This window comes from Aedes aegypti, unplaced genomic scaffold, assembly GCF_002204515.2.
Source record: "Aedes aegypti strain LVP_AGWG unplaced genomic scaffold, AaegL5.0 Primary Assembly AGWG_AaegL5_hic_scaff_1458_PBJ_arrow, whole genome shotgun sequence".
Classification (NCBI taxonomy): Eukaryota; Metazoa; Arthropoda; class Insecta; order Diptera; family Culicidae; genus Aedes; species Aedes aegypti.
This window is the reverse complement of record NW_018734898.1, coordinates 81,530-153,618: the sequence shown is the minus strand read 5'-3', so window position 1 is coordinate 153,618 and position 72,089 is coordinate 81,530. Positions and strand designations below refer to the sequence as shown.

The window sequence follows — 72,089 nt, the reverse complement described above, 5'->3', positions numbered from 1 at the left end:
AAGCTGGAAGGATACGCTGGGCAGGGCATGTTGCAAGAATGCCGGACAACAACCCTGTAAAGATGGTGCTTGCTACGAATCCGGTCGGAACAAGGAGGCGTGGAGCGCCAGCGTCTGTAGAATGTGTCTAAGGAGAATTCCTCCACTTGCTTAGCTTATATGGGTCCATAAGCAGTCGACTTCCGGTAAAAGTTTTTGAATAAATACAATAGTAAAGGATGAACTTTGCATACAACGGAGGCTTGCCTATCGGACCCAAAATTTTACGCCAAAAAGCTGATTTTCGATATTTTTGGTATTTCTATTTGTACGATAGCTCTACCAGAATAACAACGGATTATTTGCTGTTCAACAAATTGCGACGATAGAGATGACCAAAACAAACCCACCGATAATTGGAATAGCCAGCTCAATACACTTACCGTCCGGCGTGCGGACGATGGTCGCCTAGTTTGACCCACAATTCATCCCAGCAACGATTGGCAGCTGTTCGCATGCGTATGGGTCACCGATGTCCGAGATGTGCGACGTAGAGCTACCTAGAGCAGCAGAGTGCAGGAGAGTACAGAGATGTTGCTCAGATCTCCTGTTCTTAGGCAGATTGTGAGTGACCCTTAGGTTTATCGATGACCAATTTAAATTGGGAGAGATTAGTCTGAATTGAAGCGTCGAACGGGTCGGTCGTTGCACCGTGATTTTAATTTGTTAATTTTAAGACAATATGTGTTAGTGTTAAGAAATAAATTGTGTGTATAAAGATTGTGTTTCCTCCAACCGCGCGTGTGTTTTGTGTTCCAAGTGAGAAGATTTACCAACCCCAGAAATCACCGGATTTACCCAGGATCTTCAGGGACAACTGGATTTGGTATCCAATCCGTCCTATCCCACGATTCTGAGCCACCAAGCCGTCAGCTCAGTCGCCCATCACCCGCACCATTCCCCCAGGCGATACAAACGTGTTGAAGTTGGTCACCGAGAGCTATCGACCAAGGGGTGAGGATCAACTACGCAACATTTGGTCCTTCGAACCGGATTTGCTTGCCCAGTCCGGTTGGAAAGTAGGATTATCGCCTTGTTGAAGCCACTGAAGCCATTTCGTCGCCATTGAACCGCGCAAGGGCGCCATCGAGAAGGGGAAACACAATTGCTCTATTGGACTTCGACATTGTAACCAATTGCTTTGTTGGAGACGCGCCATTCCGAACCATTCGATGAAGGATTCTCGCCAATATTCGCCATCACGATAGGATCCAATACCCAAGCCACAGTGAAGGCGCACCATATTGAGACGATTGGAGAATTAGTGCATGCAACGATTACACCCGGATTACATCGCTCGATACCAGGACTGCCCAGGAATACCGAACTGGCCGGAATCACTGCTTTGGTCAGGTAACTATAAATAAGTTCGGTATATGTCTGGCCGAAGCAACCTTGCATGACACTAAACGCCCATTCATTTCGACACAACTTCATTTGCATGCGCTGAGGAAACCGGCAATCCGCTGGTGTTGATCATCTCATCGAGGAACTGGAAGGTTATCATCGAGCATTCATTTTCATCCGCTTGATGTTCTGAGGACGAAACGCGAACGACGAACGATTGCGGCGGATAGCAGTGAGAAGAGGGAGCGTCGAAATACTCCCTCGTAGGTGAGTGCACTTTATTTGTATATGTAGGGGAATTAGGGCATAATGGACACGTTAAGCAAATGTTCGTTTAAGGACCCTTAAATGGCAATGCTTTTAATTTACCCCCGCTAGTTTTCAAGTTTGATGTTAGTACGACAAGCCACATTCATTCATAATGATAAAAATCATATCATATGTCAGAAAAGCGAGATAGAAAATTGGGTCGAAAACAAGGCTGGTAAAAGGTATCGGGGCGAAATGAACACCTGCATGAAATTTAGTTTATTCCAATTATATTCAATGACTGTCAATCATTCCGATATGCAAAAGGGCTCTCCCTCAATCATAATAGCTAAAAAGAACCTTTCTGGGTTCGTTAACTTTGCTCAAAAATTAGATTTCTTCACGGTCTTGCTTAGTATGCCAATTTGAAACTGAGAAAAATTTCAAGTCAAATTTTGAAGAACAATTGAAGCAAAAAAATTAACTTTTATACCGTCAACACTTCAAATGCATTACAGATTTCATGCAGTGAATGAACTTTAGATGAAATATGCGTATTACCAGATATTGAGAGGGTGTCCATTTCGCCCCGTATGTTCATTATGCCCCTAATCCCCCTACCGCGAAGCAAGGCGTGCAGAAATACACTCTGGTAATTTGAATTCCTGTATCCTCTTCATTTATTACTGCGCAATCCCTGCAAGAGAACTGCTCGTTAGAGCCAAGTCTGCTGGAATATTCCCAAATTGCATCCTCCTCTTTTGGACACGGTTGGTGGAGTTGTTAGTCCTCCAGGTTAGTTTTATGGTATATGTCCTACCGAAGCAAGACCTACGGATATTACACACTTCAATTTCCTCTTCAATTGCTACTGTACACTACCCACGTTTGGAGCCCAAGTTTGTGACGATCAATGATTGGAACCCATCGCTGATTGGCATTTCGTGTTTTGGAATTAGTACCGCCTGTTAGTACCTCCAGATAGGTTGCCGCAGTACTATGCCAAGCCGAAGCCAAGGTTTTGTGGATATTACACCCCAACTTCTCCTCTTCTCTCGCAAAATCTGAAACTGAAGCCGCCGCTGATGATAGTTTGATGTGACGTCATTGTGCTTTCGAGACAATTCGCTGAATTTTTGAACATTTTTAGAACAGCCACCTGTTCTGGTCAGGTCAGTGAAATAGGACAGTATATGTCCGCCGAAGCAAAACTACACGCGGCATACTACATCTCTGTTTTTCCCCACCGCCAATCGACATCACATCATGCCACCCCATTACCAGAAAGGGATCCACCCTGAGGCAGTTGAGGACTCAGCTGGGAGGAAGTTACGGCTTCCTTTGAAGACATCGCGGTTTTATCCAGAGGTTCGACGAGCATTCTACCGCTTCTCAAAGTCGAAGTTCGATTGGAAGAAAATTGATGATTTGTGGGAGAAATTCAGTGAGACATTAGTTGAACTGAAATCTCATGAGGATTTTGAAGATGAGGAGAAGTATTACCAGAAATTACGAATGAATATCAGCGAACAGTATTATGATGGGAAGTCCTTTCTTAAGGACAAGGCCAAATCTCTCCATGAGCCAACGGATTTGGAGCAGTCAGTCCGTGAACCTTCAATGTTGGGTGTTCTCGACCATGTTCGGTTACCGCAAATCAAACTGCAAACGTTTTGTGGTGAAATCGATGACTGGTTGAGCTTCCGGGACTTGTTCACCTCTTTGATTCATTGGAGAACCGACTTGCCAGAGGTGGAGAAGTTCCATTATCTAAAGGGATGTCTTCAAGGCGAGCCGAAAAGTCTGATCGACTCGTTGAAGATCACGAAGGCAAATTACCAAATCGCTTGGGACACTCTGTGCAAGCGGTATAACAACAATAAATTGCTGAAGAAGAAGCAGGTTCATCCTTATTCAAGCTTCCGACCCTAACCAAGGAATCCGTGGCCGAATTACGAACTTTAGTGGAAGGTTTCGATCGAATCGTCCAAACGCTCGATCAAATCGTGGAACCAGCGGATTATAAAAACCTTTTGCTGGTAAATCTCCTTACAATGCGACAAGATACATACACCCGTCGTGCTTGGAAGAATGTGCAGCTTCCAAGGACCAGATACTCTGGAGGATATTACCGAATTCTTCGAAAGCGAATTCAAGTTCTGGAATCCCTTCCGCCAAGGCCGGCGGACCCAAAGTCTCACCAACAACCACCCTCGTCAAAACCCAAACCGGCAGCAGTGAAAGCCAGCTATAATTCGGTCCAGTCAATCCCAGGAAGATGTGTGGCTTGCAAGGATAGCCACCTTCTATACCAATGTTCCGCATTCCAACAATTACCCGTGGCGGACAGAGATTCACTGCTGAAATCAAATGGACTTTGCCGAAATTGCTTTCGCTTTGGACATCAGGCAAGAGACTGTCAATCCAAGTTCTCTTGTCGGATTTGCAGAAAGCGTCACCACACTCTGTTATGCTTCAGAGCGAGAAGGACAATGCTACAACGGTAGTATCGGTTGCTGGGGGCAACCATCCTTCAACCTCCCAAGATTCCCATGGTTCTATGGGTCCCAATTCTACCCATGTGGCCAATATGGCGGCCACAGACGTTTCGGCATGCAATGTTGCTCAAAGGGTTTCATCAACGGTTTTGCTAGCAACAGCGGTAGTCGTTGTCGAGGATGACATCGGCGTCAGGTTCAATGCTCGAGCCCTATTGGACTCCGGATCAGAGAGCAACTTTGTGTCGGAACGATTAACCCAACGGATGAAAGTCTCCAGGAATAAAGTCGACGTTTCGGTTCTCGGCATAGGGCAGGGAACCACCAAGGTGAAATATTCGGTGCAAATGGTTCTACGGTCGCGAGTTTCGGATTTCTCGCGAGAAATGGCGTTTCTGGTATTACCCAAGGTAACTACCAATCTACCCTCAATCAATACGGAAAGGTGGAAAATACCAGACGGAATCCAATTGGCGGACCCAGCCTTTTTCCAATCCAAGGAAGTCGACATTGTTCTTGGCATCGAGGCTTTCTTTGAGTTTTTCGAGACAGGAAGAGAATTCCAATCGGAAAACACCTACCAACCCTCACGGAATCGGTATTCGGTTGGGTAGTCTGCGGTGGCTGCTCAACTTCGAAGGTATCCCAACAAATCAACTGTAATTTCTCAGCAACCACGGAACTGGAAAGGTTGATGGAAAGGTTCTGGTCATGCGAAGAGGTGGAATTCTCAAATTCCTATTCCCCGGAAGAGAAATTGTGTGAAGATATATTCCAACGTGGAGTTCAGCGAGGTTCAGATGGTCGGTACACTGTTCCATTACCCAAAAATGAAGATATTATCCAAAATCTGGGTGAATCACGGAATATCGCCTATCGACGTCTTCTCGGGACCGAGAGAAGATTGGCAAGGGACGATAAACTACGGGAACAGTACGTCGCATTCATGTACGAGTACCTAACATTGGGACACATGCGGAAGGTCGGAAACAATGAAGAGGAAACCGTGAAACGGTGTTTTCTACCCCATCACCCGGTGGTTAAGGAAGCTAGTACCACCACTAAGGTCAGAGTAGTCTTCGACGCTTCCTGCAGAACATCAACTGGAGTATCCCTCAACGATGCACTACTGGTAGGGCCAGTTGTGCAGGAAGATTTGCGGTCCATCATTCTCCGAAGTCGGACAAAACAGATTCTCCTTGTATCAGACGTGGAGAAAATGTTTCGACAGATCCTAACTACACCAGAGGACCGACACCTGCAGTCAATACTATATCGTTTTTCACCGAACGAGGAAGTTACGGTGTTTGAGTTGAATACCGTGACTTACGGAACCAAGCCCGCACCCTTTCTGGCAACCCGGACTCTTCAACAGTTGGCAACTGACGAAGAGCTCAATTTTCCTCTTGCGTCAAGAGCAATTCGTGAAGACGTCTATATGGATGACGTTATCACCGGCACGGACGACGTTGATACTGCCATTTGTCTAAGAAACCAACTTTCGGCAATGATGGAACGTGGTGGCTTTATGTTAAGAAAGTGGTCCTGTAACATTCCAGCAGTTTTGCATGGATTACCCGCTGAAAACCTAGCGATTCGGGACAATACCGGAGTCAACTTGGATCCCGATCAAGCCGTCAAAACCTTAGGGCTGACTTGGATGCCCATGACCGACACCCTCCGATTTCAGTTTGACATTCCTCCACCAGAACAGGATGTTCAATTCACTAAACGTCGTATTTTATCACTCATCGCTACATTGTTCGATCCCCTTGGATTAATTGGAGCCACAACTGTGTCTGCCAAGATTTTCATGCAGCAACTCTGGACGCTGCAAGACGAAAACGGCAACCAATTGGAGTGGGATAGCCCGGTACCTCAAATGGTGGGTGAGGCTTGGCGGAAATTCCACGAGAAACTTCCACTTTTGAATGAAGTCCGCGTCAATCGTTGTGTTATCATTCCCAATGCTGTTTCGGTGGAGTTACACTGCTTCTCGGATGCATCAGAAAGGGCTTATGGTGGCTGCATCTACGTGAGAAGTCAGGATTTGGAAGGAACAGTCTTGGTAAGACTATTGTCGTCCAGATCCAAGGTAGCCCCTCTCCAAAATCAGTCAATCCACGACTTGAGCTTTGCGGTGCCCTTCTGGTGTCACAACTATTTGAAAAGGTCCGGAATTCTACGAGATTGTCAGTTGAAACGCACTTTTGGACCGATTCAACTTGTGTAATACGATGGATAGCCGCACCTCCCAATACTTGGACTACATTTGTGGCCAATAGAGTGGCAAAGATCCAAGCAATAACAAATGGATGGAATTGGAGACACGTAGCTGGAGTAGACAATCCAGCGGACCTTGTATCTCGGGGAATATCTGCAGAGGATATTGTCCATAATGAACTCTGGTGGGGAGGCCCACATTGGCTGAAGCAGGGACAAGAAGCGAGGCCCAACGGAACCACAGAAGATCGCATAGTAGGAGAGGAAGAGAGGCGTCGTACGACGATTGCCTGTACGATGTCACCCGTTACCGAATTCAACGAGTTTTACCTCAGTAAATTTGGATCGTTTACGGAGCTTATCCGAAGAACAGCATACTGGCTGCGACTCATGAAATATCTTCAAAATCCGAAGGAAAATCGTTTTGAAGGCGTTTTTCTGACTACAGCAGAGTTAAGGACATCTCAGCACGTAATAATTCGGAACGTTCAACGAGAAGCTTTCACCCAGGAGAGAAAAGCGTTAATGGATGGACAAGCAGTTTCGAGCAAGTCACCATTGAGATGGTTCAACCCGTACATCGATGAGGAAGGGCTTATCAGAGTGGGCGGAAGATTGAAGAATTCATCCGAACTTGAAGGCACCAAACATCCTGCGGTAATACCCGCTCGTCATCGTTTAACCAAAATGATTATGAAGCATTTCCACGAGACGCTACTACATGCTGGCCCACAACTACTATTGGGAGTAGTCCGACTACAGTTCTGGCCTCTTGGTGGCAGAAATGTTGCTAGGCAAATAGTACATCAATGCATGAGGTGCTATCGAGCAAAACCAACGACAGTTCAGCAGTATATGGGTGAACTACCGTCCTCACGAGTAACCATTTCCCGACCATTTACTAAAACAGGAGTAGATTACTTTGGACCTGTCTACATCCGACTGGCTCCGAGGCGCACCGCCGTGAAGGCTTATGTAGCGGTTTTTGTTTGTTTCTGTACCAAGGCGGTACACTTGGAGCTTGTCACCGACCTTTCGACTGAGTGTTTCCTACTATCCCTACGACGATTTGTGGCCCGCCGTGGAAAGCCGTCCGATATGTATTCCGATAATGGCACCAATTTCGTCGGCGCTAAAAACAAATTAACTGAACTTCTCAGCTTGCTCAAAAATCGGGAACACCATGAAAGAATCACATCTGAACTTGGACAGAACGCTATTCAATGGCATTTCAATCCTCCCAGTGCACCACACTTCGGAGGACTCTGGGAGGCAGCAGTACGATCGTCCAAAAATCATTTATTGAAGGTGATTGGAGAGTCAGTAGTTTCAGCGGAGGATTTCTCTACACTTCTTGTGCAGGTCGAAGCTTGTCTGAATTCCCGCCCTATGACACCAATGTCCGATGATCCAGACGACTTGGAACCATTAACTCCAGCGCATTTCCTAATTGGCTCATCATTACAGGCTCTGCCAGATATTGAAGTAGAAGATTTCCCATCAAATCGATTAAATCGGTTCCAGTTGATTCAACAGAAGTTACAGCTATTTTGGAGTCGTTGGCGCCGAGAATACCTCAATCTCCTGCAGGCGAGAACAAAACGCTGGAAGCCTGCGATAGTCGTAGAAAAGGGTAGACTTGTTGTGATCAAAGATGACAACGTTCCTCCCATCAGATGGAAGATGGGCAGAATAGTTGCTGTACACCCTGGTGACGATAATGTTGTAAGAGTCGTGACCTTAAAAACAGCCACAGGTGAACTGAAACGCCCAGTAGAGAAGATATGTATTTTGCCAATGCCAAATGTTGATGAACTAGATGAATCTGATGCAAATTCGTTACGAAACTAGCTCCAAATCCTTTCCAACTCCCATCCCGTAGAAGAGGTTTTCTTGTTTTCTTTCAGAAATTCAGCAAATTTCTGGGTGGGTGAGAATGTACGATAGCTCTACCCAGAATAACAACAGATTATTTGCTGTTCAACAAATTGCGACGATAGAGATGACCAAAACAAACCCACCGATAATTGGAATAGCCAGCTCAATACACTTACCGTCCGGCGTGCGGACGATGGTCGCCTAGTTTGACCCACAATTCATCCCAGCAACGATAGCAGCTGTTCGCATGCGTATGGGTCACCCGATGTCCGAGATGTGCGACGTAGAGCTACCTAGAGCAGCAGAGTGCAGGAGAGTACAGAGATGTTGCTCAGATCTCCTGTTCTTAGGCAGATTGTGAGTGACCCTTAGGTTTATCGATGACCAATTTAAATTGGGAGAGATTAGTCTGAATTGAGCGTCGAACGGGTCGGTCGTTGCACCGTGATTTTAATTTGTTAATTTTAAGACAATATGTGTTAGTGTTAAGAAATAAATTGTGTGTATAAAGATTGTGTTTCCCTCCAACCGCGCGTGTGTTTTGTGTTCCAAGTGAGAAGATTTACCAACCCCAGAAATCACCGGATTACCAGGATCTTCAGGACACTGGGATTGGTATCCAATCCGTCCTATCCCACGATTCTGAGCCACCAAGCCGTCAGCTCAGTCGCCCATCACCCGCACCATTCCCCCAGGCGATACAAACGTGTTGAAGTTGGTCACCGAGAGCTATCGACCAAGGGGTGAGGATCAACTACGCAACACTATTGGTTGTTTATACTTCCAAAAATCTCATATTCGCAACATCATGTTTTAGTTGATATTTAGTATATGTAATCATATTGACGTATTTAAAAGGTCTCAATCCCGGTATTGCCCGGTTGGGGCGCATTATACCAATTTACCCTATATATGAACTCATAAAATTGTATTTTATGAGAGGAAACTCAAAGATGAAACGATTTCATTCACCATTTAGTACGGATGTGATGCAATTTGTATGAGTAAACGACTTTGTTCGTAATTTTTTATGCGTAAATTGTAATGCGACTATGGCGTTCGCTACGAATCCTGTCGGAACAAAAAGGCGTGGGGCGCAGCTAGCTAGGTGGATTGACAAGGTGCACCAGGATATGGAGAGCGTGGGTCGTAGTCGAGGATGGAGAGAGAACCGAGTTGATTGGCGAAATATTGTTGGCGATTTTTTATCAAGATAATTGATGTAAGACCAAATAAATAATAAATAATGTTTAAGGTGAAGATGAATCGAAGCCAAACTTTAAATTTTCAAGTGCACGAATCTGGAGAACCGAACACCCGTTTGAGCTGAAAACTTAATCGATTGGTCACCACCAGCTTATGACCAGTCGACTAGGTTTTCAGCTTAAAAGGGTGCTCGGTTCTCCAGATTAGTGCTTTTAAAAATTTGAGGTTTGGCTTCGATTCATCTTCACCTTAAGATAATGGCAACAAACTGATAATTTGCTACACTGAAATGAATTTTATTGTAGAAACTACTGAATCCATGGTAAAATTAAGAACTGCACCAACGATTTTCAACCGACTACATTAATCTGTTAACTCTACCAAAACATAGTCAACATCACTACACAAGAAAATATATTCTGTTTATTTAACCACAGTTATAGTATTTATGACTGGAAATATTCTAGATTTGACAAGTTTGGCATTATACTTTTGACCACACTGTGTTGTACGGTGGGTGTCACGGATCGAAATAAAATGCTGTGTAGTCGAGGTTACTATGGACATAGTCACATTTACTGCACTGCTCAGTGATTTTAACCAGATTATAGTAAACTTAACAGATTTTTGTAGTCGGTTGAAAATCGTTGGTGCAGTTCTTAAATCTACCATGGATTCGGTAAATTGTACAACAAAATTTGTTTGCGTGTAGTGCAAACCAGTGACGTTCAAATTACGTTAAAACGACATTTCTTCTCAACTGTGCACTGCGATCAAAGACAAATTATTTTCTTGACCATTTCAGAAAAGTTATCTCCCCCGCATCAAGATGGGTGACTACATTTCCTTTCAACAGCAAATCTGCAGAAAGCTAAATATATAGTAATAATTGGTCCCACAATATCGAAGCTTGTTAAGAAATTTATTTTTATACTTGATAGTCAAAAAGTTTGGTTTTCCAATTAAAAATACATAAAGTGTGAAGTGTGTTGCTTCAATTCGCTGTTGTTTTCAATAACGTTCTTTGGATTTGCTTAATTCCTCGCCGAAATTAACACGTATAATCTTAAAAAGCTACTGTGAATGCGCGGATATTGTAAAACTACATAATCGTTACCGAGAATTCCGCAAATTGTTTACCGTTCACAAAATAGACGAGAAAATATACAGTTCAATATAACCCGCCATGGATTGCAAAAAGTGTCGTCTTCAAGTGAGAACAAAAGACGAACCGTGTATTCACTGCAATGGTCTATGTGCTGAAATATATCATGCCTCTTGCGTTAGAATTAACGAAGTTGAGCTGGCTGCTGTATCGCCTCCAAACAAGAACAGTTTTTGGCTGTGCGACGAAGGTTTGCAGAGTTCGTCCAATGGAGGAAAAAACGATGTGAAAAGGAATTGGAACCCATTGCCCTAGTGAACTCAGAGCCAAAATGCGTCCTGCAACGTGATGTTGATGACCTGAAGAACAAAGTCGAATCCATTCTCTCAGTACTCGCTTCATACACAAATTGTCATGCGGATTCCCCGATTCAACATTCGACTCCTAAATCATCGCAGCCAAGTGGTTTCGAATTAAAAGAGGCAAACTCAAACTGTAATGGATCATTTGTTTCTGATGCTGCAAATCAGTTACCGAAATCCAGGCTATCGACATGATGGAGACACCATCTTCTATGGTGACAGAAGGCTCGATTGGCTTGTCAGATAGATCGGGCCCGGGACATCCTATCTACTGCAAATCGCTGCAGTTGATATAGGGCATGTCCATTGCCTGCCGAAATCAGTGGACGAAGATGACAGTTTCAACTTACTGTTGACGAATATACTCCACTGCACTGTGACGTCACGCATCAATTTTGACAGGTACTGGTCCTGTTGTTTACAGTTTGGACTTAGTAGTTTTGTCGAATCATTCTTAATTTCGTGAAAGTTTGCTGCGAAGAGAGGTCAAATCCACTGCAGATACCCACGGATCGTATTATTCTATCTTCCTACCGTGGAAAATCGTCACCATCAGCATGCTGGTGACAGAAATGCGAAGATGAAAAAATGATGGAAAAAACGGCTAAGTCCGAAACGTAAACAACAGGACCAGCAGCTGTCAAATAAGTGAGGTTAGGCTCGTCATATGCAGCGCTCTATTGATGGGAGCGTTTCGGAGGAAGACGTCCAACGAATGGTTTGTCGATGTTTAGGCGTACGAGACAATGAGTGCAAAAACGTAAGGAAACTAGTTCCGCGATGGGTCAACTGCAGGAGACTGACAAGGTTGTCATCCTGCATACATACCTGATCTTCCTCACATCGTTTTGGTACTTCGCGTTTTGGTACCCACTTTCTGGTCGGTTTGCCCTAACCTTGCTCCTGATTTTCGAGTATACGGCTCGTACGCTGCTAGTGCTACATTCTGGCAATTAATCATTTCACATTGAATCATCGTATTTGATGACGCTTTTCATTTGTTCTTCATTTTGTTAAATGTTTTACGCATCAGCGAGGTATTATTGATGTCTCCTACCCATAAAAACATATGTTTTGTCCCTCCCAAAACAATCAAAACAGGAACACTGGACGCCATGTTGAATTGATGTTGGGTTGGTAAATATTGGCTCATGCCACCCCTTGGTCAACTGCAGTACTCTGGATTATGTTTCTTTCAAAATCGTCTTGGATCGCAAATGGAAATTTGCTACAATGATGTCATCTACATGGCCAAACAACATTAAATTCCGAGAATTTAAATAAGAATTTATACGTGGAAACCAGATGCTGTGTAATTTGTTTCTAAAAGTAGTTAGTGTGATTCTTCGTAAACAATATTTTATAATGTGGATTGAAGTTGTATCAGTTGTATCAGTGAAATGTTCATATATTATCTGTTGTTGTATGAAGTAAGAAACTATCGTTAATGTTGTCTGTATTGAAATTGTTATGTTGTTAGATAAGAATATTCATTTAGACCTAAAAAAGTCCGTTGAATTTAACATTAATAAAGAATTACTCGAGATACCACTTAAAATGAAACAAACGAATTCTGTCTATTGTAAATAGTGCTTCAATTAATTTCATCATCGAGAACATAAATGACAAGGTTTGGCAGTAGCCATGATACGTTTCTAAGCTACATGTTGTTATTACATGTCAAACTATGGTCGCCCAGAAATTTTTAAAACATAAATTTAAAATGCCATTGATTTATCTTATCATCTATTTCCAAAAATTTTTAGCGGGCCAATCTTAAGTTTCGGGGGGGGGGATAGTGTGGCAGAACCCTCATGGCTCCCTCCTGTTTACGCCAATAGGTATGGTTCCGAATATTATATACATGATTGGATTTGGAAATACAAACACGACTGACCATATTTTCAGGAATCAGTTATATGGATATGGCCACATTTCGAAGATTGTGAACAAATCGTAATATGTCCATCGGCACGAAAATTTTCAATGGGCTACATGCATGGCTACTCGCCACATAGTAACGCACATGCTGATTCGCTACTCGCCACATAGTAACGCACATGCGCTAGTATCTATGCACGAAAAATCGCTGAAAGACAACGCGGAAAATATTTGTATGGCGAAATGTATCTAACGAATTATTTCTCAAAATTGGGCATTATTTAAGAAAAAAAAAATTTGGTACCAGTTATGCATAGTTATGGTGGCTATCACGCCTATCAAATATTTTTTCGATTAATGCTTTCATTTACGAGATATTTGAAGTTAGATGCCTTTCCCCATACAAAATGAAACGAGAAAACTCCTGCTGATCAACTGTAAACAAGAGCAAAGCAGGTAATCTATTGTTTGTAGTTTCTAGGAATATCGTTAACATGAATAGAATTCCACACCGCACAAAAATAACAGTGACAGTAGAAATATGATTTAGTCATGAACTCAGAAAACCCGGAACATCTAAGGTGGCCAATATGCAAGGTCAAGCAAATTACTGGAACTAGATCAAATTTGCCGTCAACTGCTTCTAAATACATCCAATTTCAACCATTTTTCAAAAAGTTGTCTGAACAATTTATTGGAAACCCTCTCATCATGACAAAATGTTCAATTGAAGGTTTCAAATAAAGAGCTTTTGGTTTGTGTGAGAATATTATAAGTTGTGTTTTGGAAGCCTTAGGAGAATAAAAGACTGTTTTTTGCAAGTATGCATAAAAAATAAGATATATAGAAAAACTCTTCGTCCTTTGGCAAAAAGGCCTATGTCATCCGCAAACAAAGATTTTCGACATCTCTAAGGAAATTCATGTAAGTCAAATGTGAAAATATTGTATAATATTGGTCAAAAATGGTGCCTTGAGGAACACGAACTCTCATAGGAAGTCTCACAGACTTCATGGAAACTTAATGTTTTTTAATTTTAAAATAAATGTGGGCTAAAACTGTATTATAAATTAAGATGTGCTGTGGAATAGATATCCTATATTTATCAAACTCAATTACTGGAGAGTTACAAAATCCCCCGTTATGGTTTAGCAGCAACCCATTCTCATTTTTTTGTCAATGAATTATTGCCAAAACATAATCATCAATTGCGTTAATCGCTAGTTTGCAGATACATCGCTGTATAACATAATGTCGAAACGTTGAAATAAAAGTGAAATATAAACAATTCATTCATTAGCTAAGAATACGCTTACAGTAACAGTGACATCAACGACCGCGGTGCTCTCAGTTAACGACAACATCAAACTCTGATCGCAATACAAAAGTCGAACCCTTCTCTTGCACGAAGTCCTCCTTTGCGTTAATAGACGAAAACTTGAATTCGAAAAACCTCGTTCTCGACGAAATTATGTAGAGTGTAGACATTGGACCGATGACTGTCGAGAATATGACGGGCGATGAGCGACATGGGAAAAAGCTGAACGGCTGTGAGTATACCATACGTTTACAGCTGAGAGATAGGGTGAAATATTATGAACCAAACACAGCCGTACGATTTTAAGATTTATAAATTTAGATCTGAGTATTGATCCCGAACGCAATCGCGAGACGCCCGTTGCTAATTGTTTCGCCAGAAAACTTTTGCGTTTGTCAGAGTATCGTTAATTACCCCTTGTTCGTTTTTTTTTTCTCTACAAAACGTTGTCCATCAGCAAGATGATCTTTCAATTTGATTTTAAAATTGAATTACACTTTGTTCATGGTTGAACTGATTCTGATGCAGAAATCGTTGGGTGTCATCCATGGTGGATGTCATTGCGAGACATCCTAATACACCTAAAACAATATCCAGAACCATTGACAGAAAACATTCATCTAGCTCTCTGAGATCATCATTCGCACCAACATCCGGCACTTGAGACAGTGATACAGTGATCGGTAACTCAAAAGAGGATGGAATAAGATGGGAGAAACCTTTCAGGGACCAACACGCTGCAACAAAATGAAACAGATAAGAATAGACATAAATATGTATTCATACAACAAATTTAGCAACGGCGAGAAAAGATTTTTCTGGTCTTTGTTCGTCTGAAAAATGAAAATTTGTGTGAGGGGTTACCAAATGCTGAATTTGTTTATTGTATAAAAAAAACAAATTGTTAAAAATGTCATCCCAAAAAGATGTCTTACTTTTCTTAAAAATTATGTCAGATTTTCTTATCGATCTATTATTACTGATTTACTGAACTAGTAATTAGGAACTATTTCGATGATTTTGCCAGACATTCTTCCAGTAAGGGAGGAATAATTGATATTTGAAAACCAGAAACGAAGTGAAACATAAATAACACCATAACAACAATAAAAAAGTGAAGACAGAATCTGATATCAGTACGGATGGAACTTGAGTAGACCATGTAGAGTACATCCAAACCTATTCTTACGTAATGGGTCGGGGATACGTATAAAAAATAAGTGAACTTAACATAAATTGAATTTTTGTTAAGTAAATTAAATTTCAATCCGCCAAATTAATTTCGTTTGAAATTTTATGAATACATTAAAAAAAAAACTACTTACAAGACCTACTTAACAACGTCTTGTAAGGCCACGTCAGCTATATACTGATCAGCCTTGTTGATCTAGATCAGCCAGGAACTCCGTGGGAATCAGGCCATCAGCTCTACAAACGTAACGAATGAACTTTTGAAGGTTTATGAATGAAATACATATTCATATAGTCTAATGAAAATTGAGTTCTATGACCGTTCAATGTTATACAAGAACTTCTTAGAGTGCATGCCTTCAAATCTTCGAGCGGGATCACTGATCTTTCGGAGGATTAGGATGAATGTTGACACCCATACGAGCTTATATGATTCAGGTGATTTGAGTTCAACGACTCTTTAAGGTTACCCACGAGCCAGTGATGCATTTGAACGCGTTCAGTTCACGTCCCAGTTCATTTTTTATTGAACGCATGTCAAGTAGGCTTGACATTGTACAGTTCAAAAATTGAACCCAATAAATTTTGATGGATTAACGACTAAAATCAGACCAAAACCTATGTTTTTGATATGCATTATAAAAAAGACTGTATGCGTTTCAATTCATGAATGTTTACGGCGATTCATTTTCCAAGTGAGAACTCCGATCATAATTGCCAACTGAACGGGTCGTCATTGAGCAACGGCAGGCTCTTGCTCGTAAGTTCTTTGACTACTGCGTTCTCGTGCGAATTCAGCTCGGGATCCGTTCACTTTTGAATCGCGTTCAGTTCAAAATGCATCACTGCCACGAGCTACGTGGATAGTTCATCAGAGCTACAAGGATAACGAGTGACCTTTCAGAATCTTGCAAACTAGATAATATCCATACATGCTCATATAGTTAGGTTGTACCAAGTTTGAACTTCAACGACAATTGAATGTTATCCAAAACATCCTTGAAGTACAGGTCTTCAGATCTGCAAGCGTAACTAGTGATTTTTTCGGGGAATTTGTGACATTCGACATTTTTGACAATTTCGAGTTCAAGCCTTGGGCCAGAAATGGTTGGTTTGATGAGGAATGCCAGAAGGTGACGGATGAGAAGAATGTTATCAGAAGCCTGATGTTAGTGTCTGGTAAACGACAAAATAGAGAGCGGCCAGGAAAAGCATGCACCGCAGAAAGAAAAAGCAGTGTGAAGGATATATGACGGATGAGGCGCAAAACAACATGGAACAAAATGATATGTGGAAATTTTACGAAACTGTCAATGACGTTCAGAGAAAAACTGCGCCATCTCCCGTCATGTGCAATGACCGTGAAGCTGACAGACAACATCTTGGTGGAAAGAGTCTGAGAACAGATTACCCATCAGCAACTATGGACAAGCTGTTGAGATTAGACTGTAATTTACTAAAATTACAGTACTTGTTTTTAATTATGAATCGTGGTTTACGGCTAACCAGCCGAGTGGAAGTTTAACAACTACCGAAAAGCTAAACATTACATATACTTTGCAATTGAATTAAATGGACAAATTGATGTAAAGTTTTGCGAAAAAGTTATACGTCTTCTCGGTGAGAACCGAACTCACGACTCACTGATCTTTAGTTAGGGCGCGTAACCTCTACGCCACGAAAGGCCTCATGGACGCAGAAGTTAACCTGAATTCGATTTCAGCTCAATAATCACGTGGTCCTTTTTCGCAAAATGCACCTCTTTCGGAAGAATTAGATGCCCATTGAAACACAACGCTTTCTGTTTATATCCAACGCCTAGCCCGAGAGTGCATTATTTTTTAGGTATTGAAATAACACACCACACTAGCCAGCAACTGTGCTGGCTGAGGTTTCTATTGTGTGGGCTTCCAATGGGTCGCGACGTTCTCAAACGACCGGTTACGGAACATGAGTCCGTTGCTCGATAAATACTTGTTTTTAATGGGTTACATGCATGGTCTGATTCGCGACTCACCACATAGCACGAAAAATCGCTAAAAGGAAACGCGAAAAATATTTGTGTGGCGAAATGCATCCAACGAATTATTTCTCAAAATTGGGAACTATTTCCGAAAAAAATAGTTGGTACCGGTAGGACGCCTACCAAATATTTTTTCTATTAAATCCTTCATTTACGAGCTATCTCAAGTTAGATGCCTTTTTTCCATACAAAATGAAACGAGAAAACTCCTGCTGATCAACTGTTGGCAAGAACAAAGCAGGTAATCCATTATGAATCGTGGTTTACGGCAAACCAGCCGAGTGGAAGTTTAGCCCACACAAGCCCACACAATAGAAACCTCAGCCAGCACAGTTGCTGGCTAGTGTGGTGTGTTATTTCAATACCTACCAACGTCATGATTGGAACCATGCGACCACCACGGTACTTTGTTTTGCTGGTATTGACGGTAAGTCCAATCCTCACTGTATTTCTCTTTAAAGGCACGAATGCCTCTTCTACGGCTCGATGATCAATATTGATTAGATCGATATCGTCCGCAAAACCCAGGAGCATATGCGACCGGGTGACGATGGTACCGCTTCTGTGCACGCTCGCTCTCCTAATAGCTCCTTCGAGAGCAATGTTGAACAAAAAGTTTGAAATAATGGAAGAATTTGTTTATCTTGGTACCGTTTTGTCTCATATTCCTAACACTTAAGGGCAACAGTGCCTTCAAATGCATCTGATAGGCATAAATTAGCAAATATTTGTGATTATTTTAATTGATTCGCAAAGTAAAACTGTTAGCTGTTGGGTGTGCCGATAAAATTGTTAATTTAAACTTGTTTAGTATTGCTTTCACGTAAAAGTATGCAACAACACCTTGGTTCAAATTCCGAACAGCACGAATAAATTGTATTCAAATGCATAGTTTCGCAAAATAATTTATCTTAGCTTGTTTTACTGGCCTCGAACTAGAGAATCATCACTATTCCCGAGGTTTAAAATAGATTGAAGGATGCCAATCGACCCGAAAGTGTTTGATGTTTTTGAGCGTAAAGTGCTGCGAACAATACTCAGTGGTACCGTCGATGGGGGTGACAATGGATCTGGGGGGTGAGATTGGGTCAAAACGGAAAAATATGATTTATGAAATATATCAGCTAATAACGGTGATATTACTAAAATTAATAATTCATATGATAGGGAACATATTATTACACATAATTCATCACAATATACATTTTTAGAAATAGTAGTTTTTGTTTACTATATCAATAAACTTGTATGTTGAAATTAGATAAAATTTACAACATTAAATTTCTCCTGTGCAAAGCATCACGCATGTACTTTAACCTCTACCGTTATATTAGTAGAAGGTTTAAAGTCTTTTCATTACACTTCACACGTATTTTCCGGAATCTATTTGATTTTTCAACAAAAATTTTATTTTTTCCGGTACGGTGTCTAAAACATCAAAAATGGGGGTGAGATTGGGTCAAGCAAGAACGACAGTAAATGAAATTGCAAGTCCACTTTTTTGACATTTTACGGTGCCGGTAGTTCTCTTTTACATTAAGATGTGTTTGTTCTTTCTAAATAGAGCATCTCTGAAACATCAAACAAGTCTACTTGAGGATTCCGTACATTGAATAATAATGCAACGTATTTTGACAACTTCTCAATCCAGCAACTGTGTCTCGTGCGCAGCAACATCGTAAAATTTTATCAAATGGATTGTTTTTTTTTTTTAATTTAATTATTTATCAGTGTTTTCATATTATAGAAACACCTCCTGGAAGTACAAATGAGTTGGAACACTGAAATATCGTGATTATGACGTCAACATCTGCCTGAAATGTATTGATCGTGGAATGTCGCTCCGAAATTTAACTATTTGCGAATAATTAAAATAATCACTGTTTCAGTACACCTTTGGGGAAACTGAATGGGCTTTATAGCAATGGGGATGAGACTTTGAAGACAATTCGAGGGAAAAAAATATAAAATTTATGTCAACTTGACGATGAATGTTGTGTTTACATATTTTTTCTCATAGCTCTTCAGTTTTTTGGTATAATCGTTCTTTTAAGTGGGTTTATCATACTTGTGAAACATCTTAGATATCTTTTCTTCTTGTTTGCATCGTATTTCATCAATATTCTTCAGTTGTGAATGGTTATGCAACCATATTATCAAAAACAAATTATTTCAATTACAGTGACCCAATGTCACCCCCTCTATGGGGTGAGATTGGGTCATTTTTCATTCACTTGTGGTGCCGCTGTGAATAAATATTTTTCTTTAATGTTTTGGACAGTTGTTAATGTACCATCAAAGTACATACACACCAAATTTGAAGTTTATTGGAGTTAAATTGCGATAGTTATTCAATAAATAATTCGTACACATCCCTTTTTGACCCATTGTCACCCCCAACGACGGTAAACAAAAAAAAATGGCATCTGACGGCGTCGCATGAATCACAAGTTGTGCCAAGTAAATAATAAAGTGGATATTGTCAAGCACACAAAACACGGCAGGCTGCGCTGGGCTGATCACGTGGTACGAATGCCGGAAGAACGACAAGCAAAAATAATACTTATTTTTAATTATGGATCGTGGTTTTACGGCTAACCAGCCGAGTGGAAGTTTAACAACTACCGAAAAGCTAAACATTACATATAATTTGCAATTGGATTAGATGGACAAATTGATGTGAAGATTTGCGAAAAAGTTACACGTCTTCTCAGTGAGAATCGAACTCACGACTCCCCGATCTCTAGTTGGGGCGCGTTACCCCTACGCCATGAGAGGACTCGTGAACGCAGAAGTTAACTTGAATTCGATTTCAGCTCAATAATCACGTGGTCCTTTTTCGCAAAGTGCACCTTAAAAAAAAATCGAGCAGCGGACTCATGTTCCGTAACCGGTCGTCTCGGGCTAGGCATTGGATATATATAGAAAGCGTTGTTTTTGGATGGGCATCTAATTCTTCCGAAAGAGGTGCACTTTGGGAAAAAGGACCACGTGATTATTGAGCTGAAATCGAATTCAGGTTAACTTCTGCGTTCATGAGTCCTCTCATGGCGTAGTGATAACGCGCCCCAACTAGAGATCGGGGAGTCGTGAGTTCGATTCTCACTGAGAAGACGTGTAGCTTTTTCGCAAATCTTCACATCAATTTGTCCATCTAATCCAATTGCAAAGTATATGTAATGTTTAGCTTTTTGGTAGTTGTTCAAAAATAATATTCAGTAGAGATTTAAGTTTATTTTCATGGACATATTTGGAGCATTAAAATAAATTGAAATGTCAACGATAAATCGCTTATTTTTCAATCAAATGCACTTTAAATGTACCCGATCATGTAACACTCAAGCATCTTTGGTTGAAAACTAAACGAAATGCCGTAAAAAATGATGAATTTGGTTTAGTTTTACTGTATGCCTCAGTTTACACTACATTGGAATTTAAATATTTTTATCTGTGTAGTCATCGTGATACGATTAGAGAAAAAGAATAACAGAAAACAGTAAACAAAATCAGAAGGTCGCCGAAGTCGGTCCTGCTCCTGCGATTCCATATAGAGCATGGCTCAGGTAAAATGCTTTCGTTGTCAGCTTCCGTTCGCTAATTATTTTTCCCATTGTTGCTGCAAGGTTCCGTTGGCCAATATGGTAGCAGATTACTTGGTGGTGTATCCGTCACAATATGCCAAGTTCATATTCGCCATCCTTGAAGGGCTGCAAATCGTGACGTCGATGATGGGTTCCCTCTGTTTCTCCGAAATGTGCTAATGGTGCCTTAATTGTTGAATCATAAACTTAACTTCGTTCGAGCTCTCTACAGTTTATATCCGAATCTTTCGATTTTATTTATTTCGATGCTTTAAAGTATCTTTACTTTGTGCTTTAAAAAATGCTTTTAATTATGCCAAACCTATGTATGGCTTACAAAATTATTAGGAGTACAAATTTAGAAAACAAACAACCAACTACACTGAAAATTTAATCGATTAGTAACTCGCTGATTGCGACCAATCCATGAAATGCAATTATATATTTTTTTTATAAAAGTTTTTCAAATTCCTTTTATTTTGCCGCTGATTACCTATACTTGAAGCTACATTGTGACATAAAAATATTATTGATCGACACAATAGTTATTTCTTATTAAATATTTGAACACATAATTTCCCTTTAATGAGCGGAATCTGATGCACTGATGGTAACTCCGATAATAGTCGAAATTGTGTCACCGTGATACAAAATCAGGAATATTTCACGGGTTTAACCAATATTTTCTTGAGTGTTGAACTTGTGGTTAACTTTTTTTGTGAACTCTAAGATGCCTAATTGGCACAGTTGAATTCTGAAATAAAAAAGCTTGCCAAATCATATAAAACATCTTTTGAGAATGGCATTAAGAGATTAAATAGCAATAAAAAATAATGAAAGATCGACCAACATACAGTCAGTGACAAAACTTAGTGAACAAAATGCCTAATTTTGGGGCTCTATATTTCAGCTTCTAGTAGTCCGAATCGGCTGAATTTTGGATGACGAGCCACAAATAACCAGGAATTTTGTCTTCAGTCGATTCATTACATTCCTGTCATTTTTGAATCAGTTTTGAAAAGTTGTTCGAAAACAAATCAAGCAATAATCGAGTATATCAGTATTAAATAAGGGAACGATTCTTTAATTTAACGAAAAACAAAGATAAAAAAGAACGATTAGTTTGCTCGGCGAAATCATTTACAGGATACACCAACCACCCACAATATATCGTTTGTGAGTTAAATTAAAAATAACTCTATTACATTAACTTCGAACAACTCTGAAACTCATTGTAATAAATTCTCCAAAATTCAGGTTATTTGTACTGCCAATAACTGCATAACAGCCACATTCGACATTTTTGACAAATTGGAGTTAATACCATGGAGAGTCATCAAATGATATATACTTTCGATCAACTAACTAAAATCTGTGAGATTGTTCTAGAAAAATCGTAAAAAATACCAAGTTGTTTTGTTCATTGGCAATACTAACCGCATAACAGTCACATTGAGATTATGCATGAGCATCATAATGTAGTAGCAACGAAATTTCTATCACAATTATTTTCTGACTACTCACCCAATATGCGATATGAGTTGTACAAAATTTCAGCCTCAAATAAGCTCTTTTGAATCTTTAATGATTTTTTGAAATTTTATTTTCCTCCCGTACTGCAGTAAAATGCAAACTTGGTATCCCATTTACTCAATGCCTACTTTTGTCGAATGTTACAAATATGCAGTTATGGGCAGTGTAGTTCATCATCAAATAGTCAGTCAATTAGGACTACCAAAAGCTGATAAAGAACTCCAAACTTGGGCATTTCGTATGGAAAATCAGCATTTGGTTACTTAACTTTTGTCCCTGACTGTAAATCTCACTTCACAATTTAAGTAGGAATTACAGGCTTGATTAAAGTGTGTAAAAATCAGATTTCAAACGGATATGAATAACAGGTGCTCCATGCAACAATTTAATTTCATAAAGTGCTCCGCGAGCCAAAAAGGCTGAAAACCCCTGCTATAAGGAATTGTTATATCACTTGGTTATTTGGTGGAAGTATGTGTAGATCGACGATTCCCTGGATTTTCCTCCAGTGAATCCAGTACCGTAAAACGGGGTAACTTTGATAGTTTTTTCGAAGAAAACTTGAAAAGTTATGCATGCTGTTTCAAAGAATTATAACTAATATTTTTAAAACAAGTACTGGTATCCTAACTATCGATTGCAGTTTAAAGATTGCCAAAAGATTTATTCTGAATAGACAAATCATTTTTCATATGATTGAAAGCCGGTTTTCTGTTTTGGGGTAATTTTGATAATGGAGTATCAATCAAAAAAAATTGAATGAATTACGGAACATTTATAGGGCGTTGCATACCTCTAGGCATTTAACGATGTATGAAAAATTCTGGCTTGGATTACAAAATTGGTCCCAGTTTGTGAAAATGGGTGTCATACTAATACTCATTCGTTTTGCTTAACTGATTAACAGAATATTTGTTATTTCGTTTAGTATGTTGTGGGTCTCCCACTATCGAAGTTACCCCGTTTTACGGTACTCATAAATGGTAAGAGTCTTCTGGCTTTTATAATGATAAAGTGCCGTGTTTAATTTGGCTTATTGAAGTGTTTCCTGTTTCAAAACAAATTAGAACAGGCCCTAAGTTCTACAAAAAGTGGCGGCATTGACCGAAGGCCATGTAACTTTTTTGACTCTGAAATCAAAGCGAGGTATCCAGGAAAGCTAGATATATAGAATGATTCCGATGTACTTTATCTGATCAATTACATTAATATCGGTGCCAAAAAGAGGTAAAGGTCGAATTCCGTTTCATAAAGGTTTCGTCTTTTTGTAAAAAGAACAATATATGTTTTTACGGGTAAACCGAAAGGCCATATTGCGGATACCATTCCTCGAATTTCTGAAGAGCACTTTGCATCAGGTCGAACAGGGTGCTTATTCAAATACTAATTATCAAAGCTTGATAATCGTTGGCAAATTCATAATATGGAAAACCGCTATAATTGAGTTGCCTTAATAGCGTATCAGCGTATCAGAAATTCCATAAAAAGGACATCCGCAAACACTCAATTTTCGAACCAAAGCTTAACACATTGTCGAGAAGTGATGTCGGTTTTTGATAATTCCAATCGGTAATCATTGTAGTTAGCCCATGATTTCGTGCAGCTTCCAATATGGCATAGAAAAACACGTTATCAATATCCCTCAATATCCAAGAAAACAGCCAAATAGGATAGCTTCTAATCTAAAAATATCACCACATTGAATGTGACGCATTCCCGGCATCGATGGACCCCTTACTGTTTCAAGTATTTGGTCTTAATTATCGCTCGAATGTTCAAAACATCTCTTCCTTTATTGTTCTACTACATGTAGTGCTTAATCAAGAAGACCACCAAACATATTGGACAAAAGAAAGTAAGCATCTGTGCATCTGTGCGAGCCTTTTCCACACGATTTCCTTTTCACTTCGAGATTTGTCCTCGTCAACCTCGAGTCGTTTTCCTCAGTCCGGGTCCGGGAAAAAGTTTCGATTTTCCTTTTATTGGTCGATTCTGTTCCCAGTGATCATCGTACTTCGTACTCGGAAACGCAAATCCGCCCTTCGATAAGCAAATTTCAAGTACAGCTGAGCGGAAAAGCGGAACAAGTGAAGGTGGAAGAAACAAACGTGCGCGCGTGTCGCTGTCGCCTCAAGTTTTCCAGAACAAAGGCCACGAGTTCGCCATTCGAGGAGGCGGACGGGAAGGAAAATAAATTTTCCTACCCATCGAGTCAGCTCAGTCACTCAGCGGTTCATCAGTCTCAGTAAGTTAGTTGCACGAGAAACGGGTCTCTTTTTTGGCTGGTCTCGCAGCAAGTTTCAACCTAGGCGACTTACGACGAAGACGTGCGTGAAAATTTCACTTATGAAACAACAGTAAACACAAACGTGGGGACAGTTTTTTTTTTCGACGACAAACCACCAAGATTGCAGAGAAGCTCCCGTGGTCCGAGGTGACCGGAGACTCCCCAGGGTGTATATTGTGTATGACTGAGAAGAAGAGAGGAGAAAAAGAGGAAGAAAAGTGCTGTGACAGAATTGTGGCCGAATAGATTGATTTCGTGAAAATGAGCTAACTAAAAGAAGCAGCGACAGATACACGCTTGCGCGAGCGGATATGATGTGAATCTCGTGTAGTTTTTTTTTTTGGTGGGAAACAACAGTGGTCTTGAAGAAAGTTTTACTGTGGATAACAACAAACGACGAAGTCTAATTTGTGTTTCGATAGAGTTCGACTGTACATTATTGATTGTTAAAGTTGACGGACAAAGGGTTCTAAGTTGATCATTGAGTTTCATTATTTAATGCCAAATCTTAATTCCAAATGAATAGGCTAACAAAGGAAAAGGGCAACAGTATCAATACAAGCCAAAGCCCTTAAAGTCTACCTCATTAGTGTTTCAACTATTTTTCAGAAACTTTTTTCCAAACAGGAAAAAAGAATACATCTATTGGTTAACTTTCCAACTGTCACGCATTAAACCTCGGACAGGAGCACCGCACTGATGTTGTGTACGAAAAGCGAGTTTATTCACATGTATGCTACAAAATATAACTACACGATTATTTGTTCGCTTCAACATCAATCAACTTGATAAAACTTCGCTTACAATACATCGTCAGTTCACTCGGTGCATGGCCGCCTCTTCACATCCTCGACCTCAACCCACGTTTTCCAGGTCCTGGTGCACTTGGTCAATCCACCTAGCTCGCTGTGCCCCTCGCCTTCTTGTTCCGACCGGATTCGTGGCGAACACCATCTTTACAGGGCTGTTGTCCGGCATTCTTGCAACATGTCCTGCTCAGCGTATCTTTCTAGCTTTGGCCACTTTCCGAAAACTGGGTTCGTCGTAGAGCTGGGAGGGCTCGTGGTTCATTCTTCGCAGCCGCACACCTTTTTTCCTGCACGCCGCTGGAGATCACCACTTAGCACCTGGCGATCGAAAACCTCAAGAGCTTGCAGGTCCTTCTCGAGCATAGTCTACGTTTCATGTCCGTAGAGGACTACCGGTCTAATGAGCGGATTGAACATCCTGCATTTGGTGCGGGGTGATTTTTTCTTGACCGCAGTTTCTTCTGAGGACTTAATAGTAGGCACAAATTCCAAAGATGCTGCGCCTTCGTATTTCACGACTAACGTTATTGTCGGCCGTCATCAAGGATCCGAGGTAGAACTTGTCAACCACCTCAAAAGAATCCCCGTCTATCGTGATACTGCTTACTAGGCGTGTTCTGTCGTGCTCAGTTCCGCCTTCCAGCATGTACTTTGTTTTCGACGCATTCACCATCAGTCCGACTCTTGTTGCTTCGCGTTTCAGGCGGGTGATTCTTCCATTAAAATCCATGTCATCCGCGAAGCAGACAAATTGTCCGGATCAAGCGCAATATCTAACAGGCACGAAAGTCCATCACCCTGTCGTAGTCCCCGGCGGGATTCGTACGAACTGAAGTGTTCGCCCGAGATATTCACGCATTTTTGCACACCGTCCATCGTTGCTCTAATCAATCTTTTGAGCTTCTCGGAAAAACTTTCACTGTCGTTGTCAGGGATTGAATCCTGAGAAAATTGAGAGAATCTCTCGCGTATTGCTTTCCGTTACTATCATAATATGCTGCACATTATGAGAGACTGTTTATCGTATACTGCTACAACTTTGATCAGATTGGGGGGATAGTAGTGCATGATAAAAACCCTCTAAACATGCTCCAAACCTGGGTGACACTATTGCTATTGGAAGTTCGTGGATTGTTTATCGTGCCAGTAAAAAAAACACCTACCCCAAACGGTAAACAAGCGAGAAAAGTGGATTTTATCATCGCTCTTTCTTTGGAGCTCTCGTTCACTACTTCCATTTATCAGACTTGTTACAACTAGCGATACATAGACGATCGTGGACCGCAACAGACGGGATGTTTTTCCTTGCTTGCTTTGATCGTGCTTCATACTCAAATGAGAGCGAACTCTGCAATGCTTGGTCCTTGTGTATCTGTGTCCTCTGCGCCAGTCGAGTGTTCATCGTAGTGCTGCTTCTACCTTTCGATCACTTCGCGTCCGTTCATCGAGATGCTTCCATCCTTATTCCTGCACAATTCAGCTCGCGTTATAAAGCCTTTGCGGAATGCGTTAAACTTCTACTAGAACTTTCGCGTTTCTTAAGAACGGTACAGCGACTCATTTTTTTTTTTTTTGGCATTCCACCTCTTCCAAGCGGCTCTTTTTGTCCCGGAACAGGTGGGTTTGCTGTTTCCGCTTCAGTCTGTATCGTTCTAGAGTTTTCAAATTTCCCGGGATTTGATTTCCCAGGAAAAGGGAAATACAATTACCATTTCCCGGAAAATCCCGGGATCCCGGGAAATTCTAGAAAATGTGAAAATAAAGCCAATTTAATGCATTTTTCTTTATCAAATTGTTTGCATTCCGTATAGGATCAGTGTTCTATTAGTAGATAGTCCCCTATAGTCGCACTAGTGGCTTTTTATGGCCGTTTTGCTATAAATTGTTGCAAAATATTGTTTGACATGAAGCTTAGGAACTATTTATCTAAGTACCATCGATACACAAATCGATCTTGTTAAAAAAAAAAAATGATCGAAATATAGTTTTGCTTATAGTTTAAGCTCCCTTGCTTCTATAGAAAACTTATAGTTCCTATAGTAGCACTACTAGAGAAAATATTTGTCATAAACCAAAATAATTAATTAAACTATTTTTTATATCAATCGAAAGCTTTTGATCCACACTTTAAAGGAAAAATGTAAAAGTTTTGTAAAAATATGGTTTTGATTTGTATTTGTGTTCCAATAGTAGCACAAGCAACAATAAATACAAAAATTTGAGTTTTCGTATTTTTTATGTTTTTTTTTTTACAAAACCGAGATAAAATGCTTTCAGATGACGTAAATGCATCTGGGTTTATTTTTCGATTTTATTCGAATATTTTTTCTTAATTATACGGCTTTAAAACTCAACATGTACATGGTACATCGACCCTGTATTATTTTGTACCAGTAAATTTGTTGGTTATTTCTCTTCTTTGTGACTAATTTATTCATGTTTCACTAAAACAATGTTAGCTTCATTTCAAACGCTAGGTTTCAAAACAACAGATCATTAAACAAAAGTCCACGTGGAATTTATTCTTGATAAATCGTTTGAAGTTTAGAATTTATTCTACTAGGGATTTTATATTGCAAATTGTGACTGTGACATTAGAGTGATGCAAATTTTGAAATTTTAGCTCCCCTATGCTTAAACGATTTTAATTATGGTAAATAGCTTCTTCTCAAAGTTTGAAGTGATTCGGAAGAAATTTGACTGTGCACACGCCATTTGAAGTTTATATGGAGATTACTATGGAAAACGCCAATCTTTTGTGTTCAGCCCTCTATCTCTTCGTCATAACATTTTATGAAAAAGTGAACACACTCATCTCATGTGAAAATTTCCCAGCTACAACTTTGCCGAAGACCACTTTTTGATTGGACGTCTGGATAAATTGTTATTCATAATCATAAAGTTGGTTTGCATGTAGCATGCTTCACCAACTGTTCGGCAGGCAACAATGGTGCTCCTGGCGGGAAGAATAGATCAAAGTAATCCAGGCTACTATGTTCTATAGCAAAAAAGCAGTGTTGCTCTGAAAGTAATTGAATGATCATCTAAGCATGGTTTAGACTTTGGAATCAAGAATAGCAAATTATCCTTACGTCGCATCAAAATGTGGTCTTCAGCAAAGTTGTAGCTGGGAAGTTTTCTCATGAGATACGTGTGTTCACTTTTTCATAAAATGTTATGACGAAGAGATAGAGGGCTGAACACAAAAGATTGGAGTTTTCCATAGTAATCTCCATATAAACTTCAAACAGCGTGTGCACAATCAAATTTCTTCCGAATCTCTTCAAATTTTGGGAGGATCATTTTCATCATAATTGACATCGTTTAAGCATAGGGGAGCAAAAACTTCAAAATTTGCATCAGTCTACTGTGACATCCATGCAACCTTTATGAGCCTACTCAATTCATAGGAAAGATCCTTCGAAAATTCCTTTATTTTATATAGCATATACTCTTTCGTCAAAAACAATATTCATTTTATGAACAACTATTTTATTACGAAAAAAAACAAAAAAATCAGCATCGCAACATTACTAGTGTAACAACATCATTGGTTAGAATTATATGAAAAGTAAATTTTGCGATGGTTTTTGTTTGAAAATAGATAGTAAATTCTTTTTTTTATATAGAGCTACCCGGGAAATATGGAAATCCCGGGAAATACGAGAATCCCGGGAAATCTCAATTCCCGGTAAATTTTCCCGGGAATGCAAACTCTAGTATCGTTCCATCTTCTGCAACGTACCTCGATGCAGCATTGCAGCCTGCGTTGCATTCTTCTCCTTCAAAATCACCTGGAACTCCTCGTTGAGCCATTTTTTTTTCTTGATCTCCGTGCCACGTATTCGACAATGCTTTCGGCAGCGTAGTTAATGGCTGCTTTGGCTGTCTTCCAGCAATCCTCAAGAGGGGCTCCCTCGAGCTTGCCCTCATCCGGCAACGCTGCCTCAAGATGCTGCGCGAACACATTGGCAACATTTGGTTGTTTCAGTCGCGCTAGATTGTACCAAGGCGGGCGTCAGTACCGTTTATTGTTGATGTCGGATAGTTCGGGGCGCAGTTTTACCATCACCATGTAGTGGTCGTAGTCAATATTAGCGCCACGATAGGTTCTGACGTCGATTTTGTCGGGGAAGTGATGTCCATCAATTAAAACGTGGTCGATTTGCGATTCTGTCTGCTGAGGTGATCTCCAGATGTACACCGATACGGGAGGCTGCACTGGAAATTGGTTCTAAGAACGACCATATTCTTGGAAGCGACAAAATCTATCAGTCGTCTGCCGTTCTCGTTCGTCAGCTGGTAGGCGCTGAACTTTCCAATCGCCAGTCTAAATTCCTCCTTCTGACCAACCTGAGCGTTCAAATCTTCTATGATGATCTTGACATCGTGACATGAACAGCGTTTTTACTCGTGTTCAAGCTTCACGTAAAATGCGTCCTTGTCATCATCAGTGCTTCCGAAGTGTAGCCTATGCATTGATTATGCTAAAGTTAAAGAATCGGCCTATAATTCTCAACTTGAACATTCTTTCGTTGATCGACCACCACCTGATCACGCGCCTTTGCATATCGCCCATTACTTTGAAAGCTGTTCCCAGCACACAAACAGAAAGATCGAATCTTCGGCAAGGTTGTTCAGAAATTGAAGGACATCCGGAAGACGAGCAATTTACTTCAAAATGTTGCCGCTAGGTGGCGCTATTGAGCATATAAAAATCTAGCTCATCATCCAGATAAGATACAAAGTTTGAGTCTTCGAAAAAGGTGTTTAGAATATCGGTGGTGGCGCTAGTGAGCATGTGAATTTGAGTATTCTAAACTAGTTTTATCTTATGATCCAAATTACACGGATAAAATGCGGCAAGGAGAAAAGGTTATGATTTTGGGAGGAAGGTGTATTTTTATGTTATGAAAATACACCATGACCAAAAGTCATGAAATTATGAATCTTTTTACCGTAACGCCAGCTGTACGTTACGTTTCCAAAAAGCTAAATTCAACTAATCAAATCATAAATTATGTATGCTGGAACCATGAATAAAATTTATGAAAAAATGAACACTATTCATTGATTTAGATACCTGTCATTTATGATTCCAGTTCTGGTGATGAAAAGTGGAAATTTGAGTCATGAAATCATGAAGCAGGATCATGAAATCATGAACTAACTTCATGAAAATATACAAACGTCAATTATGATCCTAGTACATTTTTGTAAACAAATAACATGAAGATGGATTTTGTGCCGTTAGTTTCGGAATAAACTGTGAGAAGAGTCAACTTAACAAGTGCCACATCTTTGGCTTGAACGCCAACATTCGGTGGTTAGGTTTGCACGCAAAATGTCACTTCAAACATCAATTGAATTGGCACATCGTCCCTGGTCTGCAAAATGCTGGTGGATTTTTTCTATTGGAGATATCCTAAACGACTCTGCGGGCGTGAAAAGTGGAAAAGATCATCCAGCTGTCGAAGGTTTGTGTGAGCTGCTCTATTGTAAGATGTGGAGAATGCATCACATCCGAACATTTAAAATCGCCGACGAATTTGTCAAGCAAAACCTTCGTCAATCATTGCCCCGAACGGAATAATCAGTGTGAAAGCTTGCAAGTACATTTTTGCACATCTAATAACACCGGCAATCATTGGTTCATCGATATGATGGCAAAGTTCCGACGTAACCTCTTCCGCAAACAAAACTTATTTATAATTTCACTGAAAAAAAAAACACTACCGATCGCAACAGACGTCTTTGACTTAAATGGAAAAAGTGACAGTTGGATTTATGTAACGCCCTGAGCACACAAATTCTTGAATAATAGCCGTGGTTTCATGACTTGTAGTCATGATATTATGAAACATAAAATTTTATGATGTAATGACTTTTTGTTCATGATTACGGCAACGGATTTTTTTTCCGTGTAAATAGCAAGATCGAGTCATTGGAAAAGTTGTCCTGACAGTCAAGGGCATTCGGAAAATAGTGTGATTTATAATGTTATCGGCAGGTGGCGCTAATGATCATGTTTGAATAAGTATTTTGAACTCGTTCTACCTCATAATTTTCATAAGAAAAAATGTTCAAGTTTTTGGCAAAGTTGTTCAGAAGGTCAAGGAAATCCTGAAGGCAAACAGTTTAGTTCGTAATTTTGCCACTAGATGACGGTCGTGAAGATGTTGAATCGAGAAGTTTAAGCTAGTTCTGTATTGTGATCATGATGAAATAGCAAGTTCGAGTGTTTGGTAAAGTTGTTCAGATAATGTAAGAAATCCAGATGATAAACAGTTTGAATTGTTATTCTCCCGCTGGGTGGCCCTAGTGAACATGTGGAGCTGAGGATCTAGAACTTGAAATTAAAGAGATCACCGTGTTATAAAATACATAATCGATGCTACTGCGGTCCAAGATAGCCATGAAAACCAACTCTTCTACTCGACATCAAGACATGGAAAATCTAGTTATGGAGGGTCGATTGTCCCTGAATCTATTGTTTTTTTTTATTCTCCATTTACTTAACTTATTGAGCTTTTATTCGCCAGCTTGGGCATCACCAGAGCGAATTCAAATTTGACAGTTGTTCTTTTTAGTACATTGTCCGTAATCCGATCTACTTTATCGATTAAATCTATTAGTGGATCTGATCCGACGTTAGCTGTGATGTTGCTTTTCCAAAGAGAGTCCAGAGAGAAGTCCATTATTCCTTGCCGTTGGTCGATACACTGAAAATATATATTGTTTTATATTACAAAATCGTTCGTTTGAACTACGAAATTATTCGTTGTTTTCTGCAACGAAACAGTTTCGTAAAATGTATGCAACCAGCTTCAAAACATGATTCAAGCTCGAAATCAAAACAAACAATGATTGTTATAATGTACTAAACATTTCGTAATCGAAATTCGTTTGTTTCGTATTCAGAACGAACATTTATACGCGCTTCTTCTTACTTCCCTCAGCTGCGGTCGAGTCATGTTGTATTTTGCGAAATGTGTCTACGAAACCTTTCGTTGCAGAAAACAACGAATGATTTCGCAGATTAAACGATCATTTTCGTAATATTAAACAATTCGTAATACGAACAACACGATAACGCACATCTACGAATTGTATATCGTACATCTTACGATTATTTCGTAAAGTCACTGAATCGCGAAATTCTGTCAAGTACAAACAATTCGTACAATGAATGAAAATAGCGTTATATGTACGAAATATTGTTTTACGAAATGGATTTTGGATAAAATACGAAGAGATGTTTTCAGTGTAGTCATGTTATCCAGGTACATTAGAGCATGTTCGCTCAGAAGAGGGTCAGTTGTCAGTCCGCTTTCAGATGGCCATGGTGTGTTGGACGGGTGGAGCTCGTGAAGTTTTCAAGCGGACTGACGAAGAGTTTTTTTTTTGTTGGGGGGCTGGGAATCAAACGCATGACGATCCGCTTATGAAGCGAACGTGTAGCCAACTACGCTACGTTTCCCCTCTATTCTATTTTTTTTTTGATAAGATACAATGTCTAAAATGTTGTTCAGAAAGCTTTTGGCATTTGGAACTGAAAGTGTTTAAATTCAGAATTATGTCATACTCAAGTAATTCACGTCTGGCTCATTTTATAAACAAGTGATGCAGGTCTGAATTGCTTCATATTCACCTGTTTTGGGTGTATTCAAATGGTTCTGGTTCGATTCACCTTGAATTTAGGTCATTCAGTTATGTTTTACTACATTTTATAGTCAGCTGATTCACTTTATTTTCTAGAGATCCAGAGCTGATTAACTATTTGGAGCATTCTTCACTGATTCATTTAATCTTTAAGTGATTCAGGTTATTCTTTTCATTTTCCGGTATTCTGGTAATAAGCACTTGGTTCACTCTGACTGCACACTTTTATCGATTTTAATTGATCATCCAAAGTAAATTTGTTACATATCTCTCGCAGCTTACAACATTCATCAAATCTGGTCAAAGTGGAACGGAGGTAAGGTAATTTAGCATCTAATGAGAGAATAATCTAATTTTCCCAAGTTTTGTACTTGGTCCCCTCTGACTTAACGCTGACCATATAGTTTGCAATTGGATTAAATGGACAAATTGATGTGAAGTTTTGTGAAAAAGCTACACGTCTTCTCAGTGAGAATCGAACTCACGACTCCCTGATCTTTAGTTAGAGGTAACGCGCCCTAACTAGAGATCAGGGAGTCGTGAGTTCGGTTCTCACTGAGAACACGTGTAACTATATGTAATGTTTAGCTTTTTGGTAGCTGTTAAACTTCCACTCGGCTGGTTAGCCGTAAACCACTATTCATAATAAAAAACAAGCGTCTAAAAACGGTTTAGAAAAACGGCATAAAACAGCTTATTTGTTATTGTAATTTATTTGCAAAACGATAACATGTAAGTATATACAACTTTAAATCATGTCAAGGAACAAATTATTTTGAGGAAAATACATAGGACTTGATATGGCAAAAAAAAACTGCTTTCAACGGCTTAATCGGCTTAAAACTGCTAAAAACGGCAAAAAGGTGCTAAAACTGCTTAAAACGGCTAAAAACGGCTTGACACGGCTTAAATCTGCTTAAAACGGCTAAAAACGGCTTTTTTTTTATCTAGTTCGTTTATTTGAGGCTCAAATGCGTTTAACGCTTTACGGAGCCGAAATTCATTTTTTGTATTTTTATTACATACAATTAATTGGCTTTTTCAACATTAATATGGGATGGAGCCAGGGTACTCGTGGCAGCTCGAGGTTAGTGGTCACAATTTTTGAAGGAAGGACTTGGTAGGGATTGGAATCAGGGTTCTCAGCAGCTCATCCGGGAGGTATAACGTGGCATCTTGATTCTCGTTTCATGGCGTTGGTAGCGATTTCTTGCCGGTATTCGACTGCCGGATGGCCAGGATCCTCAATCCAACACAAAGTGGACAAAACACAAAAAAAAAACTGGGGAAGAGAACACAAGAGAATTAAACTTTTATACAAGACGAGCGAAGAAAATCGTAAATTGTGACCATATAAATAAGATCGCGGGTGCCCAACACATCTCTAACTGGAACATAGGGTTGTCTACCTCGGGCCGCAAGGGTATCCAAAAGTTGCGCTCTGGAGGCGTCCATATCCGGGCACTGCCAAACTACGTGATCGATGTCATCATAACCGGAACCACACCTATTACAAATATTGCTCAGCGCGAGGTTAATCCTGTGGAGATGTGCATCTAGCGAGTAATGGTTGGACATAAGTCTTGACATCACGCGAATGAAATCTCGACTTATGTCCAAACCTTTCCACCAGGCTCGCAAGGAAACTCTAGGAATTATGGAATGTAACCAGAATGTAACGTCCCAGTTGGCCATTTAGCCAATCGCTTTGCCAACCGCGAAGAGAACTTTGACGTACTAAATGAAAAAATTCATCGTGTGAAATTCGTCTATCATAAATCTCACCTTCCTCAGCGCCCACCTTTGCGAGAGAGTCCGCCTTCTCATTGCCATAAATTAGGCAATGTGAGGGGACCCATACAAAGGTAATCTTGTATGATCTTTCGACCAGTGCACACATCTGCTCTCTTATTTTTGTAAGAAAGTAAGATGCATGCTTTACGGGTTTCATCGATCGGAGTGCCTCGATTGAACTGAGACTATCCGAAAAGATGAAGAAGTGGTCTGCGGGCATGTTTGAGATCATCCCCAAAGCGAAGTTGATTGCTGCCAGCTCAGCAACATAAACCGTGCATGGTTCCTGAAGTTTTCGGAAGGCGGAAGAATTTTCATTGAAGACACCGAAACCAGTGGATCCATTTATAAGAGACCCGTCAGTGAAATATCTCCTGTAGGAATCAACATTCTGGAACTTTGCGTTGAAAATACGTGGAATAGTTATACATCGAAGTTGATCTGGAATTCCATGAATAGCTTGTTTCATGGACACATCATATTCAACAGAGGAACTGTCATTGGTGAAGCGTACACGTGGAGGGTTATAACATGGAAGGCTAATGTCAGATGACATGTAGTAGAGATAAACTCTCATGAATTTTGACTGAGTGTTCAGTTTGAGCAATTCTTCAAAGTTTTCGATGACGAGTGTGTTGCTCACTCCACACTTAATAAGTATTCTTAGCGAGAGCTCCCAGAATCGGTTTTGTAGCGGTAAAACCCCTGCCAGAACCTCTAGGCTCGCATTATGTGTTGAGTGCATACACCCTAAGGCGATACGCAAACAACGATATTGAATTCGTTCCAATTTAATCAAGTGGCAGTTTGCTGCTGAGAGAAAACAGAAAGAGCCATACTCTAGAACAGAGAGAATGGTTGTTTTATAGAGTTTTATGAGGTCTTCCGGGTGAGCACCCCACCATGTTCCGGTAATTGTTCGTAGAAAATTGATCCTTTGTTGACATTTTTCCGTTAAATACCTAATATGAGTTCGCCAAGTGCCTTTTGAATCAAACCAGACCCCAAGGTATTTTGAAGTCAAAGACTGGTCGATGTCTGTTCCCAAAAGCTTAAGCTTTAGTTGGGCAGGGTTCCGCTTCCTTGAAAATACGACCAGTTGAGTTTTTTGCGGAGCAAACTCGATCCCTAAATTTCTAGCCCAAGTGGATAGATTATCAAGGGAATTTTGCAATGGTCTTTGCAAGATTTCCGCTCGTGGGCCCTTCATAGAAACCACAGCATCATCTGCAAGTTGTCTTAGCGTGCATGGTTCTTCCAAACAGTTGTCAATATCTTTAACATAAAAATTATAAAGCAAGGGACTCAGACATGAGCCTTGGGGAAGGCCCATATGGCTAATTCTGGAAGTTGTCAGTTGACCGAGAGTGAAGGTCATGTGTTTTTCTGACAACAGATTGTACAAGAAATTATTCAATATTCCAGGTAGTCCACTATTGTGCAAATTTTCTGACAATATTTCTATGGAAACTGAATCAAAAGCGCCCTTAATATCCAAGAAAACCGAAGCCAATTGCTCCTTGTCCGCAAAGGCTAGTTGAATATCTGATGAAAGCAACGCTAGACAATCGTTTGTTCCTTTGCCCTTGCGAAAGCCAAATTGTGTACTGGAAAGCATGTTGTTTGATTCGACCCAGTGATCGAGTCGGGATAGGAACATTTTTTCGAACAATTTCCTTAAACATGATAACATAGCGATCGGGCGGTATGAATTATGATCAGACGCTGGTTTCCCAGGCTTTTGGATTGCTATTACTTTGACCTGTCTCCATTCAGGTGGAACAATGTTGTGCTCCATGAATGAGTTGAACAGGTCAAGTAACCGTCTTTTAGCGATATCGGGGAGATTTTTAAGAAGATTGAACTTAATCATATCGCGTCCCGGAGAGGAGTTGTTTGATGAAAGAAGAGCCATAGAAAATTCCAGCATAGTGAATGGTCTGTCCAAAGAATCGTCTCTTGGAGTTTCCCAAAAAGGCGGATGAGCTGGAACTGAGTCAGGACAGACCTTTTTTGCGAAGTTGAATATCCATCGGTTGGAGTATTCGTCACTCTCATTTGAGGATGAGCGGTTTCGCATGTTGCGAGCCACTCTCCAAAGCGTCGTCATTGAAGTTTCTCGTGAGAGGCCATCGATAAAACGTCGCCAATAGCTACGCTTCTTCGCTTTAATAAGATTCTTCAGTCTTTTTTCGAGCTTCGAGTACTCTAAATAAAGTTCTGAGGTACCATATCTACGAAAAGCTTTGAAGGCATTAGATTTTTCTCGATACAACTGAGTGCATTCATCATCCCAACCAGGTGTGGCTGGTCGTCTTTTGAAGGATGCACTTGGAACTCGTTGTTTTTGGGATTCTAATGCACTTTTATAAATCAATTCTGTTAGGAATCGATACTCATCCAACGGTGGGAGAGTGTTGAATGATTCGATACCGAAAGTTACCGCTGATGCAAATTTTTGCCAATCGATATTCCTAGTGAGGTCAAAAGGAACCTGAATTGACTGTTCTGACCTTTCAAGATTATTTCTGATAGAGGTTATTATGGGCAAGTGATCACTACCATGGGGGTCATCAATCACCTTCCACATGCAATCGAATGATAGTGAACTTGAACCCAAAGATAGGTCAATGCGGCTTTCTTTGCCGTCGGATGACATACGTGTCGCTTCACCTGTGTTCAAAATGTTCAAGTTGAAATCGTCGCATAAGTCATAGAAAATAGCCGCTCTATAATCGTCATAAGATTCGCCCCATCCAGTACCATGTGAGTTCATATCACACGGTGTCTCTGGTAGAACAATATTAATATAAAAAAAATCAGTATCGCTAAAATATCCACCAAATGAAAGCTTAGGCTTTCCCCTTTCATTTGAGACCTGTTTGGAAATGTTCTATCGGGGGGTACTGAACATTTTTTTTTTTGAAAACAGTACAATGCCGTATTTTAGTACTCATTTCTAAATTATGGTTCACACAGTCATTTTCTTTCATGCTTATCTAGGTAGCCATGAGAAATTTTACTACGAATAGTTAACTAATTAATAGGAAGGATTTAGCATTATACCATTCTATTTAAACCAATTACAAACACGACATATCGATAAAGTAAATACGGTTAATACGACTAACAAATGCTCACTATTGTACATTACTACAGCTCAATGGAGCTGTCGATCATATGCTTCGGAGTTCTCCGGAACCTTAACATGATTCCAAGCAACTTGAAAATCGAAATGTACGGTTCACTGGCTTACTTTCCGTATTTGCTCAAACCACTTCCTGTGATTTTACAAAACTCCGGGATATGATAGCGCAAATACCGTTTTGATTCATATTACGGACACTTAAAGACTCAGGGAAATATAACCCAGCATAGAGCATACAAAATAAATCATTCTGTATGATTCCTTAGCGCTATCGAGCGTCGGAAGCCCTTTACTTTCGAGCGGTGGGTGAAGAATACGCTTCCGTAACTTCTATAATTTTAAATAAATCAAAATGTGTGGCCTTTTCATGATTCTTATTCCGGACGCTTCCTCACTTTTGCCTCATATTCCGGACACTTTGAATCGAATTCCGTACAGCTCATGATAATCATTAATGGAGCAGTCAAATCATCAATCGAAATTGTTAAATTACCAAAGAGACATCTAAGGTAGTTGGGCATTATGAATTTTCAAAGATATTTATGGAAAAAGTTTACTAAAACGAGCCTTGAAATTGAGAACTTTTGAACAGCAAAAATTGAAACATTTCGCGTGAAATGTTTCTCATACAAAATAGAGTGTCCGAAATTTGAAGCTGTCCGTAATATGAATCAAAACGGTATGGAACTTCGAGCTATTGGATAAGCAATCCATGTTTTTGAAAAGTTCTCAACCTTTTCTGCAAAATCATCATCCAGACTCGCTTGAAAACAACTTTTATGTATCTGATCAAAATGATCAAGCACCTATGATAATAGAATTAATTTTAAGGTAATCTTTATGAATCACACAATCAAACTGCTGATGCCTACCCATTCCTCGACGTTATTTGGATCAATGTATTATACTTTTTTGTCAATTAGATTTACAACACCTAGTGTTATATGCAAGGAAGGTGGTGGGCAATTTGTTCGTCGAGTGATCCATCGAGCAGTGGATAGTAAAAACAATTGAAGTACTGCTCCGCCAGTTTATGGTCCGAGCCGAGACTTTTCCATTTCACGGTCGCGTATGTGACCAAGTATTCGTGTATGACCAGCTACATTGGATAGATCTTTTTTTGTGTGGTACAGTATGGGCAAGGAAATGTTGTACTATCTCTCATTATTACGCAAAACGGATTGCCGATTTTCAAATCTCCAGCAATGAAGCAATGAAGCACCTAAAATTATTCAAAAGTAACAGTGTCTTCCAGATTTTCTCAATATTGCCATATTTTTCTGGAACGCCAGAAGCAACAGTATTTTTACGCCAGTATTCTTACATAATTGACAATACAGTATATTACAGGTTTTAATTCAGTTTCTTCATTATCGTTCAAATCAAAGTGCAGATGTGTTACCTCTTACAACTCCTGAACTGATTGGTTAAGTCTGCTGATTTTGAAAGCGATTGTTGGGGCGATTGCAACATCCAAACCCCTTAGACAGCTGCTCAACGGCAACGTTCATCTGGTGCTCAAATCACAATTTTTTAAATCAAAAACAAGTCATCAGCGAACAAATGGTTTTTTTTAGGTTGCACAGATGTTGAATTAGATTAGGTGGTAAACTGTGTAGATTCGACATCCAAAATATTTAATTAGCTCTTACTGTTTGCATTATTGTGTCTACCACGTTTTCCCTTTAGTTTTGGTGAGATTGTAGTTCTCAATTCATTACATGCGTCGAGTGGTAGGTTTTAAATTGTATTTATATTTATACAGTGCTACATTCAAAAGTTTAAATTGGTTACTAAACTTAAAAAAAAAACATATATTTGTAGGACAATACCAGACTTTAATTCTGATGTCGTGAAGAATGTGCTGTTCAATAATATCAAACACTATTGCTGATACGGTTGCAGACACATATTTTTTAAATACAATATGCAAATCTTCGAACGATTGTCTACGTAGCTTTTCGGTTTCATTTTTCAGGTCTCCTGATAGAATGTAGTGTAAAATAGGTGTGAAATTGGGATATATTTATTGTAATCAATAACAGGCAAACCTCTAATCAGCAAACCAAAATGTTGATCCAAAACAATGAATTTATATACATATCACGCGACACAAGCACAAATTTTTCGCTATACCACCTTAGAACGCGACAACTTAAGCAATGCAGCGTTATAACACAGCGCCAATTTCCCTACCATTGATGCCGATTTAGTTGTTTGTGGAATCTGTGGAACCATTTGTAATGTAATGATCTATGAATAAATGTTTTCTCAAACGCTTTGTTTATTACTAATCGTAAATAGCAATATCTCATGAAAATATATTTGAATTTAAAGACGGTAGCATATAACTGAATCTAAATAAGGGTTATTTATTGAAAATATTTTAAATCTCTAAACATTTTTTTTGCTTAAAATTTTAAATACTATTTACAACCATTTTAGTTTTGTATAAATAAATAAATTTTGATAAAAAAATAAACAATTTTACTATTTACTGAATTTATAATCAACTGAACAGCAACACTGCCAAAACAAAAACAAGCTTGTTTTATGGAAAACCTGGGCAAACATTTAAAAAGGGCGCATCGACATTGGTAAACAATGGCTCTGTAAGACGCTGTTGTGCCCAATTTACCTCGATCACGCTCACCAATACTACTATTAGGAAGAGCTAAAACAAATCTTTCTAATAGTGGTGTTAGTTTGCATAGGCGAGCTAAAAAGGGCTCAACGTTTCTGAAAACAGGCTTAAGACCTCTCCATCCCTTTTCAAATGTTTGTCCAGAAATATTTGTCATGGCCTTCTACGGTTCGATTGAGTTGTCATCATATTGTGCAAGCGATTCATTGTATCATACTATTGGTGGAAGAAGATCACCTATGGTACGTATCTCTTACTAAAATAAAAAAAAAATGTTCAGGACCCCCCGATAGAACATTTTCAAACCGGTCTCAAATGAAAGGGGAAAGCCTAAGCTTTCATTTGGTGGGTGTTTCAGCGATACTGATTTTTTTATTTTAATGTTTTCTACCAGAGACACCGTGATCACCCAGTATTAAAACTGGAGATGAGAGCATGGAGACTGCATTCCAAAGAAGACGGCGGTTTATTGAAACTCTTGGAGGAATGTAAACAGAAGCTACGCAAAGATCTTTACCCTTTACGTTTATTTGGCAAGCAACGATTTCTATGCCTGGATGAGTCGGGATGGGGATTCTGTAGAATGAATGACACTTTTTGATCCCTAAAAGCACACCCCCGTAATTATCATCTCGATCCTGGCGTATAATGTTAAAATCGTAGAAGTTAAGATCATCTTCAGAAGAAAGCCATGTTTCACAGAGTGCAAATATATCACAATCGGAATTGTGAAGCAAAAACTTAAATGTGTCTAATTTAGGTTTTAGACTATGACAGTTCCACTGTAGCACAGTGATCATATCTTGTACCTCACTTGATGAATTAGCCATCGAAAGATATGATCGAAGCAAGGAGGGGCCACGAAATAGTTAATTCCCTGAGATACTCTTCTATTGCGGGGAGAAAAAGGTCGAGTATGCCTCTGAATGAGTCTGAAACTCCGAGAGCATTACATATGCGATCCACAAGGGCCGTAAAAGTTAACAGTCCTCGCTTAGCCCGGGGGGTTCTCGAGCGAGGGACTTCAGTAGCTTTTTTCTTGCTATCTTGTCTAGAGCTTCTTTTCGAAGTGTATTTAGTCGGTGGAGGCGGGGGCGGCAGATCTTTGCTGCAACACGGAACGGAAGCATCAAAGACCTGTTTCTTCGGGATTTTTAAATTTGCCCCACCTCCTTTGGGATTAGGCAAACTTCTGAGGGAAGATTTCAATACCTTACGGCGCAGTCCCGGAGAAGATGGAGACTTTCTTTTACCGGGTGCGTGTACCTCCGAAGAATCTCCCCCATCGGTTTCGTCGTCGTTCGCTTCATCTGAAGACAACTCTTGAAAAGAGTTACCAACTGGGATGGCTGATGAAGACTCTTCTGCGGATTTTTTTAAAGATTTTACCATTTCCGCATATGTCTTCTTGGAGCGCTTCACAATGGAGCGACTCTCATTTCGAATGCGCCTTTTGTATGCCGGGCACTTCTGCAAGTCATGAAGATCCTCACGACAGTAGCTGCATTTTACAGCTTCCTGTGTGCAAGCATCTTCCAAGTGAGCTTGGTTGCATTTGCCACAACGGGGCTTATTGTCGCAAAAGCTAGCACTATGACCAAGCTGTTTGCAGTTGGTACAATTAAATACCTTCGGCACGTATAGGCGCACTGGGTAAAAAACACTATCGATGCAAACAAATTTCGGGAGAACGGAACCAGGAAAAGTTACACGAAACGAGGCTGACGGCGAAAACACTTTCTTATTTCCTTCCATGGAAACTGATTGCAATTGTTTACAATCCAGTATAGCCACATCAGGAATGGACCGGTTCTCAAAAATGCCTTTGCCAGTCTTAATGTCTTCACATGTCAGACTCGCGTCGATAATTTTCCCTTCCACCTCGACCTCTCTGGCGGGTATGTAGATAAAGTACTCCACAGTAAAAGCCTCATGCTGAGCAATTTCATTCGCTGCTTTGTAACTAGGTGCAGTTACACGCAGCTTGGATTGCTTCACTTGGTGAATAACGGTCCCAGGATATTTACGCGTCAGCTCTCTAGAGATCGAGAGCACATTCAAAATCTTATTTTTGCGCCGGAAATAGACAACCCAAGGCCCAGCCGAAGACGGTTGATAAAACCGCGTTCGAGCAACGAGATCTTTAGGAGGCGTATCGCCTCCATCCGATTCGTCCATGCGGAAAAGAATTCAACCGCAACCAAATAATAAAAAAATAATAATAATAAAAAAAAAACAAAAATATGCAAAAAAAAAATTAACCTATCAGTGGACTATTTTGTACACACCTCCCCTAAATAGGCAAAATAAATTAACAAAAAAAAAAATAAAAATCGAGAAAAAAAAACTTAACCAATCAGTGGGCTATTTTGTACCCAACTCCCCTATACGGCCGAAATTGCACCGGGAGAGAGACAGAGGAGAAACAACAAACAACCTTGAACTAAACACTGTTTGTTCGGAGATGCGAAAGCAATTCAATAGATGTGGAGTAGGTATACAAATTGATACTTATCCGTTCCCGTTCGATGACCGCTGCTGGTCTGCTACACTGATGTATGCGGGGAACCAATCACCGGGGGATGATGGTGATAATATCAATCAAATGGTGGCACGATACCAGTTGACCTTTGCCAATCTGGTTCGCTTCCTTCACGGTGCGCGGTCTATAGCACTACAGAAGTAAACTGCACTGGTAAAAACCCACTCGGGCGGTGGGAGAAAAAACCAAAAAAAACTACCGACTGCCAAAGACTGAACTGTCTTGTTCAAGCGCACAGCAAGGAATGGCTAAAAATGGCTTAAAACGGCTTGAAACTGCTTAAAACGGCTTGAAACGGCTTAAATCGACTAAGAACAGCTAAAAACGGCTTTTTTGCCTTTTGAATGTCCTTGAACTTCTGGAAAACTTTGCCGAATGATCGATTTTTCTATCTCATGTGGATCACAAGATAGAACATGCTTAAAATGCTCAATAGTGCCAAAATTGCTGTTTGCTTTCCGGATGTCCTTGATCCGTTGACAAAAGGTCGAAAGGCAATAGGTCGAAAGGACAGAAGGTCCAAAGACTATCTATTTTTAAAGAAGGAAAAATTTCCCACCATGCAAATCATTTTAGACCTTTTGTCCTTTCGACTTTTTGTCCATAATCCCAACTTTGCTGAAGATCGTTTCTTTGCAAATCATACGGAGCTCGAGAAATACCAATGTAAATTAACCTGTTTTGAGGTGATGGTAAACTTTTTGGGGGGTGATCAATATTCAACTGAGTGTAGCAATACTTTATTTTATTGAACCCGTATTTATGACAGTTTATGTAAAACCTACGTAGTAGACCTAACAACCTATATTCCAGGAAATTCATGGCACAAACAAATTTTAAATATAACCCAAACAACAAAATCAAAGACATTAATTGCCCTTAACTTGTCTGCATATGTACGTATTGAAAAGTTCATAGATCACGCTTGAAAATATGTAGGCCATACTCCAGAGTGTTCTGGAGTTAAGGACAGCTATGACCACGAACTTGTTTCACTATTTTATAGGTTGAACATGCCTGGAATTATTTGCATAGCAATTTTGCTCAGAACAAATCACATTATTTTCGTGCACACACATAACACATACATTTATAGTAAATTTGGGATTGCTGAATTTCATGTCGTCCATAATGTGGCTTAAATTATTCGACTAAATTTTATTAGATCGTTTTTTTTTTTCAACATGCATGCAGTCTCCATACAAATACTTTTCTAAAGTATTATTAAGTTACTTTTTGGCACCGAAAATATCTTGATTTTTTTGATAAGTATTTTCTAACACATAAACATTTAGTTTTGTTCTAAATGACAAGCTGGAGAATCTGCATGCAAGATTGCTGAAATCTACAAAGAATGCATTCGAAACAGCATGTATTTCAAAAACTTTACTCTTAGGGTCACCGATGATCATTAATTGCTTTTATAGCAATTCTCATACAATTCAATTTGTGACGAGCTGGAACATTTCTGAGAACAGCATCAGATTCGGCAACCTAAAATCTACTGGATACACATAATTTGATCCTTGATATACGCAATAATGTAATTTTTGTTGATAGATTAAGATCAATAAAAAAAAGATTCATCTTTGAACCACTGTGCAGAACTGCACAAAATTTGAACCCAGAAAGGATGGAGAGCGCGAGAGAGAGAAGCGAACAAGCCATCATCAGTTGATGTGAGAGTCGTTATTCTGCTGAACAAATCTGTTGGAAGCAATGGGGCAAGATAGTTTATTAATATAATATTTAATAACGAATAAAAACGATGGCGCTGCAATACACCCCGCGGTGTGGGTAATCGAGGAGCCAAACCAAGCCATGATGGGATAAGTAACGTTGCAAGTATGCCTTGAAGGTTGGAATCGTTTTTCAATTTTCTGTTGCTTCACCGTGTGAATGAATCTTGTGAAGGAAACCACAATGGCAACACCTGCTGCCCATTGGTTCATTGGCCCAGAAAAGGATGTTGACAATGAATGGGTTTCACATGAGTTCATTGTTCTTGCCGTTTAACGGCAGTATAGAAGCACTAAAATGTACAGTTACATCTGTCAACAAAATAGCTGGTGAATTTCTTTTTATTTATTTTTTCTAGTTGGAATGTATTGATAATATCGACTTCTAGAATCTTTTATCATTATTCTGATAATAAAAAAAAAACAACAAATTTCATTGATTCTCACAAAAGAAATATAAGTAAATTTAAAAGGGGGATGTTTCATCGCGAGGAGGGATTGTTGTAAAAAAAAGTCCAAAGGCAATGCACTACATGTTTGCTTAGTTCAACATTCCACTATTTGAAGGCGCTAGTGAGCTACAGATATTTCAAAGTTACATATTTCACGATGTGGAATAGCTAGGAAGTCGGCGTTTTCGACAAAGTTGCTGCATACTTGATTAGTTCGGTATTTCAAAACTAGAAGGCACTAGTGAGAATTGAAAATTTAAAATTTAATTATTGGTAAAGTTGTAAGTTAGATGAACGGCTGTATACTGCCTAACATGTTACACATTCTACCGCTAGGAGGTGCTAATGAGCATCAAATACTTTCAATTCATATCTCCCGATGCCTTAGCTCATTGTTTAGAGTCCGTGGATTCAAAGCTTAGCCATGCTAATGGTGTCTGGGTTCAATTCCCGGTCGATCCAAGGTCTTTTCGTAATGGGATTTTCCCAAACTTCCCATTGTACCTGCCACATGATATACGAATGCGAAAATGTCAACATTGACATAGAAAGTTCTAATAAAGTTAATAACTGTGGAAGTGCTCATTGAAGTTGCGAAGCAGGCTGTGTCCCAGTGAGGACGTAATGGCAAGAAGAAGAAAAAAAAACTGAAACAAAGACACTCCTTGTACTCGTTTAGATCATATTACCAACCGCTAGTTTGCTACGTATGATTGATTTTTGACGCAAACCATCTCAATTGATCGCCCTGGAAGTTTTCCCACATGGATCAATACAGCATTTTCCAATTTACGTCAACCAGCTGACGATCGATGGTGTGTCCCTTTCTCGTTCCTTCTCCCGCAATCCCAACCCAATCGGCAGTCGCCGCACCGATGGTGCCCTCTCGCTCTCACGCTGTTTGTGTGCTCATTCTGTCAGCACGAAACCGTGTAATGAATGTATGTTTTGGCCTGTAGTGCAAATTTTCCGCCGAACTTTCCGTCGTCGTTGTCGGCCCAGTCACAGTCGCGCTTGAAAAACTGAGTTGCGTCGTATGTTCTGTTCGCTTGAATCGTATTTGTTGGAGGCAGCCCATTTTATGCACCAATAAAAAGGGAAGTTGCTCCAGAGAAAATAACTTAAAAAAAATATTTTTCAATTAGACTTATGAATCCTCAATAAAAATTGTGCTCGCTTTAACACTTCAAAGCAAGTTTTTGAGCTTTTTTTGTAATTAGTTTGTAATAATTTGTTTTCATCTTTCAATATCGGAATCGGCTTCTTAGTTTTTTTTTTTTAATTTAAGATAATTTCCAAAAGAGCTTACATCCAGGATCCAATTGAAAAATGTTAACGTTAAGTTTTATGACGGATCAAAAGTTTATAATCATCATCTATGATCACGGATTCGAATTTTACTTCACATTTAGTTATTGCAATCTTCATTGCTTCAACAACGAAAGTAGTTAAGGTTTCGAGAGCATTGTCGATATCAAGTTTTGTTTGCAAAGAAATGTTAACATCAAGATTACTATCGATGTAAGTTTCATATGTATTCCAGTCTGCTCGTAAATAATTGAAAGTGAAGCTGAAAGGATTGAGAATCGCTTCATGGGATATTTGAAATGTAACAGAGACATGATCAGAATCAAAATCAGCGTGAGAAACCAGTTGGTTACAAAGATGATTAGAGTTGATTAAGACCAAATCAATCGTAGAAGGGTTTCTGGAAGGGAAAAAGCCTGTAGAGTATTGAATTGATAAATATCCTGAAGAGCATTCATCAAATAAAATCTTGACGTTGGAATTTACGCAAATTGATCATTTTTGCCTGTGTATATCGTGTGGCAGGTTCGAAGATACTCTATGTTCTCGTCGAGAACATTTCCGATCCAAAAAGATCCTCGACCGGTAAGATTTAAAACCATGGCCCTCAGCAGGATCTTTTCAGCAAGATGGGACGTTTCCCGCTATGGCTGTATGGGCTTCTCAAACATAAAACCATCGTACTCGAATAACATTTCCGTTACCGACAAATTAGAAAAATATTATAATAAAAGGAATCGGCATCATTCAACAAGTAATACCCAGGGCTGAAAATCTCAATAATAATAAAAAAAAAAAACAAGTAATAATCCAGGATTTTTTTATCTATAAATTAAACGATATTTTATCGCTGAAAACACATAACACTTAACAGCAATCGCAACTTTGGGACCAGTTTAAATGAGGCTCCATGTGCTCCTTCAGGAAAATCTCCAGAGATTCATTCAAAAATTTCTATCGATATATCTCCAGAGACTCTTCCGGAGCTTGCTCCAGGAAATTTAGAGATTCCTCCAAGGATAATCGCTACTGTAATCCCTACAGCGATTTCTCTAGGTATTCCACCAGTACTTTTGCCAGAGATTTCTCCAAGACGAACTTTTGTTCGCCATGAGACATCTTAGACCGGTTCTGATAGGGCTCCAGGAATACTCTCAGCAATTCCAACAGGAGTTCCTACAAGGATTATTCCAGGAACTTTTGCAGAGATATTGCAACAGGGATTCTATTATTTAGAGATTTCGCAATGAGTTCCTGCAAGAATGTCTCCAGTGATTGCTTCATAGATTGCTACAGAAAAATCTTTACTGTGATTCTTCCAGGAATTTCTTCAAGGAATCTGTTTCAAAAAAATCTTCCTGGAATATTTTGCGATTTCTCCTGGTATTCCTTTCAAGATTTCTCTAGAAAAACTTTCAGAGACTTCTTCAAGGGTTCCTCTAGGAAAATCTCCACAAATATTCTTGCAGAGATATGTTGGAATTATTTCTGAATTATACTAAGACAATCTTTTCAAGGATTATTTAAGATATCTATCTAGTGATGTCTCTAGAGTTTCCTCCGAGGATTCCTCCACTGAAACATACAAAGATATCCCCAAGCAGTCCTTTCGAGATTCATCCAGGAATTATTCCGATGATTTTTTCCAGGATTCTTCAACGACTCACTCTAAGGATTTCACCCGGAATTCATCCAGAGATTTCATCAGGAATTCCTCCAGGTGTTCTATAACTCACAAATTCCTCAATGGATTCTCCAAAAATGTCATCCAGAAACTCTTCCAGAGCTACCACCAGAAAACTCGCTACATTACTTTCTACAAGAATTTCTCTAGATAATCCTACAGAGATTCATTCTGAGACTCTGAGAATTTATCAAGGGATTCCTCTAAGAGTTTCTCCCATGAAATTCTGCCATGAGTTCCTGCAATATTTTCATCAGAAATAATCCTAACAATTTCTCTAGGGATTACAATAGGAAAATGTGTACAAAAATGCCTCTAGTAAAACCTCTACATTAATTCCTTTTGGAAAATCTCTTCATTTCACCTGGGTTTTATACAGAAATGTATTCATGGATTCCTCCAGAGATAATTTTAGAGATATTAAAAAAAAAAATCTCTGCAGAGGGTTTTCTAGGGATTTTTGTAGGGATTCCACCAGCAAAATCTCTACAGTGATTCTTTCTGAGATACCTCCAAGAATTTTCCAGGGATTCTTCCAGTCCTTCAGTAATTGATTTAGATAATACTTCTTACAGGAGTTTTTTCAGAGATTCCTCCAGGGATTATTCTATGAAAAGCTCTATAGGGATTCCTGCAGAGATTTCTCCAGCTTTTCCTTCAGGAATTCCTCCAATGATTGCTCCAGAAAATCTCCAATGTTATCATCTAGCTTAGCTGGTAAAAATTCAACTGTAAATTTTAATAGAATATGCTTCTCGTCTACGTAGTCTATATTTGAAAAAAGCCGTTGAAAAAATAAATATTGTTTAGTCAAAAAGCATACTTCATTTTTCAGGGATTTCTTCAGGAATTCTTCCAAAGATTTCCTATGGAATCTCTCCATAGGCTCCTACAAAAGCTTCTTCAGGATTTTTACCAGGAATTCCATCGGGGATTCCTCTAGAGATTATTCTAATTTTTTTCAAGAGGTTCCTTCAGAGTTTGCTTCATGAATCCTTACAGGAAACTATCCAGGGATTTCTCGAAAAACTTCTTCCAGATAGGAGTTCCTGGAGGAATCTCTGTAAAAAAACACTTTGGAAACCCTGGATTTGATCTCTGGAGGAATTCATGGGTGTTAAAGAGGATTTCATAGAGGAATCTCCGGAGGATTTTTTTGAGGCCCAGAACGTATATCTGGAGTTATTTTAAAGTGAATCCCTGAAGGAATACCTGGAAAATTCATTAGAATAATTCATGGAGCGATTTTTCTGGGAGAATTCTTGAAGGAAACTCCTGAGAAATCTTTATAGGAATTCACCACTCTAGCGGCAGCATCATTTTCAACAATTAACAAAATATTCAAATCGCGATAACTTTTTTGTTACTCGATATTTTTGCACCATTTTTTCACAAGCTCTCAAAAAACTCTTCTAGTTTTAAAACACGTTTCGTTATCGATAATTGGTCATCTGGATCCAGAAATATTCCAAAATTTCTTGGGAAACCGACGCATAGCCATAATCCACATAAATATCTCAAGCTGCAGAATTTTTATCGTATTCGGATATTCACTTGTTACAATTTTTTTGTTACAATAAATCTTAATTGTTGAATGTTGGTCCGTGTGCGTTAAATCACTAAAAAATGTGAAAAATACCCTAAACCAAATTGACTGGAACCTTACAAAGGTATAAAAAATAAATGCTCCAAGAAAGCACATGGTTTGTGACGTGATCAAATAGCCCGAAAGAAGGCAAAATTAGGACTTGATAAATTTGTAATTTTATTGCTTCCCGACCCCAGACATCAACTTGTTAATGTAAAAGGAAAATAAAACGATACCTCGTCATCCCTTAGGGCTCAAATAGTGTCGTTCTCCATAAAAGTAGTATTGAGAACGTTACAAATTAAATTTGATGTTCTGTGATTTGTCTACTCGTGGAATTGTTTTAAATTATTATTTTTTTGTAACACACTCCACAAAATGATACATTAATGCGAGAATGTTGTGAAAAAAATGAAGCAATTTAGTGCAGCCCTCTTTGAGTAATGAGCATTTATGTTTCGGGTACCACGAAGAACAAACAAAGATCTTGAAAACTCTGAATACCCTCTTATCGTAATTTTCTTATTTCTCCAAGAATACTGAACCAATTTGTATGATTTTTTCAGAGTAGCTCCTTATTACCTGGCATTGTATAGTAAACATTTTATTTTTTGATAAATTGACATCGGAATATCTTCAAAACAAGATCACCAATGATTAATTGCGACATGGATTCTTAAACTGGAAGAGCATTTTGATAACTTGTGAAAAAATGGTGCAAAAACATCGAGTAACAAAAAAGATATCGCGATTTGAATATTTTGTTGGCGGTAAAAATGAAGCTACCGGTAGAGGGGTTAATAAGGTTATTTCTTGAAGAATCACTAGATAAATTTTCGGTGGAATCCCCAAAGAATTCCTGGAGCGATCTCTGGAGAAAATCTCAGGAATAATTCTTAGAGGAATCTCGAGAGGATTACCTGAAATGTTTCTGGAGAAATATCTGAAATAATCCCTTAAAAAATGTTGTAGTGTAACCTGGAGAAAGCATCTCTGCAAAAATCCTTATAGAGATTTTCAAACTCCCTGAAAGAATCTTCGAAAGAGTTCCTGGAAAGCCTCTGGAGATATTTTTGAAGACATCTCTGAAAGTTTTCCTGGAGGATTTACTGGAGCTATATTAGAACTGGTCTCAAAATTTTAATTTTGTTGGAAATAAAAACTACAAAAACAACTAGGCTATCGGTTCTATCCACCAGCTATTGACTGATATCGCTGCCTTGTCAGTTCCTCTCCTTTATTAAAAGGCTTGGTATATATTACAATTTCATTACTTACTTACTTACTTATTTGGCTTTACATCAATTATCTTGATAAAGCCTCGCCAACAATATTTCGCCAATTCCCTCGGTCCATGGCCGCTTCTCTCCATCCTCGACTGTGACCCACGCTCTCCAGGTCCTGGTGTACCTGGTCAATCCACCTAGCTCGCTGCGCCCCACGGTGGTAGGTCATTTGGCATAAAGTCGTTTGGCATAAAGCCGTTTGGCATAAAGTCGTTTGGCATAATGGTCATTTGGCATAAAGTCGTTTGGCATAATGGTTGTTTGGCATAATGGTCGTTTGGCATAATAGTCGTTTGGCATAATGAGTCTGAAACCAAGAATTTCTCAATTTTCGTTTTTACGTTTCTATTGAATCTTTCTGATGACACAAGGCTTGTTTTGAAGTCAATTGATACAAAATGACACTCTATTCAACAATCATTCACTCTTGAATAAATTTAAGCATATTAGGAAAGTTATTGCCAATAGTATTTTATTATTTATCCGGAAATTACCCTTCTTTCATATATTAATTCTTCTTTTGAGTTTCGCTATTGGAACAAATTTTTGCACTGAAGATTTCCATATATTTAGCACATATTTACCCTTCTATTAATTGTTCTATTTTTTTTCCTAAATATGATGTAACCATTATTATAGGTATGAAAACTGATGATTTTAATTTTCAATAAATTTCTCCTTCTTTTATGCATAGGCTGTTCTTTGGAGCTATATTTTTTAAGTATTTTTGTATACAACTGGCAAAAGGACGGCAATCGATAACATTGATCTGCTCAAATTATCAGCGAAAGAGAAATCGATTACTGCAGTTACTTTGATGGGTTGTGCTACTTTTCCCCGAAAGTCGTTTCCCCGAATGCCATTTCCCGAATATCCCGTTTCCTCGACTAGCCCACTCCCCCGGAAAATTTTTAGCACCCGTAATTGTCGTAACTATATACATTTCAGGGGGTGAACGAACTGATCATCTAATATGCACCCTTCTTTATTTAATTGGCGGTTCTTTAGAGTTTTACCGTCTTCAGCATTTTTGCCAACATGTGTATAGCCGAGAATGACAGAATACTTCCTTCTTTTGACTGTTTATTGTTCTTTCTCGTCACCACTTTTCGGGGGAACCAGTCATTGCCGCAATAATTTTTGGCGTCAATTCTTGTATTGGTTTAATTGTAAATTTTGCCTTCTTTTGAAAATAGGCTGTTCTCTATGTTTATACTGTTATAAATTTCATTATTTAGTAAAGCTAATTGTGAACCATTTATATTATCAATTCTTGCCAGATGTGTTGTAAGAATTATAATTATTTCAGAACCTGCCAATATTCAATACCGTAATTTCGGGTGAAATTGATCATTTTTCACTGTTTTCTTGGTAAACTTTCTAAAATGTTATCAATACCATACAACTTAATGCAAGAAAACAAGTACGACGGTGAACCTCATTGGCTCATGCACCGAAATTTTCTAACAAATGAGCTGTTAGTGCTAAAAATCAGCTCTAAAATTAAAAATCGGGGAATCCCATTGGTGAAATTGATCACTTGTTAATGTGATTATTGTTAGTTTTGAAATTAACTTATCATACTTAATTTGGGCCTCCTGAACCCAAATATGCTTGCCAAATTCTTAACGAGACAATATTTATGGAAATAATCAATAATTAAATTTCAAGAATACCGCGAAAAACGCCTAAATGTAGGCAATTTCTAAAGAATTTCCCTACTGTGTAGCAGAAAATCAAATTTTTCAACAAAACGAGCAAATTCTTAAGAGTTTGGATAATAGAATCTGTTTTAGAGATATATTTTTAGCATCCTCACAAACTTTTAGGTTTACACTATGTCCAAATCCTTGTTTAGAACTAGAAGTTTATGGATGTCTATCAAATTCACACCAAACTTGATTCTGGAATTTTACATTATTTTCATAGAAATAAACATTCTGTGATACAAAAAACTTCACTATACACAATTAGACATTGTTTAAGACAAACAACGTTCATTTACTATAGGTTGCACTGAAATTGGTGCACTATTAGTAAGAAATAAAATCGCGTGTCACGGTGATCAATTTCACCCTACTGATCAATTACACCCGAATTTACGGTATATACTTTTTTTGGGGCAAACGCGTGATCTCCTTACGAGATATGCTGGAAAATATATTATTTCAATCACAAATTTTCCCTTTTCTCGATAATAGACGGTGTTTTTGATGTACACTTCTAAAATTAGAATTTATATTGAACCGTTGAAAAATTTTGCCACAAATATTTTCTTTTAAAGATGTGTTGTTCATTTGAGCTGTGCTGTGAAAAGATTTTTTTTTGCGTTAGAGTCTGAAACATTTTAAACGAAAAATAATCTGCTCTAAAGACTAATTTTGCATTAGGTCGCATTAATTGAGCTTTTGATATTTTGCAAAAAAAAAACATTCTTTTATCAAGTAATTTTCAGCGAGTGTTACGTCTAAACTGGGACAGAGCTTGATATGCAGCGAAATATTCTATGAGCGTTCCCTTGATGAATAACTGCGAACTTCCCTTGCCAATTTACTGTTTTCAAATATGTATATCGCAACAAGCTCAAGGGTACTCTATGTTCTGAGATGTAGAGACCCGTCACGAGTTTTATTTATTAATGCTCTATAATGTCACAACAATTTTAAAAATTCTTAGCTAGGATAATCTCTGAACGAACACCACGCTTGTTTAGAACCTACCAATTTTTTTTTTTGCTGTGGGGTCGGTAGTGTTGATCTCGGTAAAAGCTTAAAAAATGCCGATATTTATTTCAAGTCAATCATTATGCCAAACGGCCATTATGCCAAATGACCATTATGCCAAACGGCCATTATGCCAAACGACCATTATGCCAAACGACTTTATGCCAAACGGCTTTATGCCAAACGACCTTATGCCAAACGACTTTATGCCAAACGGGGTACAATCGCGCCCCACGCCTTCTTGTTCCGACCGGATTCGTGGCGAACACCATCTTTACAGGGTTGTTGTCCGGCATTCTTGCAACATGCCCTGCCCAGCGTATCCTTCCAGCTTTAGCTACCTTCACGATACTGGGTTCGCCGTAGAGTTGAGCGAGCTCGTGGTTCATCCTTCGCCGCCACACGCCGTTCTCCTGCACGCCGCCGAAGATCGTCCTTAGCACTCGGCGTTCGAAAACCCCAAGAGCTTGCAAGTCCTCCTCGAGCATAGTCCACGCCTCATGCCCATAGAGGACTACCGGTCTTATGAGCGTTTTGTACATCGTGCATTTGGTGCGGAGGTGAATCTTTCTTGACCGCAGTTTCTTCTGGAGCCCATAGTAGGCACGACTTCCGCTGATGATGCGCCTTCGTATTTCCCGACTAACATTGTTGTCAGCCGTCAACAAGGATCCGAGGTAGACGAACTCGTCCACCACCTCGAAGGTATCCCCGTCTATCGTAACACTGCTTCCTAGGCGGGCCCTGTCGCGCTCAGTTCCGCCAACCAGCATGTACTTTGTTTTCGACGCATTCACCATTAGCCCGACTCTTGTTGCTTCGCGTTTCAGGCGGGTGAACAAATCTGCCACCGTTTCAAATTTTCTCCCAATAATATCCATGTCGTCCGCGAAGCAAACAAATTGTCCGGATCTCGTGAAAATCGTGCCTCGACTGTTAAGTCCGGCTCTCCGCATGACACCTTCAAGCGCAATATTGAACAACAGGCACGAAAGTCCGTCGCCCTGTCGTAGTCCCCGCCGAGACTCGAACGAACTGGAGTGTTCGCCCGAGATCTTCACGCAGTTTTGCACACCGTCCATCGTTGCTCTGATCAATCTTGTGAGCTTCCCGGGAAAGCTGTTCTCGTCCATGATTTTCCATAGCTCTATGCGGTCGATACTATCGTATGCCGCCTTGAAATCGATGAACAAATGGTGCGTAGGGACCTGGTACTCACGGCATTTCTGGAGGATCCACATCCACATTGCAGCCCGCGCTGCATTCTTCTCCTCTAAAACCTCCTGGCACTCCTCGTCGAACCAATCGTTTCTTGAGCTCCGTTCCACATATCCGACAATGCTTTCGGCAGCGTCGTTAATGGCTGCTTTGACTGTCCTCCAGCAGTCCTCAAGAGGGGCCCTATCGAGCTCGCCCTCATCCGGCAACGTTGCCTCAAGATGCTGCGCGTACGCATTGGCGACATCCGGTTGTTTCAGCCGCTCGAGATTGTACCGGGGCGGGCGTCGGTACCGTACATTGTTGATGACGGATAGTTTTGGGCGCAGTTTCACCATCACCAGGTAGTGGTCGGAGTCAATGTTGGCGCCACGATAGGTTCTGACGTCGGTTATGTCGGAGAAGTGCCGTCCATCGATCAAAACGTGGTCGATTTGCGATTCTGTCTGCTGAGGTGATCTCCAGGTGTACCGATACGGGAGGCTGTGCTGGAAATAGGTGCTACGAATGGCCATATTCTTGGAGGCGGCAAAATCTATCAGTCGTAGGCCGTTCTCGTTCGTCAGCCGGTGGGCGCTGAACTTTCCAATCGTCGGTCTGAACTCCTCCTCCTGGCCAACCTGAGCGTTCAAATCTCCTATGATGATCTTGACGTCGTGGCTTGGGCAGCGGTCGTACTCGCGTTCGAGCTGCGCGTAAAATGCGTCCTTGTCATCATCAGTGCTTCCGGAGTGTGGGCTATGCACGTTGATTATGCTGAAGTTAAAGAATCGGCCTTTGATTCTTAACTTGCACATTCGTTCATTGATCGGCCACCACCCGATCACGCGCCTTTGCATATCACCCATCACTATGAAAGCTGTTCCCAGCTCGCGTGTGTTGCCGCAGCTCTGGTAGATGGTATGATTACCTCTAAACGTTCGCACCAATGCTCCTGTCCAGCACACCTCCTGCAGCGCTACGATGTCGAAACCGCGGTTCTTCAGTACATCGGAGAGTATGCGAGTACTTCCAATGAAGTTGAGAGATTTGCAGTTCCACGTACCGAGTTTCCAATCGCTAGTCCATTTTCGTCGCTGTGGTCTTTGCCGATTGTTCCGGTCCGTATTCTCTCGTTGACGTTCCTGTGCTGATGTGTTTTTACGGTTGGCTTGCAGGGCCTGACACCAACCCCCTAGATTTCCGGAGGACCATTCCCCCTAAATGTTCGGAGGGCCATAGTGCGCAGTTTAGCTTAGAGTCCTTCTCTGGAACTCGGACGATGATCAGCCGCCCCTGACATGGGGAACAGACGCTGTTGTGAGCCGCTCCTAACGTGGAGTACAGACGCTCCAGGTTTGCAAAAGCAAAGCCCCCCCTTCCCTGTCAGCATACGACCAAAGTTCCCACCGGGGGTTGGTTACCCGATCTTCCCCAAGGTTACTCGTACCCCGGCCAGTACCACGAGGAGGTAGGGATAGGAGTTGCTGGGCAAGAGGCTAAGGACCGCACAAAGGGGTCTATTTTATTCCTGCAGGTACGCGAGGTACCAATGGTACGCCATGCCCAGCCATTTACCGCGCCACAATTTCATTCTCTTATCTCAATCTTACAATATGTAAACCTACAGTCATCTCCGCTGCAAGGGTGTGTGATCTACCTGGTCTCCAACAGATTGATGTTAAAAGTTATAATTTGTCAGCGATAAAACGTCTTTTTACTCATAGGTAAAACACATAAATTATAATAATTTTGTTCGGGAGGCCCATATAGCCGTAGCGGCAAACGCTCAGATTTTCGCCAGACCAATCTTTTTACATGCTATGGATAACTTCTATTTTTCTTTAGTCGTGTTTTAAGCTGCTCTTTGGACATATTAATTCCCATGCATTCGCAATGTACATTATACTAACGCATCATCAAAATAATTTTCTTGTTCTTAAATGCCAAAAGGGTGTGTAGAAGTTTAATTGAGAGAGAAGTGCAGCAGATTCTATAAGGTTCAAAATCTTCGGTCTCATCTCTTTTTCCGATTACCCACACATCGGACCAATTATGGTTATCATGAACCTGTGATTAGCATGTGCCGTCTGTTCAACCAATATTGTAATGTTTTCGATTTTCATCTTTCCCGTCCTGTTTTGAAGCATCAGTTTGTCCAAATGTTAGGTGTTTAATATTGATTTATTTATTTATTTATTTATTCACCGTCTTCGGCCTTAGCCGTACAGACTGTATGCTATTCTAGACTATATTCTTAATTCTACTAACAAATACATTTTTGCTTATATCAAAGTCGAACAGATAAAATACAGTGTTGAAAGCACGAATACAAACATAAAATGGATTATTAAATCCGTACGTCGTCCTACTAATTGGGAGAACCAATGCATTATGGCTTCGGAGGGTGCGAGAAGGGACATTTATATTGATACTGTTAAGCAGAGCTGAACAGTCAATGCGATTTGAAAGCAAATCAAAAATGAAAACGCGTTGCAGCTTTATGCGCCTGGCGGAAAGCGTCTCCAGGTCGATTAACAGGCAGCGCGAGTTGTATGGGGGCAGCTCTGAAGGGTTTTCCCAGGGGAGTTGACGGAGAGCAAACCTAATAAAATACTTTTGAACACGCTCGATTTTCGAAATCTGTGTTACTTGGTACGGGGCCCACACTGGAGCGGCATATTCCAGTATACTTCTAACAAGAGAACAGTACAGGGCTTTTAGAGCGTAGATATCGGTGATGAACGTTGAATGACGGCGAACGAGACCAAGCACAGAAAACGCCTTGGATACCGCCAATGAGACTTGTTCGTTGAAATTCAATCTGCTATCCATTATCACATCCAGGTCTCGAATGGACTCAACCCGTTCAAGTGAGGCTGAACCGATTTTATATGAAAAACAAATCGGAGTATGACATCGAGTGAAAGTGATTACTTTGCATTTTTTATGTTAACGAACATCCCGTTTTCTTGGCACCAGTCAGTGAGTTGATCGATATCATTTTGCAAGGCTGTACAGTCTAAGGCGGAAGCGATAATCCGGAACATTTTGAGATCATCGGCAAAGAATAATTTACATGAAGACACTCGGTCCGCTAGATCGTTGATAAACAGAATGAATATTAGAGGACCAAGCACACTCCCCTGCGGAACTCCGGAAGGGATGGGGAAATGAGTTGAAACTTGTTGGTTAACTTGGACAAACGCTTTGCGGTCTGTGAGATAAGAATAAAGCCAATTAGTGATCCAATTCGGGAAGCCCAAATGACGCAGTTTTTCAATAAGAAGGTTATGCGGAACCAAGTCAAAGGCCTTAGAAAAATCCACGTACACCGAGTCAACTTGGCATCGTGATTCCACTGCAGGAAACAAAGTGTTGACATATTCCATCAAATTTGTCGTTGTTGACCGGTTTTCGACGAAGCCATGCTGGAATTCGCTGATGAAGGGTTTTGCGGCATTGTATAAATATCTACGAACACCGGTTTCGAACACTTTACCAAGGCAGCAAAGTATCGAAATGCCTCTGTAGTTCTCGACGTGATTGATGGATCCTCCTTTGTGGATTGCTATCATTCTTGCAGTTTTCCACATAGCCGGGAATGTACCCTCTGTTAGAGAGCGATTGAAGATCAGTGCTATTGGAGTAATCAGCTCGTGTGCACAACTCTTTATAAACGATGGTGGTAGTCCGTCTACCCCTGGTCCCTTAGATGCATCCAGACAGTGCAGCAGTTCTAAAACTTCCCTGGTGGAGAACCGGAAATCCGGCAAGTTGACGTCATACGATGGAAGATGGTGGAATCTGGCTGCTGGAGAAGAATCTCGAAACACGCTTTGGAAAAAGTTGGTTTGCCGCCTCTTTGGCTGAGCTTGCTGTTTGTCCGTTGTATTCGACGTTGCATGGAGTGCGTTTTGATGACTTCTGTGCTCGGACGAATGACCAAAACGAGGATGGATTCTGTTTCAAGTTGGATTGGATGTTGTTTACATATACTGTATAGGTCGATGAAAGCAAGTCGTTGTAGTCAGTTTCCAGCTGGTGAAGTGCAATTCGATTTGCATCAGTTCGATCGCCGAAGTATTGATTCCGAGTTTTTCGTAACCTGTTACGCATGTAATATTAATATGTAGATAAGGAAAAGTTAAGTTAAGTTTTATTTATGTATCATTGGGAATTGTAATCTGTTGATACGAAAAGAAGGGTAGGTTTTGTGCCTATTTGAGAGAGAGCATTAGTTGACAGCTCAACTCAAACGGGTTTTTCCCTACTCCGAAAAAATAAACAAAAAATAAACAAAAATAATGTTGTATATAAAGAGAATCATTGCGAAATCCCGGCGTTGCTTAAGTGTTTCCAAGTTGATGAGCATGCAGCGAAAATTTTCAGAATTTATCTTCAAGTCTGTTAGATTATGTTCGGAAAGAAGTTTTCTTCGCGATTTGCGGACCACCGTTCAATGCCAACATTCTGGTGCAAATTGAACAGTATTCTGTTGACAAAGTAAGTGTTAGGTGAATATGGAACATATCGCAATGGACCAATGCACGAGTTCACTAATTTTACGTTTGAGCGGTGCCGAATTCATTGGTTTCCATGGTCACATAAATAACACGGCACCGCTTAGACGTCAAATAATGAACCCGTGAATAGGTCCATTCATGCTGACTTTCCTTAGATACTCGAAACCCTGGTCAATTCATCGTTATGGTGAAGATGCATCGAAGCCAAACCTTTAATGACTATTGTTGGAAAATAAAGCGCTATTTGAAGAACCACATAGGGTAACTCGGTGTAATACGCCCCAACGGGACAATACGCCCCTCTTTATTTTCACGGGATTGAGGGTTCTTCCACACGTAAATATGATTACATATCTTAAATATTCGCGAAAAAATGATGTTGCGCGTATATGTTCCTTGAAAAGTATAAACAATCAATAGAAATTCAAAATATATCGAAAATCAGGTTTTTGGTTTAAAATTTTGCTTTTGATAAGCAAGCTTCAGGGGAGGATGAAGCCCATTCTTTACTATTGTACTTAATACAAAATCTATTACCGGGAAACGATTGCTAATGGACCCTTTTAAGATTAGCAGGTGGTGGAATTCTCCTTGGAAACATTTCTGCAACGCTGTGGACCTTTTTTCTATGGGAGGGGCATATTGCCCGGGTTGTTTTGAAACGTAAACATTGGGACCGTTCAAAAAAAAACAACGTGTACACCTTTTTGAGGCAACCTGGAAAGAGAAATTTGCTTGCAGAGCATGGCCAACTAAGTAAGCAACACATTGACATAGAAAACTTTAGAAGTGATGCATTTGCTACTGCAATAGAACAGTTTTTCCTTAAGGGGGGCGTATTACACCTTTCTACCTTAATTAGGACTTTCATTCCCAGAACTATATAAACTCCTACCTACAAAGGTCTCATTCGGTAGTAACCAGAGAGTAGTAATCATTGTTCCATTCACAGTATTTTTTTACTTATCGAGTAAAATTAAGTGATTTTATATGATTGATTTAATTTTAACACATGCAAAAACAGAATCACGATTGATAACTTTGGGGCAATAGTGAAATGGAAATGAAACTGAACGCATTTCCTATTAATCTGGTCGCCCATCGGAAGCTGTTGATATGACCTTTCCGCGAACATTGCTGTTGAATAGGTCCACGCTTATCATTTGTAGTTGCATCGCCTCCAGACACTTCTTTCAAAACTCTGTCCAATTTCTGCTCTTACAATGTTTGCATCTTTCAAGCCATTTTCCGCAAAGTTTCAATAATTTAATTCACGTATTCTTCTTCTTTCTGGCATTACGTCCCAACTGGGACAAAGCCTGCTTCTCAGCTTAGTGTTCTTATGAGCACTTCCACAGTTATTAACTGAGAGCTTTCTATGCCAATGACCATTTTTGCATGTGTATATCGTGTGGCAGGTACGAAGATACTCTATGCCCTGGGAAGTCGAGAAAATTTCCAACCCGAAAAGATCCTCGACCGGTGGGATTCGAACCCACGACCCTCAGCTTGGTCTTGCTGAATAGCTGCGCGTTTACCGCTACGGCTATCTGGGCCCCCTAATTCACGTATACTTTCATCAAAATTTTGTTACCAATTTTTTATGACAATCCTAACGATGACGACGAATGTATGCTCAGATTGAAAATGTGTCGAATTTTGACAGTTTGAAATGTTCTTCTCGCAGTTTACTCAATGAACCAATGCACGTGTTCATTATTTGACGTTTGAGTGGTGCCGTGTTATCTATATGACCATGGCAACGAGTAAATTTGGCACCGCTCAAATGTCAGATTAGTGAACTCGTACATTGTCGTGAATCATTTCAGGTTATCAAAATACACAGCGATTTACGCTGTTAAGTGAATACCCTTAATGTTTATGTTAATAGTTCAAGAAGTAACATGTGATTCTAATCTGGTAAACCATTGATACATTTTGTGGTTTCGATGATGCATTTCGTTATATGTATTTTAAAGTTATTTAGTGGTGCAACTTTCCATTTTGAATTGGGAAATTTGTGGTTTAAGCTGAGTCTTTGAGGTTGTTTATCGTCCGATTTCGTTTATCTATGAAACGTGACATTATTTGTTATGGTAAATGCCTTCATTTATCAGCACATAATGCGTTTCTTTGGAACATTTGGATTTATTCACAGTCGCAAAAACCTTTTGCCTTTGTTGAATTTTCCCACCGCCCGAGAAAAAAAAATCCTGAAAGCGTGGTGAGCTGCTCAGCCTGACAGTTGTTCTATTTTTTCGTTTCGTTCACGACGTAGAGCGCGCAACAAACGCACGAGAAGACGGTCGGTATAGGTATACCCAGTGGTGGTGATCTTCTACGCGCAAAGAAACCAGAAGAAAAAAAAATCTTGAACAAGAAAACGGTCACAAGTGATTTGATACTTGCTGCTGAAGGGATTACGTAGCCTGTGGTTTGGTGATCGAGTGGAAGTGTTTTTGAGAACCACACTTGCCTAATAGTAGACACAGAAAGCGTGGACAGGTGGTCAATAAAAAGTGTTCACTGCGTGGCCCTTTTCCCCCTGGTCGTAGCCGAGGATTTTCCGCAGTTTTCAAAGCAGGGACAGAAAATCCCCACGAGTGAAAGTGCAAAGTGCGTGCGCGGGAAGGCAAAAATACCAAAAGAAGCAAAATTTATTAGTTTATTTATGTAACACATGATAATTGAGAAAATTTGCTCTTGAGCGTGAAGAAAAATGTGATTTTGGGTTTTATTTTCTGTTTGCAGGAGTAAATTTTCAAGTGTTTCAGCTTTGAAGAGTGCAGAGTGTGTAGTTCAATACGGCTACTAGTGGCTCATAAAAGGAAACCGAATTTCGCGAAAAATTTGCATCTGAGCAAAAACAAGCGAAAAATTATTGAAACGAAGTGAAACCAAGTGAGTGATTAGTGAGCTTCCATCTGAACGTATAGCTGATCGGTGAGAGATTGAAGCAAGCAAGGATTAGCCGCCGGCGCCATGGCAGACACCTACGATGAGTACGAAGAAACGCACACCGTTACGAGGAAATCGGTGACCACCTTCAAGATCGAGGAAGTAAGTACAAAATCACTGTATATCTATTTTGTTTGTGTAGAGCTTTGAGATTTTTCTCTCTTTTATATTATGAATGGGTTAGCTGTGGTCCTATCATGATTAGTTGTACAGTCAACACCAGTCTATAAGGCCCACAAGTGGTTCTTTTTAAATCATAGTAATAGGCTGAGCGTCATACCAATATTTCAAACAATTCAAATGAATACATAGTCTTCCCAAGTCGTAAATGTTCGAATGAGAATTGACGGTTAACCTAGTTACAATCGTTCCTAATGTTCCGAATGTGTCTATGAGGGATGATCAAATTTTGAATCGAGGTCAATAACTGCCATTTTTACAAAAACCGTGTAGAATCAGATGACTCAGTTATAAAATAAGAATTATTAAATACAGTGAGATTCTTTGTTAAGGCCCAAGTAAAAATGGTACAAAAGTCAAAACCGAAAACACAGTTTAGTCTTCTTGAATAAAGTCTAAGAAAATAAAAACACACAGCCCTTTTATTTGCCAAACAAAACAACTGTGCGTTTTTTCTTCGATTAGTAGGTTTAGAAGGAGAAAACTCCTTCTTTAGTTTTGACTTTTCCACCATTTTTACTTGGGCCTTATGACAATCTGCTAATCATGCTGAATTTATGAATTCGTCCTGAACGCCATTGATATCCAATCTTGTTGTTACTGGGAAACTGAATTGATTTACCAGGCTTGCCCAACCCTCTTGACGCAAAAACAACATTGTGTGGCAGGCCAGTTTTCAAATGCACAAATATTCGCATGAGCATGAAGCAGAATTCTAAATCATGCAAAAATCTTGTATAAAATGTACCCAATGAAAAGTCTACCCAAAAAAATTTGGACACTTGGAAAATAATGCCCAGGATTTTATAGGAATCATATTCAGAATCCTGCCAGAATTTCACCAGGTAGATGCTTCCTGCAAAGATTTGGTGAGGCTCATGATCCGATATGAGGAACTTTTGCGAAAATATTTCGGTCAGAATTCTGTCCAGTATTTCACAACAATTGTGCCTAGATTTTTTTCGGAATCTAGCCTAGTGTTCTTTTCAAAATCCTTCCTTGAAATCTTTGAGGAATTTCTGTCGAGGATTTTATTCCAGGATTTTAAAAACTTACGTTTTGATGTAAATCTTGGCTAGACGTATGTAGAATATTGTTGAAGATTCTGTGAATAGCCTGCTTATGTTGTCCGTAAAAATCGTGTCCAGAATTCACGGCAAATTCTGTCTGAGATTTTGTGAAAAGCTTGTCTATGTCGATGTAATCCTAACAATACGAATCTAATAAACTGTTTTTTTTTTTATAATGAATCTCAATTCAAACTTCCCAAATTAGATCCATTTGCAGATAAATTTTAACCGGTTTTAAAACTCCTATCGACAGTACCTAAAACTAAGCTGTAGAATATTTAAGACTAAGATTTTGAATGGTTCTAAGAGAAAAAAGTTCTAAAAAAAATAAATAATTACATACCTTAAATATTTGTTACAAACTAAATTAGAAACTAAAACAGTTAGCCTTACTATGTCGAACATCAAATTGGTAAGAGTCACGCGCACGCGAATAAGCGAAGAATCTATAAAACCTTCGCGGGTTGCACAAAGTGGAGTCGCGGGCCGTACGTTGGGCATCCCTGATTTACATGCTGTAGCATGGAGAAGCGATCCTCCTCTATCTCTCAGTGAAAATAGTTTTCTTTCTTGGTTAACTGATTTGCTAAAAAATAACGAGCTACACACTGGGTTACCAATGCCGTTTTGGACGAAATCATAAGTGAAACGAGATTTCTCTACATTTAGCAGTTCTTCTTCTCCTCCTTCGTCTTGGCATTACCTTCTCATTGGGATAGAGCCTACTTCTCAGTTCAGTGTTCAATAAGCACTTTCATAGTTATTATGATACTCTATGCCCAGAGAAGTCAAGGTAGTTTCCATTACGAAAAGATCCTGGAATCGAACCCAGACAGCCTATGCATGGCTTTGTTTTGTAGTCGCAAACTCTGACCACTCGGCTAAGGAAGGCCCCCAGTGCAAATTCTGAGATTTCTTACGCGCCATACAATTTATTTTTAATTTTCATACAAAAAATCTTACCATGGGGGGAGGGGGGCTTGAAAAACCCCAAAAATTGTCTTACGTAATTAATGGACCGCCCCTTGCGTGTTCAATTCAAATATCTCATCAAAATAGTCTATGAAACACTTTTAGAGCTTTAAAAAATGCGTAATTTGGTGAGTGAAGAAACTCCTATCTTCGTTTGGAAGTAATATCTTCATATAATATCTCTGATTGGGGCAAACATAAAAATATCTTTCGATGGCATTCAAAAGACAAAATAAAATTATATATTATATCATACAAAATAAAATTGTATGTTATATACTACAGATGTGTTATTTTTGTAACTCTAATGAAATGCCCTGAATAACAAAGGATTTTTATCAGAAAAACTTCAATAACTTTTGAACTAAAATAGATACAGTAGAGACCCGATTTTGTCAGCCCCACGATGAATTTTAGGCTGACAAAATGGGGAACCTGACAAAATCGGGTCATATATTTTGTTTCTGTTTTTCAAATCTTGATGTATTAATATTTGCTTATGTACCACGTATACAACCTACAAAGACTTTAAAGGGAGCGAGGGACATTGGTGTAGCCAGGTTTTTTGATTATCAGGGGGGAAAAGAGCGACCATCACAATTTCATTTTCAAATTTCGCACCGAAACGATTTTTATACATTACCTATGCACTCTACGTCTTGGAGAATTTCGTTTCGTAGGGATCCTTTTGATTGGTTTTTGCTCTGGCAATTTTGAAATTTTGCTCTGACCCTTAAGGCAACCGGAATCAATCTGAATCCTAGTTCATGACACACATGACTATTAAATTATGTTAGAACACCAAAATTCCTAAAAAAAATAATATGAAAATTCCTTTAAGTTTTTTTTTAGAAATTTCTTCAAATTGGCATCAGTAATTGGCTCGAATGGTCTTCTTGGAATTCTTTTAAATATAATTCATAGAATGCTATGTTCTTCTTCTTTCTGGCGTTACGTTCCAACTGGAACAAAGCCTGCTTCTCAGATTATTGTTCTAATGAGCACTTCCACAGTTATTAACTGAGAGCTTTCTTTGCCGATTGACCATTTTTGCATGTGTATATCGTGTGGCAGGTACGAAGATACTTCTATGCCCTGGGAATCGAGAAAATTTCCTTTACGAAAAGATCCTCGACCAGCGGGATTCGAACCCACGACCCTCAGCATGGTTATGCTGAATAGTTGCGCGTTTACCGCTACGGCTATCTGGGCCCCAAAGAATGCTATGTAAATTTTTCTAAAAAAATATTTTGAAATTCGTCCAGAAGTTTTTTAAAGGATTACTTCAGAAATTTCATTAAGATTTGACCTGGAACTGTTGTAAAAAAATCTTATAGTATTCAACAAAAGTAATTTTGAAAAAAATCTTTCAAAAGCTTATGGAGTTATTCAAAGCAGAATCCCAATATAGCATCCCCATAAGGAGCAAATTTTAAAGGAATATATCGAGATTTTGGTGAAGAAAAATACGATTGTATCAAGAAGTTAAAGTAAGAGAAGTAATTCCTTAAAAATAAAATTACTTCATAGGAATTCCGTATGTAGTTTCTGGACGAGTTCAAGCGGGAACGCATGAAGAAATATTAATCGTAAACGAATACTTTGAAAAATCTGTTTAATGTACCCAGTATGTTTCTGGAACAATTTATAAAATTATTATAAGAATATTTTTGAAAAAAAGTTTCATCAGGAATGATTTTTAAAGTAGTATTAAGTGAAATTCTTGGAAGAATACATGAATGAACCTACACACCTAGATTATTTTTCATGAACTCGACTGTGTTTTTCAATTTCAACCATTGTCAGGTTGCTAAATAACGAAGCACGATTTTCTGATACTCGAGATCTTATGAAATTCGTTTGTCGACTACTCGGCTGTGCATATCTCTATTGCGAGCTGTTGGTAAAACCTTCGAACAATTTTTGGCAAGATTTTTTGAAAAAGCCTGATTGTTTGGTAGACTTTATAAGTTTTATTATTATCTATCATGACATAATTCTTGTATAAATACGAGTACTGGAGACCATTCATGATGAATTCAAATACAAGAATAATTACTGTTGTAAAATTGTTCTATCGTACAGAAGGCAGGAGACATTACCATTGCCCCTCTGGCTACGCCCAAGCGTGCATGACATCAAACATCATCATCAGCATTAATGTAAACGTTGTAAAACATGAAGAGGACAATTTTTCAATATACTCAAAATTGGCTGTCAAAATCGGGTCCAAAAGCTGACAAAATCGGTGGTAGACAAAATCGGGGGCAGACAAAATTGGGGGCTGACAAAATCGGGTCAGTACTGTATTACCAATATTTTTGCATGCAAATTTGCATTTTGTTAAGTTCTAGGAACGACTTCTAGACTACTTTAACGAGAAATCTTAAAAAAGGAAGATAGGGCTATAGAACGATGTTGAAGATATTCATAGTATGTATTTTTTTTTTAATTTTGTATTTTTAGCATGAAAATAAAAGTTTATACAAAAATGATCCAGGGGACGGACCTGGTGTAGTGGTTAGAACACTCGCCTCTCACGCCGAGGACCTGGGATCGAATCCCATCCCCGACATAGTCACTTATGACGTAAACAGTTATAGTGACGACTTCCTTCGGAAGGGAAGTAAAGCCGTTGGTCCCGAGATGAACTAGCCCAGGGCTAAAAATCTCGTTAATAAAGTCAAACCAAAAATGATCCTCTACAACATTGTTTAGTAAAATTTTAGTTTTTATACAGTGTCATTTAAAACTAGGGTGGTCCACAATATCACATAAATAATATATTTATCTTTCTTATTTGCATAAATAATGGTATGAATGGAATAAACGGAAAGGAGTGAATGGTTAGGGGGGGGGTCTAAATAAAATCTAACTGCAAACGGAGCCGGTGGGATACCAGGGCGCCCTCCACAGTATTGAGTCCTTCCTGTGCTACCCGGAGCAATGGTGCAGGTGACCTTGTGTTTCTCCGAGATAATCGATATGTTTCGTTTTAATTCAAACCATCCCCTATATGGATTCGCATTATGCGTTTTACACAGTGTATTCTGCGCCTTTTCGCCTTTGGCGACTTTCAATAGATACCCATCTAGTTTTCTCGCTGCTGGTCTTTTTCGTGCTGAGATTGCAAAAAGTTTAATCCCTAGGCTACGGTTAGGTTAGCTCAGATCAATGTTCAGCATAAAAAACAGCAACGATCAATATGTGCAGACTCATGGAAAATGCTACAGCCCATATGGCGCTGGTTCAAGAACCTTACTATCGTAAGGGGATCTATCTAGGTAACCTTGTGGACCCAGTTTTTAATACTTTCAGCAAACTTGAAATCGCAAACTCGCGCTCCATGCCCCGCTGTTACTACACTAATTTGTGGATTACCTACCAGAGATGCATGTGCTGTCATAATCGATGCTTCTGTTGGTGACCTCAATAGGAAACGTCTTTACGTCTATTGTTGTTGATACTATCAACATTATGGAAGCTTTTGGAGAAGCATGTCATATGCGGTCTGTGAAGACTACAAGAGGGACCCCTTGCTGGAATTCCGATCTGAATAGGCTCAGGAAACAATGTAGAAGGAGTTGGAACAGTCGCCGTTCAGCTGGATCAGAGTCTTTAAAGTCGGCTCGCAAGGCTTACAAGAAGGCTCTTCGTTCTGCTGAACGATCCGGCTGGAAAAACTTTTGTACAAATGTTTCCAGTTTGAGTGAAGTTAGTCGGCTGAACAAAATCCTTGCAAAATCTAAGGATTTCAAAGTGAACGAAATTCGCTTACCTAATGGTGACTCAACTGATGAAGAAGTTTTAGAATGTTTATTCAATACACACTTCCCCGGATGTGTGGACATTGCATCTACGGATGAACCAAATGTCTTTTCATGTACAGTATTGGACAAAACATTTGCAACTTTTTCGATTTTCCATACAAAATGACCAACTTTGGTAAGCTATATCTCAGTTATTTATGGACCGATTTGAATGAAATTTTCACAGAACATCAGATATAACTTGAATTTAAACATATATTTTTGAATAATTTTTCCAATCACGAGTTTATAAGTTATAACGGTTTATCTAAAGTGTAATTTTCGATGAAAAATTCAAAACCATTTATCTCAAAATCTGATACCCCTACACAAAAACTGTCTTCAGCAAACTTGTTCATTTCGTTGAAATCTTCAACTTTGCTGAAGATACCATGAAGCTATTCCTTCAATATGTTTAGTTGTATCATTTGTAAAAAATCGACAAAAAATTCACTTTAGTCAAACCGTTACTGCTTTAGAACTTGTGATAGGAAAAATCACTCAAAATTATATGTTAAAATTCAAGTTATGTCTGATGTTCTGCCAAAATTTTATCCGAATCGGTCCATAAATAACTGAGATATAACTTACCAAAGTTGGTCATTTTGTATGGAAAATCGAAAAAGTTGCAAATGTTTTGTCCAATACTGTAGTTACGAGTCTCTGGCATCGGCTTGCAGTATCGTAACTACTGAATCGATTCAATGGGCACTTAATAGTTTTGCTCCTTTCAAATCTCCAGGAGCAGATGGGATTTATCCTGAGGGATTTGAGTTTATCAAACATGTTTTGAAAAAGCTACATGTTTGCAATTTTGTGACCGGATATATTCCCCCCCCTGTGGGGGAATGTCATAATTACCACTTTCTCACGCCGAGGATCTAGGATCGAATCCCATCCCTGAGATAGCCACTTATGAAGTAAAAGCTTAGTGACGACTTCTTTCTTTCCAAAGAGAAATGAAGCCATTGGTCCCGCGATGAACTAGCCCAGGGCTAAAAATCTCGTTGAACTAAGTCCGGTCGCATAGGCAAGTACACGGTCCCTGAAAAAAAAAAGTTCGCTTTTCATACACAGCTCGACCGGGGTGGTGCTGTAGATGACTGGAGGCTTGACCAATCTTCATTTGATAAAGATAGCAACACAAAAATGTTACCCCAGATCCCCATAATCATCTCGTAGGTACTACTGACAGCCATTCTTTTTGATGCAGTGTAAGTAACGGATTGAAAGCTTTCCGTTCCAATGATGAATTGAAAGAAGTTCTTTTTCATAACTTGTACATTTTCACTCCCGATGACTTAAAATTTAGTATTAGGTAATCTTCATAGGTCTGATTAAGATGCTCATGTTATCTGGCTTATAGTTCATCGGCATTCGTAGTATCCATATCGCTTTTTTAGCTAGAGATAATTCACAGTACTTTGAACCCTACGGGATGGCAAGGTTTCACTTAACGTGTCTTCAAGTTAATTTCGTGACAGATCACTTTTAGCAGTTGTGCTAATTGTAAAGTGCTACCTTCATAGCAATGGACTATTTTCTCTATTCCTGATAGTTTTTCCAGCTGCATGTCTCATTATTCTACAGAATCGTTCTGAAAAAAAAAACTATTGTGGTCTCAATTATAAAACAGCATTATTTCGTAGAAATATGTTTCGTGTTTACAATTGCGTCCATCTCAATGATTAATGGTACACAAGACGTACTTGTTGTTCAAACAAGAAAACGTTGAACGACGTGACCATCCGCATGACATGAGTTCAGTGTATAGGCCTTTTCATGTGACAGATTCGTCTATGCATTTGTTTACATCGGTGGAGGACCGGTGCTAACACGGGCCTGTCATTTTCATAGAAGAACTGTCAAAGTGCTTCCCGATCAGCTGATTTGAGACGTCATGTGAATAGGCCTATAGGGAATGCTTTTCTCATTTGATCAGTAATGAATTTTAATATAACGTTTGAATTGCTCACTTATTTTAAATACAATTTAAATGTGTAGTCCAATCGCTTTTTTTTATTCGAAAATAAAATTCAATTTATTCCAACTAAATTCATACCAGGCAATCACACTTCGTTTCGCTTGGTAGGAGTTGGAAACGTTCCATTGACCGGCAAAATGCGAATAGATGCGTTCCATGTCCAATTAGTCACATGCCGCCGCATTTCACTGACCTAGATAAGCCAGCACACTTTGCGTTTTTTTTTAACTCGAAGGGGCCCAGATGGCCGTAGCGGTAAACGCGCAGCTATTCAGCATGACCATGCTGAGGGTCGTGGGTTCGAATCCCGCTAGTCGAGGATCTTTTCGTGAGGTAAATTTTCTCGATTCCCAGGGCATAGAGTATCTTCGTACCTGCCACACGATATACACATGCAAAAATGGTCAATCGGCATAGAAAGCTCTCAGTTAATAACTGTGGAAGTGCTCATAAGAACACTAATCTGAGAAGCAGGCTTTGTCCCAGTTGGGACGTTACGCCAGAAAGAAGAAGAAGGGTGTCTCACAAACTTCTATTTGCAAAATCGCAGTGACTGACACGGACCCATATTCACGACAGCTTTGGCTTCGGATGTAATATTTAAACATTCATAAAATCATCTTTTCAACAACCTGCGTTGCATTGATCAAATGATTTCATTCACCTTTGAGTGAGATACTCGGCTTCACCTCTCACCGCATGATGACGTAAGTGCTATGGTTTCTCACCTGAGCGCATGCTCCTGTCACTGAGTAAACACGTTTTCCGTATGACGCACTTGATGTTTTGATTGCATCTCAAAAATTGGCTACCTTACGCCTAGTGTTTGATCGTGAGAAATTTCCTTCGGCATAGGTATGGGTGCAAATCAGATGAGTGCTCCGGTGTGAACGATTCTAGGCGACAGGTGTTTGTTTGAAAATAAATTCGGCGACAAATAATGTTTTCGAGTGGATTTCTATGTGATCGTGCATGCAGCATTGTGAGCGGCTGTGAAGACGACGGACCACCAGACGAACATGTGTGGGCGGATGATCATCGCCGGTAGACCTTGAGATTTTGATATTGGGGGAACTGAGATTGGTTATATCAATTAATGTCATGGTGGTTTGAACAGATTCTTCTTCTTATAGACAAAACCTCCTCACTGGGACAGATCCTGCTTCTCAGCTTAATATTCAATGAGAGCCTTCACAGTTATTAAATAAGAGCTTTCTTTGTCAAAGTTTTTCGCATTCCTATATTGCATGGCAGGAACGGTCATACTCTATTTCTTCAGAGACTATTACAAAT

At 39.5% G+C, this 72,089-nt stretch overlaps 1 long non-coding RNA gene across 1 annotated transcript; it reads left to right on the top strand.

Annotated features, from left to right (window-relative positions):
* Positions 1-24,678: 24,678 nt before the first annotated feature.
* On the top strand, positions 24,679-62,783 carry LOC110680470. Its single transcript, XR_002502889.1, has 2 exons — positions 24,679-24,761; positions 62,575-62,783. It is a non-coding gene; the product is annotated as an uncharacterized LOC110680470 (long non-coding RNA).
* Positions 62,784-72,089: the final 9,306 nt, after the last annotated feature.